The sequence below is a fragment of the Condylostylus longicornis genome, unplaced genomic scaffold (assembly GCF_029603195.1).
Source record: "Condylostylus longicornis isolate FDR11 unplaced genomic scaffold, ASM2960319v2 ptg000040l, whole genome shotgun sequence".
Taxonomy (NCBI): domain Eukaryota; kingdom Metazoa; phylum Arthropoda; class Insecta; order Diptera; family Dolichopodidae; genus Condylostylus; species Condylostylus longicornis.
In genome coordinates this window covers 9,288,283-9,360,371 of record NW_026578009.1, presented here as the reverse complement: position 1 = coordinate 9,360,371, position 72,089 = coordinate 9,288,283, and the positions used below count along the sequence as shown (strand labels likewise).

The following is a 72,089-nucleotide window of genomic DNA, read 5'->3' as shown; positions in this document are numbered from 1 at the left end:
TTCTATAGAAACTTCACGGATATGTCTGCCCTATAATTGGACATACGATTGCCAGGCTTCATGAATCTGACTTTATTATTTTTTCAAATATTTAAAATTAGCTTTTGGTTATATATAGTAGGTACCCAAACCAGTCAAGCAATTCAACCAAAACTTCAAGAATACATCTGATCTATAATTGGACATACGACTGCCAAGTTTCATTAATCTCACTTTATAATTTTTCTAATTATTTAAAATTAACTTTTGAGTTTGAATGGCAGGTACCCGAACTCGTCAAGCAATTCCACCAAAACTACAAGAATATATCTGACCCATAATTGGGCACACGTCTGCCAATTTTCATGAATCTGAATTGATTATTTTTCCAAATACAAAAATTTGCTTTTGGAGTTGTATGGCAGCCATCTGAATCGGTGCCGCCATAACATTAAAATATTTAAACCATATGTAGAATGTAATTGACCACACGTATATAAAATTTCATATTTATAACTTTATTAGTTTTTAAAATATTTAAAATAAACTCTTTGAGTTGTATGGCAGCTACCCGAACTCGTTGTCCGAGTTAGTTCAATTACAATGAAGGGTTTGTCCTTGTCACAAAAGAAAAAACTTATGAAAATTTGGTGTCAGTTGCATTATTCGTTTTGAGTTATCGTGCGATCAGACGAACAGACGGACATGTCTAAATCAACACAGAATTTTACGCTGAGCAAGAATATTATATATATGTCCATACCGCAGATGACTCCTTCAAGTAGTTACAAACTCCATACCAAAGTTAATATACCCTTCACGAAGGTAACTTAATATATTAACAATTTCTTATAGCCCTTTCAGGTAAGTGATATGGCAAATTTTTGGCGCTTCAAAATTGCGAAAATTTCACTTAGTTTCAGCACAATAAGCTGAACATAATATATTTTTGAAACTTTGTTGGATTACAACTTAAGGGAAAGGAGAGAAATGTAAAAATTTGGTCCACTAGAAATATTTTTTTTAATAAGATTTATTAGTTTGTGAATTGCCCGTTGTTATTTTAATTTTTGTTACCATATAGACAAATTAAAGGAAACTAATAAGCTAATTTTCAAAATGAACGTCTTGCAGAAGAAATACTAGAAGACTAGAAGAATTACTTAAATATTTTTTTTTTAAATTGTGCTTTAAAACTTACAATAGTTTTATAACCTTCTGATTTTAAACTGCTGATTCGGAATTATTACTTGTGTATTGAATAAAGAAAGCTAAAAAATTCATAATTTTCTAAGGACAAAAACACGGCAAAAATATCAAAAACCAATATCAAAATTTATAGTTTCCGTACAAATTGTCAATTACTCCTAACTATATAAAAATACATACAAACATAAAATATAAATATTTACTCATTCCATTTATGTCTCGGTGCTTAAACTTAAACCTTATACAAGTAAAATATAGATAAGTGTTATAACAAAAAAATGTTATTTAGACGCATATACAGAAATAAGAAATGGGTTCTATGAACGATACTGTAATAACAATGCTTTTATTATTTTTTTCTTAAATCTACAATAGACGTGTGATATTTTTAAATGAAGAGTCTTGATTCTCTCTCTCTTTTTCATCTTCATCAATTGTTCATTATGTTATAGTTAAGCTATAAGTTTAAGTTTTTTTGTTTTTTTTTCAGTATTTTATCCTTTCAAATATTTTTTCACAAAAAATTTACTAGATGTGAATATTTACATATTATTGTTATATATACATATATGTATATACGTACGTATAAAAACAAAAATTTAATTTCGTCTTCCAGTGAAAATCCTCCGGTTTAAAGATATCAAAATAATAATAGAATTTGAAGAAGAGCACCTATAATTTTTTCTTACATTCATTCTCAAACTATCATTAAATTACATATGTAAATACATATGTACATAGATGTAGACCTACATATATGTACATATGTATTTGCTATAACAAAAACCATTTTAAAAACTAGTAGGTATAATCCTAAAAAATTTTTAAAAATTTAAAAAAATTAGATTTGCTATTAAAATTTACCGATTTCAAGATAATATTAATTATTACTTTCTCCTTACGGATTTTATTTAACAATGACACAACATACAAACATGTTTGAATACATGTACGCTATACCGTTTTTTTCAATATCACTTTCTTTACTCAAATCTTTTATTTTGAGAAATAGAAAATTACATCGCACCAATGACAATAAAAAAATTTAAATTTTATGTTGAATCAAGTAAAAAATTTTAATTATCTCATACTTCATTAAAAACACAAATTTTGTAAACTTCCTTAATTCTATTCCCAGAAAAACAAACAATATTATAAGTTTGACAGCTTTCAATGACCAAATGAAATCAGAATAAGAATAAAATACCTCTAAGAACCAAAGATTATAAAACGGAATAATTTTTTTTAATTCAAAGTATAAAAGGTAAGTTGTCGCAAAAACCGCAACAAATAATATTAAAATCAAAATACGGCTGCTTACTTTATACTGTCCACACCTCTGTTATCATTTCATACAAAATACCAATTCATAAATCCAAAAATTTTGTTCCAAATAAGATAATATGTATATAATTCCTATAAGTCCATATACATAATCAATTCAAAAATTATAGAATTATGCACAACCATATTTAATTTAAAAAACGTGTCATACAAGACTGAAGACTAAAATCATACACCTACTTCAAATAAGCATACATGTATTTTATTATAAACTAAAGGAAAACAAAATGACAAAAACTAAAACAAAATAACCATGAGACAAGTAAAATGGTCATAACGATGATGACGATGGATCAAAATAGAAGAAATAATAAATGATCGAAATGAAGACAACTTAAAAAGAAAAGGAGTTAAGAAATAAAGAACCTATACTTATATACGAAGAGAAAAATATTTTATGTTCCCAAAAAAAAAACCTGAAATTTTTGGGATTACTACAATTTCTAACCTAACAATGTACGGATTTATTATGTGACAAAAATTTTCTCTAAATATTTTCTTTCTTAAACTCATTCCGAATATTCTACTCTCGCACTTCATATACATACATATTACTTCAACTGCAAATATTTTATCACTTCAAATATATTGGTATATTTGGAAGATTAAAGCATAAATGTATGCATATATTTTAAAAAACGATATATTAAAGATGAATATTATTTATATAACATGTAGATTGATTATGTAGATGAATACGTGCACTACAGTGCATTTCTATATTATAAGCCATACTATATCCATTGTATATACATACATATATGTTGGATGTAGAGACATTGGACTGATGTTTTGAATGAGCTCGTTAAATAAGAATTTATTTTGCATTGATTTTTTTTTTTTTGGGATATTTTTAGAACATATAGGAACATCCATTCATGCTATAATTTTGTATTTTACTTATATAAATACAGAGTGGCAAGGAAATAAATTGACAACTTTAATAATATTGTGGATCAAATTATTAAAATTAATACTATTAGTTTTCTAAAACAGTGAAAATAATTGTAATTATAAGACTTGTACGTGTTGTATAATGAAATATATCACAATATAATTCTTTATGGAATTATTTTTTATAATAATTCCAAATACTTTAATTTATATAGAATATATTGCTCTTCATTTCGGTGTATGCTATTATACTCAAATACTCAACTTATCAGTGCTATTATACTCAAATATGACTCTATATAACAAATATTTTCAAAATACTCTCTTTGAAACTGGCTCCTTCATTTATAACAATATTGATTGATTAATAATAAGAATTAATTGATTATTATAATTATAGATTATTAAAATGAAAATCCTAAAAACCTAGCCAAATAACTTTTGAAGTTGTAGGGCAGCATCTACCAGAAGGAGTCAAACAATTTTAACGACTTTTATTCTATTTCTAAGATATAGTCAAATAAATTTTGAAGTATGGCAGCTACCCGAACCAGTAAGTACCCCGATCATATCACATTTAAATAGGCTTCTGGAATTTACTATAATAAATTATTTTTGAATTAATAATAATTGTGAACTTAGCTCATATATTTTTTGATTTATCTTTGGGACGGACGGACGGACGGATAGACAATGCTAAATCGACTAAGAATTCGACGCTGATCAAACAAAACATACACTTGAGTCTACATCTCAGACCACTATTTCTTAGCGTTACAAACGGTAAGGCAAATTTAGTATACCCTTCGAACATATGTTCGTACAGGTATAAAAACTATCAAACTTATCACTTGACTTTCTCTATTTTTCAATTTACTGGCTTCTACGGGCAATATATTGGGTAGGCACGTATCACATACTACCTAATATTTAAATATTTACTGAATAATTTTAGAATAAAATTTTACACTAAGAGTTTTTATAAATCAACGTAATTATGTGCAATATAAGTTGGACATTTTGTAAACTAAACTAACACTCTCCCCTTCATTTTATATAACTTATTTTTCCTGGTTTTAAACCCATTTCCACCAATAGACACAATAATAATAATAATTAGAAAAATACCTCTTTCATAGGTAAAAGGCGTATTATTCACATTTATACAGAATTCGTTCACAAATTACGAGACATCATATAATTAGTTTAAGACAAAAATATAATTAGTTTAATTAAAATTATTTGATTTATATTTAAATTAGTCAACTGATAATTAAACAACTAATTTTGTAAACTCCTTAAATTTTATGTTATCAAAGTAAAACAAAATTAAATTTTAATTAATATTATTGAATGAAAATTCATGTTATAAATTCATACTTGTATATTTATTAATATATATAATAAATACACATTTACATAAATATGTATGTAAATAACATATACAAAGTGTAAAACTTACTTTAGTCTACGTATATAATAAATAATTAAAGAAATTAATTACATATTTAATTATTTTAATGAAATTTTGAGTTAGTATAATAAAATTTTTCATATTGTTATTAACAAAAGCTTAAATTTTTAAAATTTTCTCTATATATATAAGAATTAAGAATATTCTATAGAAAAATGCATAGAATAGGCCTGTTAAAATGCACAAAAAGCTGTTTACCATGTCTGCATATGCATATGAAGTCCTCTACATATAACAATTTATGAATATTGCGATGGGTTCCATGGACGCGTCAAAAAACTATCGAGATGATTATTATTTTAAATAATAATACACATATACAAATATAATATTGTTATTTTAAAATTAAATGAATAATATTCATAAGTATATTTTGCAAATTTAAAACCAATTTTCTTTAAACATACAAATACACCTTGCAAAGTACTCAGGCTCATTTTAATCCAGTGTAATCTTGTAAAAGTTGCATAAATTCATTGCGAAACCAATTTTTTTCTTTGCCTTTTAACTCTTAGGTATTTTTAATATTTTTATAGTTTTAGTAAAGTATATCCATTTGTTTATTTATTATTGATTCATGATATTGGGAAGGTTGAAATAATTTTGCATATTTTTAGGGACTGCAAATTTATTTTACAACGTTATTCTTAATAATAATTCTTTGCTTATTAAAATAAATGTTCTATGTTTGTTAGAATAACGCATAATTTACCAACTATTTTAAGAGATTTTATTAAATATATCATTAGAATTGTGAGAGTTTTTTTTAAAACAAATACTGTTATTTGTTTAATACTTTTTTTATGAACTTACTCGATTCCAAATATTATGTGTGTAAATGAGAAAATTTCCAGTATTATGCTACTGCCATTCAGGAACAAAGACAATTTAAGGGTAATAATGTACTGAATTAGGTTTTCAAAATATAAAAAAATAAAATATTTAACTATTTTCTAAAAGTCTAGAAATCGTATAGCATCATAATAATTGAACTTACTATCCGAAGTGAGATAAAATATGATAAATTTAATCTAAAATTGAATTTCTAAGAAAGATGTAATACAAAATTTTGAATACGAATGTACGCGCGCAGATAATAAATGTTAGCACATTTTTTTAAGCACTAAAGTCAAACCAATTGGCAACAATTAACTGATTATTAATTGTATTTTATTAAACTTCAAATATATAAGTCTTCAGGCCTTTTTCAATTACCAATTTTATTGAAACGTTGAAAGAGCTATCTGTATATAGTCACTTTATTGAAAAATTAATTGTAAAACGTAAAAAGTTCCTCCACTTTTAAAAATAAAAACTTTCTGTTTGGTTTGCTTTAAAATATTTTATAGTAACGTAAAATGACCTATAACCTGCCTATGATCTTAATTGGAAAAATTTAATTTCCAAATGCAAAATATTGTTTTTCAACAAATCATTCCGTTAAAAGATGGTAAGTCTCTAACAAATTTTGTGTCAAAGTTTTTTTTTTTATTATTTTCTTATAGAAATTGTTAAATTTTATGTCATCTTTGAAACTGCTATTTGCTCTTCTTATTAAGAAAAACGATAGTTTGTGATCAAAAATGCATATTAATGAAAATGTTATGTAAAGGCAAAAATAAACCTTTTTAAAATCTTTTTAGTGAATGAAGATGCTTTTATACTTTTACTAATATCTTTTAAAAATCCAGATTTATCCATATTGAGTGCTGCTTAACATATGAAAAAATATGTTCTTTGTAATACCTTAGTTCATAGTACTACAAGAAAAATTTTTACCCAAAAATATTTTTAAAATTTTAAAGTTAATTTTCTTAAAACTTCAAAACAAGTAGATGAAACACACTCGTATCTGTACCGGGTATAAAAGGGTTCGAATGCACATTATAATATTCGAAGGATATTATAAATTTGCCTTATCGTTTGTAAACACAGGTGTATGTTTTTAATCGGTGTCTGAATTCACAAATGATTATTAAAGTTGTAACACAGAATTTGACGCAAACAAGTATTTTATTGGGGCTGTTATTTGTCATAAAAATAGTTGAAATTTTCTTGATTTCCTGTAGTAGACGCAATACAACTTTAACAGTGTTTTAATTATATCTTAGAAACAATTGAAATTACAGTACTGAATTTTTGCACAAATATACGTGCGAACATAAATTTGAAGGGTACTATAAATTCGCTTAATAGTAAAACAAGTTCGTATGGATATCACGGAGTTGACATAATTAATTCTATTTTTTCTAATTTTTTTATTGTTAAATGTTTTGTTAAAGAAATTATTTCAATAATATGAGAATTTCAAATTTTAATAGCGTGTAGGATACAAAAAAAAATCTATAGGTATAAACAATTATAATATTTAAAACAAAAAACTATAATTTTTCCAATATAGAATTTTATTTGAATTAAATTTTAAATTTTATACACCAGCACACAAAATATATCTACCATATTTATTTTATTGTATATATATGAACTTTACTATATCCTTAATTTCTTTGTTGTCTTCTATTGTAATTTTGTGTTTCTGGTTTCCTTTTCTTTTTTTAATAACCTTTCAATAATAAATTACTTATTGTATATATTAAATATTTTATATATTAAGTCTATATATATTGTATATATGTATATTTATAATATATATAATGAAATTATTGAAAAATTAATCATATTACTTGATGATTTTTACTTTATTGATTAATTTCTTTTATATGTACATAAATATATATGTGTATTGTCGCATGAATAATATATTAAAATAAAAATATAAATATGAATAGTTTTCATATATAATATTATATAAACACATATGTACATATATATATATATTATAAGTATATCCCTATAAATATTATTAATTAATCTTTTTCCTATCATATTCATTTGTAATATTATTATTATTCTTTTCACATAATTTTTATTTTTTTATAAAAAACAAAAAAAATGTGCCTGAATATAAAAAAAATTTTTGTATAGAAAATTGGTTTAATTATTAATATTTGTATATTTGTGTGTGTGTATATTTTTATTTTGATTTTTTTATGTGCGTGGAAAATTTAATAATATTGTATTATTATAGATAAATAGTATGTTTAATAAATTCTTCAAATTATTAAAAAAATTTAAATATAAAATTAAATTGAAATTGAATAAAGGTAATTTTTGGTTTTTGAAGAACTGCAGGTTGAATATGGCAGAATAGGTGCTGTAAAATTTAAAATAAATCTCCTTTATACATTTAACGAGAAAAATAGAGCTGACCGTTTCAACTCTGTGATACCCGTACAAATATGTTATTCTATGTGCGAATAAACATGCCATAGCTGACTGACTATGGGACTAACTAAAACTTAAAGTTGCCATATCACGATATTAATTTATGTAAAATTTCAGTACTGTATTTTCAATATTTTCTAAGATACGGCCAAACTACTATTGAAGCCAATACTATTGAAGAAAGAGCCAAGCAACTTCAATGAATTTTATCAAACACATTGGTCCTACTAATTCACTTGCTTGTGTGAAATTTCAATACCACAGCTTCTGTAGTTTCTGAGATGTAGCCAAATAACTTTTAAAGTCGTATGGCAACTACCAGAAAGAACCAAGCAATTTTAACAACTCTCATTAAACACATTGGCCTTATTAATATATTTATGTGTACGAAATTTCAATACTAAAGCTTTTATAGTTTCTAAGATATAGTCAAAAAAAAATTTGAAGTTGTATGGGAGCTACCCAAACCAGTTTAAATTTAAATAGGGTTCTGACTTTTACTATAATGAATTTAATACAATATTTTGGATAAAATTAAGTGACAAAAATACCGATGGTTAAGTTAGATTTGACAAAAATACCGATGGTTAAGTGAAGACTTTCTTAGAAATTTAGCAAACATTGAAAAAAAAAAAATAATTATTTTACTTTTAAAAAACGTTAATCTTTTATAATTAAAATAACATTGCAGCTTTCTTTAATCAGAGTGCATCTAGCATAGTTGAGGCGCTCAGCGCATTAGTGCCCTATACAACATTTTTGCAAAAGTGAGTTATTACATTCAATAGAGCTGTAATGACCTAAAGAATTATTTTATATTTTTAAAATACTTAGTTTACTCAATTTTGACATAAGTTTGTTTTTGCCTTTTATTAAAATGTTCTTAAAAATTAAATTTAACATTTCAATCGCAATTTACCCCAAATTTCATTTTTGCAAGTAGGCCCCTAATGCGCTGAGCGCTTGAATTTATATTATGAATTATGTAAATTAGCTTGAATTTGGTATATCATCATCCTCTATGCCATATTTCGGTTAGATTTAAGATTGATCCATTGGTTCGTCGGTTTTTTTTTTTGACAAAAATACTATGTAATTTCTATTAGCAAATTAAAATAGCTACAGTTAAACTTTTTGAGATGCAAGTAAAAGCTGCACTAAAAATAAAGAAAATTGCCAATTTTCATACAAAATAATGAAACACAGTAGCTCGCCGCCAAACCGACGAATCAGTTAATCGAGTTTTATTGACTAAAATTTTTGGTTTTCATATAACAATAAATTAAAAATTTTTCAAACTCCCTGTGTATTACAAAATGTTATTCAATTAAAATAAAGTTTTGTGATTTGGATTAAAAGTAAAATATGATACAATAATATGAAATTTCAATATGCTTCTCATTCACTAAACTTCATTAGGTTCACATATGCATAATAGATATGTCTGTACTAGGTAGGTATGTATATTTTATGATATTAATGTAATTTTACGAAGAATTATTTTAATTCCATAATTAAAATACGCCAGCTGACGTAATGTACGAATAATAATGTATGTATATTAGTAAATTGTATAAATTTTTTTCGACCATTTCGAATGTGTATAACTTTATAGCTATTAATGATTTCAATATTTAAAATAAATATACTTCTATTTATATTGAATATTAAAAATAATATTAATAATAATTTTGTGATTAGCTATTCTCGGGCTCTTTCCCTTTATTTATTTAAAGTGTAGGAACATTTATAAAAATTTTAATAATTCTAAAATTGGATGAAGTTATGCTTTATTTTTTAGTTATGCTTGAAGTTATGCTTTAGCAATATTTTGGTTAAAATTTCGACCATATTCAGTTATATGCAACTAAATATGCTCAAAGCAGTGAAAAAACTCGTTTTTTTTTTGAGGTTTTCTGTATATTTGTTCGAAATAATATTAGTATTGTAATATTGAGAAATATGTGTGTTTCTTTGATTTTTAACATATTTTTTCTTTGACATTCACTACACAAATCCTTCAAAATCTTCGGCTTAGAAAGTGACGGGTGATCTATGTTAATATTATTTCAGTTAATATTTGAGAATTCAATAACTTTAAAGATGAAATTGTGATTTTTTATGACACCATGTACTAAAGGATTACAACAGAGGAAGGCATAAAAGAAAAAAATGTCAAATACAAGACGTTTTCTTTCCTTTTTTCTTCTTTATACATGGATGTAGACAAAGCATTAAAAAACCATTCAGGACGGCAGATCATCATACCGAATTTTGAATGAAACACCTCACATCCCTGTATCAATTTCGTTTTATATTCATGTAAATACATTTAAAATGTATATCATGTCTTATATAAAAAAAACAAAACAAAAAATAAAAAGCAGAAATAAAAAATTTAAAAACAAGATAGAAAAAAAGTATTCCATTTTGAGAAGTTAGAAAATTTCCACTTTACACGACGTTCCTTATAGTAGCATTCTGACTTGTAATAGCCTAGTGTAGATCATCGTTAGTGGAGAAAACAAGTATTATTCCACAATAATCAAGTGAACCGAAAAATGTACCGAACTAATGGGCTTCTTGAATGCTTATTATGAACAAGAGATGATGCTGCTATGTGATGGAAGGGGGAAAAACACACCTACTCTTCCAATTAGCTCCACCTTAAAGAAGCAGGAAGGCTTAAGCTTTATTTAGATTCTTTATAGCAGATGAATTGGTAGAAAAAAAAACAAGAATAAATCCTAAATAATCCTAAATATTTAAAAAAAAATTAAAAATTCTTGTTGTTAAATCTAAAGTTTTATTTTTGACTCAATTATTTTACAAGGATTGACGCCATAAAGTGTCATTTGTAAAATTAAAAAGTGAAAATCAAGTTTTTCGAATTTGGAAAATGTTTGAATTAGGAGTGCTAAGAAAACGAAATATTTTTAACAACAACAATTGCTATGAAATTAATTATTGTATTCTTGTTGAATATCCCATTGTACCAGCACTTCAATGAATGTCTAAAAAAACCAATATATACCTAGTACAGCCAAAATTGGAACTTATTTTCAATAAATTTAGCAAAAAATAAAATTTGTCTTTTAATGCTTTTATCTCTCAAACCAGTTGCGATAGCGCCCTTTTTTATGTTAAACCCTGTTTACTGTTGTAATGTAATTAATTTCTTTGGACAGCGTGTATGTTCACAATTCGCTACAATTATTATACATAATAGTTCAAATGAAATTTAATAGCATATTTTTCTTTACTTATTAAATTTTCAATTTTTGAAAAATTTGCCTATCATCCATTCCAATTCTAATTAATTTAGTAAATACTTTTTAAATTTAGCAATTGATAAAATTTAACCGTGTGGTGTGTTGAAATCAATATAAAAATCATTGTTTGATTTTACTAATTGTTAACCTTCAGGGTATTCTGAAATTAACACCAAAATTGTTTTGACCTAAAAGTACTTGAAACGTTCATAGTTTATTTCGCGCAAATGTGTGAATTTCTTCATAATAAAATTATATATGGAACTAAGGCACTTTTTTGACATTAATAAGTTTAAACGAATCATGCGTGTAACGCTGACAATAAAGAGATGAAAAATAAAACAGTGAAAAAGGCATATATGTTTAAAAAATAGTGGCTCGCTTATTTTACCGTGCAGCTTAATTTCATAAGCAAATGTCGCTTAAAAAATGTGTGAAATTATTTAAGAAAAATGTGCTACTTTTCAAACTTTACATTGAATGAAATTACATTAATTTTACGGTATTAAGCAAAATTTTATTAACGAAAATTTTTAATATAACAATTAACGAGAATCTTTTGTCAAAGAAAAAAATATTTTTGTATTGCATGCATCTCTTCCAGGAAAAAAGCAAAAAAACAAAAGTGCATGTATGGTTAAATCAATTTTTTTCTTATTTTCTCAAAAAATAATTTATTCTTGTATGTCCTCTAGGTATGTAAATGGTTCACACAAAAGAATAAAAGAGATGTACAAGTATGTATGTGTAACCAATTTATGAGCAAAAATAACACTATGTGCTCGTACGACAAAATTCCCTCAGTTTTTCTTTTCTCCTTATTCAAATGGAAGTAAAACTTTATTTCATGTGTTTTTTAAGTTTTCAAAAATTTTACAGAGACAAAAAAAGGATAAAAATATTCACCATTTTTTTCTTTCGCATTCAGAACAGATTTTTTTTTGAAAAGTTTTTTTTTTCTCATATTTTCCCACAGGAATATTATAACAAATCTTGTATACTTACCGGAGACATGTAATTATGTACAACTTTTCCAATATAAACTGGTGTTTGTAAGCATTTTATTGCAAATTTTAATGATGCATTAAAATATTTCTTTAAACGTGATTATTTAAAGAGAGATATAGAAAATATGATAAGAATAGTATACAGATCAGAGTTTTCAAAGGGGTTTCAACGGTTTGGTCAGGATTTAATTAAAAGACGACCGATTGCTACAAAGTTGACGATTAGTTAAAATAATGTAAAGAATTTATATAAAAAATTTTTCATGTAAGTATATAAGAACCGGGTATAAGATTATAAAAGACTCGGTTAACCGAGGTTATTCTGCGTATTTTCACACTAAATTCTAAAAGGAAAAAAACGGGCAAAAAAATTTCCATAAATGAATTTGGATTCACAATAATAATTTTAATTTTTTTAATACAAATGTCAGTATCACTTAATTAAAATCTCCTTATATATGAAAATTCTCAATTTATGATTTAGAAAAAAAATTTTGGTTTTACTAAGTTTTTGTAAATATTATTTTGGACAAGATCAATAATTCTACTTGTACATGAATCTGTTCTTTATGTTTGAATATTTTGTTTCTCTTCTTTCGTATTACAATTCGCAATTTCTTAATAGGTTCACGCAGTAAAATAAACGCTATATAGTTAAATAACTTATTTTATTCATTAAGTTTGGACGTTTGCAAAAAATTTACCTTAATTTTCAAATAATTTCCCTGCATCATGCAAATTTATGAAAATCATTTTTTTAAATGATTAAGTGTTATGCCGCTATATCTTAAATTGTAGAGTGTAAATTGACTCATATTTGTATTACATTTTTTTTTTTTCCTTCTTCACTCCTAGAAGGAGCATAGGGCTAGTGCATGTTTATTTTTCTTAGTTTTTAGTATCGGATATTATGAATATTTGAAAATTACTTGTATAATATTTATTAGTATTGTATATTAAGTTATATAATATTGAATATAATTTTTATAGTGACCTGACCGGGGTTTGAACCCGAGACCCTTCGGTTAAAGGGCCGGTGCCATAACCACTGCACCAATGGTCAGATTATTTGTATTACATAATTTTTCATATTTCTTTTAGAATATAGCCTTTTACTATAAACCAAGTTTAAAGTTTTAAAGTTTACAAAATAAAGAGCAATATACAACGCGTATGAAAATACTTAGGAACATTGCACATACATACATACATTCACAATATGCATTTATCATCTATATGTTATTGCAATGTTTAATTTAAAATAAGCAAGTAAATATTACGATAGATGTTCATGTGTATGCATACACTGCGTGGAAAGAAAAAACATTTATTTGATCAGAGCCTTGGTTTGTAAAAAGCACATTTTTCTTCAATAATAATCATGCTACACTCTATCTATTATATATATTTCAGTATAGCTTAACAATAATAATATAAAACGGTAAAACATAAATCGAAAATTAATATTATTTTAAAAACAAAAAATTTATAAGTTTGCATTATTCGTTGCATTCCATTTCTTCCACTTCATTTTTATACTAACCGAATAATAGACAATTAGGGAAGCCTTGTAATGGGACCAAAATTTCGCATGTTGAATTTTATTTCAATAGCTTAAAAATATATTTCTCATTTCACAATATATTTGATGTTAGTGAATAAAATATTTTCGGAAAGATTGTAGTTTGTGTTTTGGTCTGCCTGTCTGTGTATCTATCGGCCTGTTTGGCCGTGCATTATTGTATCTAAAGTTCGACTATCGGCACAACCATTTTTAATAAAAATTTTTAATATTTGAGCTTACTTTGACAATATAACGGATCGATCAACTTTTGGAGTATTTCTCAGACTGCAGGTCCTTTACAATAGGCCGATGTTTTCTTCTTAAAACTCTTAAAATTTTATATGAAATCCCCCTAGCTTTTCAAAAAAAAAAAAAACAATCGATTTCCTTACAATTTAATTTTTTAAATATGTTTGATAAAACAATGAGCCCGTAAATTTCTAAAGAATGTCCTTAATCCCAATTTAACTAGAAGCCAATTAAAAATTTCTTTAACGGAATTTCTTTAAATTTAACGGAAAGAGAACAATTTTTAATAGCCCAATTTATATTTTCGAAGATAAATTAATTGGAATATTAATAGCTTACCTTAAATTTAGAACAAGTGTCCGAAAGGCGTTGTCATAATTTAGTGCAATTCTTTCGTCAAACTAACAAGAAAAAATTAACACGAATTGATTCCTACTTCTCTTCCGAAAATTCAAGATATTCCGATCGGTTATGTGCTGTTCACGTCATATTCTCTATTTATTCCTAAATAAATTTAATAAATATTTTATAATAGAAGAAATATTTAGCTTATTTAATTAAAAAAAAAAAACATTCCTGATATTTTTAATTATTTCTCATAACATTTAATCTACTGAAATTCAATATTGAAAAATTTTCCTTCGAAAATATAAAACTTTTTTTTTAAATTCCTTCAGTTTACAACTCTACAAACAAAAAAGCGAAATGCATATAAACAAAAAAAAAAAACGAGGACGAAATACAGAAAAAATACTTTTTACACTAAATAAAATAGAAAGGAAAAAAATACTGTTGTATTCACTTACTCCTGTTGAAAAACAAATATAAAAAAAAATAAAAACCGAGGCAAAAAAAAAGCGAAATTTATATAGCAACTCCCGAAGGAGCCCTAAAGCAAAAGAAATTTTCTATAAGAAATTAAGAACTGGAAAATTCAAACTAAACATTTCATAAATAGTTCATTCCTTTTTCTTCTATCTGTGCAATAATATTTAAATAAACATCCCTTAAATGCGTTCATTTTGGATTTTCTTTTTTTTTCATTTCTGATTTTACTTACTAACAAGTAACAATAGGATACTTCATTTATACTCATATAAGGTGTCTCAGTTAATACAATATTTTTGAATTACATCAATATAAAATGAATTTGTTTTATTTACTTTTCTTAACATATGTATGTAGAACAAGTTATAATCTTCATAATTAATTGCTCATGGGCTGCCATCTTTTAGCAAAATAAATATTGCTTTATTCTACTACTTCAATAGAATACTTCAACTACTTCAATAGAATATGAAATTTTTTCGATATGTGATCAATATATACAAATGGTTTAAATATTCTACTACCAACAGAGCTTAATACTTAATTTTGAACAACATTTGATTGTAGTAACAAAAAATACCAGAATTCGAGATCTCGTATAAAAATACAATATAATTTGAACTTACAACAGATCTTATTTTCACATGATATTTGACTATATAAATCTTGAAAAAAAAAAAAATTTAATAATTTTGATTTTCCAAATCCGAGAATTGTTTTCTAACAATAACTAATTTAAGGTCTTCTGTATAATCAAATATAAACGCAATTAACTTTTACCCATTCGGAATTTTAGTATTTCTCCGTGCTTCTCTGGAAAAATAAATAAAATCTTTAACTTTTCACTCTCAATTCATATTAATTTTTAGGCAGCGTTTTAAAATTTAAGGAATTGGTTAAAGTTAAATTCAAAGCAATAATAATTTTATAGCAAAATTAAGAATTTTCCAAGCAAAGTAGACTTTCAATAATCTATATTATGATTAGAAAATTTATAGTACATACCTATAGTTTAGAACTAATTTCAATTTCTGTAAATATTTTCCAATATATTTTACAAAATTAATATTTTAAAAATTGCGATTTTGTCTGGGTGATGATTTGAAAGAATTTTTTTTTTACATAAAGTCCTAAACACTCATAGCATATTTTGTTTTTATCAATAAGAAAATTTCAACTATATACAAGCCTCACAACAAGGAATTCTATTTCACTACAGACACTCAATTTCTATTTTCGGCCTGAAAATTTAATAATCAAATTTTGATGAATTTCTATATGTCTATAATGTTATCCATATATTCCAATGGAATCTATAACATAAAAAAACACTAATTCAATTAAATTAAATGAGAGCCAAACAAATGTTGCGGATTCTAAATCTGAACCATCTTATATAAAAATATTTTGTTAAATTTTGTTATATAAAAAATTTACAACAAAAAAAAAATTTTCCATCATCACAAATCTTTAAGAAAAATAAAAAAACGAAAACTTTAAAATTGTATTGATGTTATATTTCTGTTAAAAATAAAAAAACATAACAAACAAAAAACAAAAAATGCAAATAAAATTTTTGAAAATAAAATAAATCCTTTAAGGACTTTTCTTTAAATATTATATAGAGTGCAAAATGCAATTTATACTTTCCCCTCATCGATCAAAAATTTATTTTCAACAAAAATTTTTCGAAAAAGTATTAAAAAGTGATTTTCTTGTAATAAAAGAAAATTCTTCTTCTTCCCTTAAACTTGATATTTATTTTTCTTTAAAATATTAATAAAGTTGGGTCAAACCAATGGTTTGTATTGTAGCACTTTTCCCTTCAACAAGTGAAAATTCTGCTTTTCAATACAGTCTATGTATAGCTATCACACTATTAAAATTATTTTCATTCATATACAAAACTATTTCTAGGATTGCATATATTTAGGATGACGCATATATGCAGTCTTTGAAATAAAGCAAAAATTAATATAAAAAGGGGTTAACATAATGCTCGATTTTAAGGGTTAATTGTGTGAGTTAAGAAAAATTATTATATTTTTTAATTTCACGGAATTTACCGTTAGCTTTTTGCGTTTATAAAAATTTGGAAAAGCTTGCGGTTTCGGAAATATAAGGTGTCAAAAATTCAAATTTTACGAATTTCAAGAGGTGATAACTTGAGAGGGGGTGGAGATGCAAAAAAATTTTCTTCTAACAAAATAAACTATTTATTAATATCTAAAAGCTCCTAAAATTTCAAGCTTCTACAGTCTGGGGTCTAGAAGAAAAACGACATCAAAAATTTGGAAAAAAAGGACTTTAAATAACGGTAAATTTGAACGGCCATTTTGTTTTTCTTAAGTTGAACTATAGTATACCGCGCAAGGGGAAGCAAGCAACTGCCTTTCTGCGTTTGCAAAATTTCAAAAATGCTTATGGTTTCATTGCAACTAATATTTAAAAAAGGCCATTTTTAGGGTTTTGGGGGGGTATAACTTCTAGAGGAGGGGAGATAGGTAAAAATTTTGTTCTACGGAAATAAGTTTCTAGTGAAGATCTATGTACGTATGAAATTTCAGCTTTCTATCTTCAAAGGTGTAGAAGTTTTGTAAACAGACACACGGACAGACGGACGGACGGACGGACGGACGGACGGACGGACGGACGGACGGACGGACGGACGGACGGACGGACAGAGTGAAACTAATAAGCACTTTTTTCAAAAAATTTTTTGGAAAAGTGCTAAAAAGGACGCATTTTTTCGCTTTCCATTAAGTAAATTAAATTTTTTTTTTTACTTCATTTTGATAATTTTATTATCTACATATTCATAGTTAAAGATTATTTTATAATAGAAAATTTTGATATTGAAAGTATAAGATGAAGATGATGATTTAAAATTTAACATATTACTTATATAAATATCATTAGAAAATACGATATACATAATATGTATATATATATAGTGTGTTTGTGTATATAATGAACAGTTTAAATAATAATGATATACAAAAGAACATTCACCGTATTTATATAAGAAGTTCAAGATAAATAAAGTAAAATTTTTATTAAATTTATTTTAATATTGAAATATAATTGTAATTTTTGTTATTTTAATTGATATTTAAAATGAATTTATTTTCTCATAAGTTATATTGCGAATTTCTTCACGAGGCACTACCCGGTGAAATATCTTTTGCATAAGCTGGGAAATCGGACTCTCTCTTGTGTAGATTTAGGGGGGGCGGCATTACGATTGCCCGGTTTTGACTGTACGGCATCGCAATTGCTATGGACAGGGTTTTCTAAGCGTTCGAGAACTGCTATTGAACTTCCGGAGCGATATCTCCAGCTTTATACTTGTAACGGGGATATTATAGGTGGGAGCGTAAGCAGGCTACAATAAATCGCGAATGACTGCGATCTTGGGCTGATCCTCCTGCACTACTCGGCTCCCATAAAAAACCTACAATCTATTCGTACTTATAAGTAATTTATAACGAACTTGTTGCGAGACAAAAAACGCAACGGCAACCAAAAAAGTGGTTTCGTTACTCTTGCGCTAGACCTATCCACTTAATAGTTTCGATCTCTCTCATATCACGCGTTCTCGCAAGACCTAACCACTTGATAATTTCTAAGAATAAATTTCTTATAGTTTTTTAACTCCGAGGACGTGGCCACCAAAATATTCCTGCAAATCAACACACCACACTCATCAAAACAAAGGCATTGAATTCTCTTTCATTTTCTTACAGAACTAAAAACCATTCTCACTATATATTGTTTTTTAGACCGAAATACTGATGGAAACAGTAAATAAGAAAAAAAAAATTATTAATTTTTCAAAAATTAAAAATTAATATGAACGTATAATAATAATATTATAGTTTTGAATTAATGGAAAATAACTGGAAACATTTCTATTAGCTAACTGTATAATTAAATTGAATAATATTGTTCAAAAATTTCTTGAGAATTTTTCGTCAGAAACAATATAAATAATAAAATATTCCGTCATTAATAAATTAAATATTATTCTATAATTAATTTTATCCTATAACCTTTTTATAGGAATAAGAAGAAATTTTAACAAACTTTTTAGGAAAATTTTTTACGCCTTCAAAAAATATTTTTTTTTATAAAATTGTAAAAATATACTAGGAAAAAATTATATTTTTACTTTTACAACAATATTTGAAAAAGCTTATCAACCTATACGAATTTATTATCTTAGCAAAAACCTGTTAATTTGGTCACTTTAATGAAAATGTGACTAATAGCCAAATAGACCTGTACATACCAGATTGATCATAGCAAAAATTCAAGATATTAAGATATTCATATTTGCCATATATCAAGATAGATATATCAACATGATCAAATCTTTTTAGTCCAACAAAATTTGGTTTAATTGACCATAATTATAAGAAAAAAAAAAAAGGGGGGGGGGGGATGCTTTGTGGCTCCTTGGGGAATCTCGCAACTTGATGTGGGTGCTATACTGCGGTTTCTAATCTGCGGTATATGTCTAATGCAGATGGGAATGGGAATTACAAAAGATCCTATAGGTCGACGTTAGAAGGACTTAAGGCTGTCGGTCCCTGAAATGGAAAAAAAAAACTTCTGAAGTTATTTAAATAGTGTTCGAACATTTACTATTATAAAACATTTGTTAACAATTGGTGAGTTTATCTCCATTACTTTTTGAGTTATCGTTGAGACGGATGGACAAATGTAATTAAATCGACTCACAATTCAACGCTGATCAAAAACATACACTTGAATCCATATCTCAGACGATTTTGTTTTCGTGTTACAAACGGTAAGACAAATTTATAAAACCTTTCGAAACATTCGTTCGTATACGAGTGTAAAAAGCACAGGGTTACAATAAAGTGTTTTCCTACGCTATTTTAGTCAATTTCTCTAAAAATCATTTCTAAAAATAAGTTGCATTTGTTAATTTATAGTCCTACTGCTTAATAAACGTACATATTTTATATGTATGTCGCAAATGAAAAATATGTTCTATTTCTAAAATATTTAATTATTTTTTCAATTCTATATAAAACTTCATTATTCACTTATAATGAATAATTTTTTCGAATTAATTTAAAACTAACTAGCACCTACACAATAAAGATTGTGTGTCCGATTGAAATCACTTACAGCGTATGTTCAGCGAAAAAAGAACATACTTATGTAGTGAGAATGTGAAATCAATATTATTGGTTTATATTTCGTTCTTTGATTATAATTAAATTCAATAATAAATTTTAAATCTAAAATTTTATATTATGTTAAAGTTCATTTTATTCACACTTATCCCACAAATAATAAATGAAATATAAAATTTAAAGGTTATCAGTTTTCAAAGATATATGAAATAAGTATTTATATATAATTCTGACCAATATTATTTTGTGCAATTTATATAATCAATTTATCTTTTATACAGGAAAAAATCATATTAATTCTTCTTAATATACGAGTATAAACTTAATTATTATACATAAGTGATAAATAATTTTCATCAATATCAAAATGGCACAATTATTATAATTTATATTACAAGCATATTAATATTATACTAATTATAATAAAATTTAATGTTACAATAAATATTCAGATTTAATGTATAGGGAGTTTAAGACTCATTTTTATTTTTTAACTCGGTAAATATGACGCAAGCCCAATTTAAATTTAATTCATATTAAAGTTGATAAAATTTCCACTCTATAAATGTGTATAGCTGGTTTCAAAGACAATTTCAGAAATATTTAAGTTCATAATCAAAATTTACAAAAAAAAATTAGCTATTTTCTCATAATTTTAAATCGCTGAACTCATAGTTTCTTTCATGTAAAGAGGCTTTCTGCATGAACACCATGTTATGCGTTCTGCTTAAAAATTTAGTTGAAAATTTAAAATCAAATTTTTGAAAAATTAACCCACAGCTAGAACGGAAATCTTATGAGCTTTGAAATTAGTATACTTACCTGTCTTTGCCCGCCGTATTTTCTGAATTATTAGTAAAAATTTAAGAATTCGACGGTTTTCAGAAACTCCAAACGTATGGCTTTATAAGTTGAGAAGAAGAGGCGAAAAAGCAAAAGGTCACTAAGCGCCTTTTTTTTCAAGTGGATGCATTCTATCGCCCTACATCGATAGTATACCATTCTGTCTGAGATACTTTGTGTACCTAATATGTACAATAAAGATATTAGCACAGTAATTTATAGAAAAATAATTAATTTAAATATTATATTATATAATTATTAATATATTATCTATTTTGTATTTTAATTTCCGCCCCTTAACCCAACAATAATTGAATATGTTTGATAAAAAGATAGAAAGATAGAATCTTCAAGAATTAGGGAATAAGTTTTTAATTAAAATCTTTAAATAAAGGTTTTAAAGGAGCGTATATAACATGGTATATGGTTAATTTACATAAAATTATAAAATTAATATAATGTATTAAATATCGAAGACTGTATTTAAAATTTCTAGAGGTTTATAATGTAGTTTTGTATAATCGTTTTAGATTTTTCAAACAAAATAAATATACTGATACAATTTTTCTTTAATAGTAGTTGATATTGGTTAAATTCTTGAAAAAATTATTATTTATATCTACTTTTGGCCCGACCCCAAAATAACAAATATACGAAACTGTAAAATTAGTTAAATCAATATAATATGCTCAGTAATAATTTGTATACTTAAATTCTTTATTCTGACAAAAGTTTATGCATGAATTTATCTAAAACTAAACCGAAATTATGGCATTCTAGAATTCCACGAATAGTAGAAAACCTTCAATTTTGCCATTTTGGAGTTATATACTACGTTATTTATTCTTGTACTGACTAGCTATTGATCACAAAAATAGTTACCATTTTTATTTCTATTGTAGATATTTTTAAGAAAATAAGGTTTAGAAACCATTACCAGAATTACTGTTGATAACTATTTATACATCAAACTGAAATTATCTGATAGAGTTCAAATTTTGCTGATAATAAAAATCAGCTGACCATCGTATCAAACTCTTAATTAAGAAAAGATCAAAGAAAAAAATTCATTTTAGCCATTTTACTTTTAAAAAATCTGACCGAGTATAATTTACTTTTAAAATTACCAAGTAATGAGTATGGAGTAATTCTATTAAATATGGTTCCTAATTGAGTTTCTTCTCCTGCTTCTTCTTAGAGGAAATTGGCTTCGTAAAAAAACGCGGCTCTAACAAACGGACTATAACGGAACGCTCTACATATAGGCAAAACAAGTAAATTCGACTTGTAGAATGAAATTCCCAATTTCTGGCACTTAAGTTCCTTGAAAAGCTAGGCTGCTCGCGATATTACAAGATAAAGTAATATTAAGAAATATTATAAAATTTTCTTAAAAATTATCAAAAATGAGACATGATTATACCCTGAAAAGTTAGCACTCCGTTACATCAAACGATACATCGAATCTATTAGAAAGGAGATAAACAATTGTACAGATAGACCGACAGACTCTGAAATGAATAGATCAATATGTCGCTAAAATTAGTTCAAAATATATCACGGAGAAAGGCAGTGCCGCTGAAAACTCTATATAATTTTTATTAATACATGTATACACGCTACACCTGTATTTGTGTAGATTTTATATTCTAATATAATAAAACTTAAAATTATAAAGAATCAAAACCACATAATTTTTCTTAAATACAGAAAAAAATAGGAAAATTAAGATTTTGAATCTGAACTAAAAAAAAAATAAAAAAATTTACTTGCATAGTGTCATTTTGAAGTGAAAAGAAACACAAAAACAAAATTAATATTTTACCAAGAAAATTCTTATAACTTTTTATTATTACAGTTAATTTATAATACAAAGTTTTCTCATTTTATAGTCCAGTCAACAACATAAAAAAAAAACGAAAAATTTCTTCAAAATTCTCTGAATGAAAATAATGTGACTAGCTATTTATGCTTATTTCTTATCCCTCAAAATTAAATATCTTATGATATAGGTACTTACGTATAACATATATACAAGCACATACATACATATACAAAGAAGTTAGTCTCTTAGAATGTTGATGTATAACTAAAATTACAGGAAATCCTTAATTTAAAAATTTTCATTTAACATTTAAGTGGGAAGTAGCTAACAAAAAAAAATTTTTTTTAGAAACTTTTTCTTCTAATTTTTGTTTTTGTTACTAAAATGTACTAATTTTAATATTATCGTAAATTATATTGATCAACTGTATAAAATCAGCTTTATGGACTGTCATCTCTCATACTTAATTCATTTGCGAAAAAATACAGCCAAGTTTAATTTGAAAAAAAAAACAATACATAAATGAAAATTTAATTTTACATATAAGAAGGGGCAAAGAATTATTTACGATCATTTGCAATAATTTTACATAAAATTAGGGGCAATACTAAAATAGTAATTTTTGAAAAATTTTTACAAATACAAACTTGAACCGAGTACAATTTTAGGTGATAGGACGATTACTGTTACATTTTACTTTCATAGAAGTTCTAATATTTTGCAAATCTTGATAACTAATATTTTCGGAGGCGGAGCACTTGTGATATAATCTTATTTTTAATAAAATAAAATATTTATTGATTTGAGGTGCAATTTAATGATATAAGCAAAATAAAATTCAACATGAATACAAATTATGCCTTGTAAGACAAAAATTACTCCGAAAATATCAAAAATATCATTTGTCGGCAGTTTGGTTTTTGTTAATTATTTGTTTTTTTTTTTTTTTTTTTGTAATAAATAAAGTAATTCTAAATTTTTTCTTTATTTACATAACTTTTAGAATTCATTTTGTTTTGAATACATTAATTGTTTGTCAAAAATTTGTACTTTCACAACTTTGAAAACGCTACAAATTGTAAATAACTGGGAATACCAAAAAAATTTTATTATAGAGAAATAATGTATTCCCTAAAGATTTTTTCCATACAATTTTCATTTTCTTCTTCAAATCATTCAAGATGTAAAACGAATTTTATACTCATTAGGTTTTCGCATATAACACACACTTGTATATTTATTTTATATTTAATTAATACAATAATTATCTGAATATATTATTATATATAGTTAATTAAAGAAATCAAAATATTTCTGGAATATTCAAGATATACACAGGCATTAAATTAAAATTGATAATTATATTGAATTTATCCGAAAAATTGTTTAAAACAAACACCTTCTGTCAATAAAACAAATCAATTTAAAAGATCAATAATTAAGTACCAATTCTACGAATAATACAATTGATAAAAATAAATTCATTAATTTTACATTCTATATTGAAGGTCTTAAATGCCTCCATTTCATATTTCTATATATTGGAAATATTATAGGGAATTGAAGTGAGAACCAATTATTCATATATGTGAGTACAAATTGAATGATTTGAACGAATAATATTAGATTATATTTTTTTTTTACATATATTTCGAAAATTTGTGGTAACAAATCATTTATAAAATATATTTTAAAAGAAATTCTATACAATTAAATATTATACATATACACTTGTTAAGGTAGATATAGGTAACGTACCTATTCTAAAATATTATGTATGAATAAAAAATATTTTATAAGAAATAATTTTTATAGAGAAAAATTTCTTTATGTTTTTTTATTTTGATATTTTTCCTTCCTGAGTAAAATCACCTGTCAACCCTGCTCAAAAAATTTAACATCTTAATAAATGTGATATTTATATATTAAAAAAATAAAAGAGAGAAAAAAATTATTATAGAGAATATAGAGTATAAGTCTCTTAAGTTTGAAAATTGGCTTTAAAAAATTGTGTGGTTATTTTATTTTTTTTTTTTGTTTTTTAATTCTATCTTATATACCTTAAAGCATTTTATACTTTAGTTACACTTATACATGGAAAAATTTAAAAGAAAATCATTATCTCACCTGCTACTATTCTAAAATTTTTAATAGAAAAGAACTTTTAAATTATTTAGTAATATAATATATATATATACAAATATACATACACATCCATACATTTATCACAGTATAAGAATATTATAGGTTCTTATGATGGGGTGATTTTTTAATCGTTTATATACAAATATTGCTTCAATTTAAAGAAAAAAAAAGAAACATAGAAAAATTACAAAATTTTGTCTACTTTTAATTTAATTTATATATATTCAAGGCATTTTAATGACCCAAAATCACTAATGTAAAAATTTTCTAAAAAAATATAGTAATTCTTAATAAAATTAATGCAGTATATACGCTATAGAATATTAAATTTTACTTGATTTGAGAATAATTTTGCAGTTTACTCAATAAGCGATTAAAATTTACGACAAAATCGAGAAAAATTAATGTTGTATACAGTGTTGTTAATTTTACTAAAATTGTAGTATTTTACTAAATTTTGGCATTCTATACTACTATACTATTGCAAACCCATTTTTACTACTTTCTTGCCTTTATACTAAAATGTCATTATTTTCATTGGTTTATAAAAATACCATTAGTGTATTGCTAAAAAAACCACCTGCACAAAAATACAGAGACCTAAAAATATTTTTTGTTAAAAAAAAAATTATTTTCCAAAAAAATATTTATATTGTTGATATTTAAGTTCACGCTTTACACAATATGTGAATTGATAGTAACCAGATCATATTGACAAAAACAAAAAAAAAAGAAAAAAATGTACCTAACGTTGCCAAAGTAGAAAATATAAATACCTTGCGTAGACGCGTAGCTCATTTGGGTGACTTGATTTTATATGTACGAATACAAAAACATTTTTACGCAAGCACTTCTTGCTACGCATCTATTTAACCAGATGCCTTATTATTTGTTTGGTATTAAGGGTAACCCCAAATTATTACGCTAAAGCTCTCCATACTACTTTTTTTAAGACAAAATGCTACTGAAAAACAAGTTGAAATTATCAACACTGGTTGTATAATGATTTTACTCTAAAAGTGAGTAATAATCATGTATCAAGTTGAAAGTTAAAGCGAGCAGAGTAAGTTTTGAATTTATGTATTTTATTCATATAATGTCCGAAAATATTAAAATTTTTTAATTTTTTTAAATAAATTGCAATTAACATATTTAAAAAGTACAAAAAAAAATAATGTTTTAAATATTTTAACACAAGTTAGTATATTGAATCTCTAAGATTTCTTGCTGTCATTTAAAATTAACCTTTTATTTTACTGTTATTTTTTATGCAAATTAATCATTTTATCAGGTGCCGAAAATTTTTAAATAAATATTAAAATACATAATATTTGTAAGAATTTCAGTAAGGCAATTTAAAATTCCGTGATAAATATGGAAAAATAAAAATGATTCAATATTACTCTAGTAAAGTAAATTACTTCTTTAGCAGAAGGAATATAGCTCACTACACTTGAGTACCGAATATTAAAATTACTAGTTCAGATTACTATTACTCATCGAAGAGTAACTTTTATATTATTTTTTCAAGTAAATTTCCTCTATAATCAAGTAAAAAATTTACTTTACAAAAAAATGAAATTCATGAATTACTCGACTGTGTAATATTTCACTAACGTCAAGTATTTGACTGCAATTATACTTGGAACTCCTAGTATTATTGTAGTAATTTTACACAATTTATTTTCACAATGTAGAATTAATCCCAATTACCCACACAAGCAGTCAAATTTTGAATGATTTTTTTTTGCACATTTTTACCTGAATATCACTAATCACACATTCAACAAATGCCGTATCACCGATATAAATAAGACAGGCGACCACAAAGCAAATAATTTAGAGGCATAAAATAGCATGATTACGGTAACTTATTGACACAGAACTAAATTTAATCCATTTTTAAATAATGTTTGTCAAAAATTAATTACTTGGAAATGTTACTCCGATGCAAACTTCTCTATAACAGAAAAAATTATACGCCATTTATATGTCAAAAATTTACAACAAGAAAAATAAAATATCGAGAAAAAATCACCCGTTACATATTTTTCAATTTTAATACTCAGAAACTTATGCTTGACAATTTTATATTAAGTATACACTATACTGTATATATGTATATGTATATATATAAATCTAAGTGTATGTATGCATATAGTATAAATAAATATTTTAAGACATTTTAAAACCACTTTTCTGAATTTAAATTTTTTATTATCTTAATGATGATGTCCTTTTTTTTTCAATTCAATAAAATTAAAGAATTTGTGGTAAAACATATACATATATATATATTTTTTTAAGGTATATACAAATATGTATATGTATGTTCATTTATATCTCTAATATTTATTATGTTTGTGCATTTATGTATATGCATTTGCTATAGAAAATAATGTCATTTAAATGGAAAAGCTGAGATTTTATAAAATGAGTAAATTATTTTTCAACTCGTGTTTATGTAATGAAAAATAAATCTCACTTAAGTGATTAAAATATTTTCAAGTCAATTTTTGGAAAAAATTATATATTTTTTTTTTAATTATATTCTGGTACATAAATAGGTAGCTACTCATGTCAATAATAATATAAGAAATTGTTGATGTGGATAACAATTTTTTTTCGGGAATCTTAAAGTTAAGTGGTTAAAATATATAGGTAACAGTTAAAATGTGTGATTGTTGTTGTAATTGTTTTATTTATAAATAAAATTTTGTTTATAATTATTCCAATGCAATTCTAATATCGATTAACTTTCTAACTCCAATTTCATATAAAATCCACACAGTGCTTATAACTTCCTTTGTTTTTTTTTTTTAAGAAATCTTTACAGCGTAAAATTGTAGCATTAGTGATCCAGAATGCAGTACAAAATAAAAATATAATAAATAAAGTTGGGTCAAACCAATGGTTTGTATTGTAACACTTTTCCCTTCAACAAGTGAAAATTCTGCTTTTAAATACAATCTATGTATACCTATCATACTTTTAAAATTATTTTCATTCATACACAAATCTATTTCTAGGATTGCATATATTTAGGATGAACGATTTATGCAGTCTTTGAAATAAAGCAAAAATTACTATAATGCTCGATTTTAAAGGCTAATTGTATGAGTTAAGAAAAATAATTATATTTTTTAATGTCGTGGAATTTACCGTTAGCTTTTTGCGTTTATAGAAATTTTGAAAAAGCTTGCGGTTTCGGAAATATAAGGTGTCAAAAATTCAAATTTTACAAATTTCAAGAGGCGATAACTTGAGAGGGGGTGGAGATAGAAAAATTATGTTAGTTTTTACTAACATAATGTTTTTAACTGCTGTATATTATGGCATTTGTTTATTTGTTTAACAATATCACATATATAATATCACTCATATATAATTCATACAATATGATATGGGAAAATGTTATATAGGTTAACTTTCAGCTCTTATAGTAGCGCATCGAAAAAAAATAACAAAAATTTTCAAGAAATTTCGAGTTTTGTGAAAAAAAATTTCAAAAAAAAAAATGGATTCTGACTTTGTCGAACTATATTTCAAAAACTATGGCTCAAATCAAATTAATTGTAGGAACAAAAATAAAGAACAATCAATCGCTTGTGAAACAAGCTCTCAATGATTGCTGTATGGTGTATGGTTATGAGGTCATAAGCAATTATTTATATGCAAGAAAAGTCCAGCACCTTTTTTTTTTAACAGGCTGTAGCTCAAAAACGAGTATATCTGCACACTCCCTCCCCCCCATCCACACATATAATTTTTTTCTGAAAATTAATCATTCAATCAATAATTGAAATTATTTGCAACCTTATGGGAAGCACCCTGTATATAAATATATTTATTTATTTTGCTCAGTATTTTCATTCCCGTAAAGATATATAAGTAAAATGCATACATCAAAAAAGAAAACTACTACTAAGATTTTTCTCAATAATTTTAAATAATCGGGCAATTTTAAATTACAAAACGCATACAATAACTTTTTTAGCTCTATTTTAAACGAGAAAAAATAGAGTTGACCTTGTCAACTCTGTGATACCCGTACGAATTGGTTATCCTATGTGCGAGTAAATAAGCCATAACTGACTATGGAACAGACAATGACTTTAAGTTGCCGTATTACCATATTAATTTATGCAAAATTTCAGTACTGTGTTCTTCAAAATACTGTGTGTGCCAAACTAGTATTGAAGTTGTACGACAGCTATCAGAAAGAGCCAAGATATTTTAACGAATTTTTTCAAGCACATAGACCCTACTAATATATTCGCTTGCGCAAAATATCAATATAACAACTTTTATAGTTTCTGAGATATAGCCAAATAAATTTTGAAGTTGTATGGCAGCTACCCGAACCGGTACCCCGATCATGTTCAATTTAAATAGGGTTCTGGCACTTACTACAATAAACCATTTGTGAAAATTCGATGAACTTAGCTCAATTAGTTTTGGCAGGCAAAGCTAAATCAATTCAGAATTCGACGCTGATCAGACATGCACTTGAGTTTATATCTGAGACCGTTATTTCTTAGCGTTACAAACGGTAAGGCAAATTTAGTATACCCTTCGAACATAAGTTTGTACGGGTATAAAAAGTTAATTTGGGAGAATTGAAAAATCTTTAAAACTACAATATACCGCAGTTACTCAAAATAAATCTGTTGTATTAGTATACTAACACATTTACATATATAATAAAATTATTAAAATTTTTCAACTTTAAATTTTTTTTCCCTTTTTAATTCAAAAATGTTTTCTTAATTGCTTAAATCTTTCAAACACACAATTTATTATTTAAATTTACAAACTATATACATAGGTAAATTTATTTGTATTGACTACATACATATAACATTCACTAATATTTTATATACGTATTATGTACATACATACATACATATCGAGTAGGAAAAATTTCAATATAAATTATTTTAAAAAAACATAATTTACATACCTACCTACATACATACACACACATATATTTCCCATTTAATGACACAAGTAAATTTTATCGCATGAAAAAAAAAAACAGAAAATTTCATTAAAAGTTTCGCTGAAGAATTTAGAATTTAATTAAAGTTATTGAAGAAAAATCATGAGAGAAAAAAATCTTTATTACATCGACATTGACATTCAAAAAAAAAAAAAAAAATAAAGAAGATTCCAGACTTGATTCTGGTTGTATCCTGTTTCCTTTTTGCAAAATTTAAATCAAACAATAAATAAAATTTAACTAATTAAATATAAAAAAAAAAATTAAGAAAATATTCAAAAATTTTTACATAACAAAAACTTTAACTCTTTTTACTGCACTTTTCCATATAGTAAATTTTCTAGAGATTAAGTATTATACCCACATGCATACATACTAATTTAACTAATATTTAAATTTAGTTTGAAAAGAATGAATTTTTAAAAATTTTATTAAAATTTAAATGAACTTTAAAATTTACATCTTTTCTTAAATTAAAGATTCCATTTCATTATGGAGTGCAGCTAAATATTCTGTACATATATGCTTACATACTAATATTATGCTTACATACGTAATCTCCAATATCCTATCATAACCAACGAAATGCAATACATTTTGGTTGGAGATAAGGAGTTTTCAAAAATTTTCTCTATCTGAAGAAGAAAATTACTTCGAAAACAATATTTTGTAACACTAATAAATTTTTTAAAAACAATGGCCTCAATTAAATGCAAATCGATATAGAATCGATTTTATCGATCAAATAGATTTTTAAATCTATAATGGTTGTTATCTGATTTCTACCATATAGTGTTTTCTTTTCTCTACATAGCTGACTTTGAAAGTCAACTATACATTGTCGCGGTATAAGATTTAGAATTTATTAGAGGAAATCTATTAAGTGAAATCGTCTTCGGTAATAGCATGACTTTTGTGAATTAACATATTAAAAATAAATTTGATTTAATTGCAGTCGACCAGCATAATTAACGCCAATTGTACATTTCTTTGTAGACAAATGTGAGGGATGTATAAATTTTTGTATTATTCTTAAAGTTTCGTAATATCACCATAAAAACCATATAAATGATCATAAGTTTCCTTTTGAATTTGTATTAATAATTAGTAACCTATGAATGATTTTGAAAGTTATACAACAAAATATACCGTTGGTAGAAGATCGAAAATGAGTAAAAGATTTGTTCCAGACTGGGTGCCAAATCTCAAGGGTTTCCGAGTTCCAAGGATTTTAACGAATTTTCACGAAATTTTTACTAATTCAAGGTTTTTGGATTATAACTTCCATTCTTAAAAAGTTAGGACCTTCAAACAAACAGTTTCGGAAAGGCCTAGTAAAAGGCTTAAAATAGATATACTGCTTGATTCTGTATTTTATGTACCTTCGGAATACTAAGCATTCGAACTTTAGACAAAATCAAATTTTTTCTTTGTTTTATTTTTTCAGTTTTTTCTAACTAGAATAATTTTGTAAGCAATTCAAGGGTTTAAATTTTTTTTTATAGAACTTTGCCCAGCTGCTTAAATTTTAATTTAAGTGCTCAAGCCATAAACCATTTCTAAGTGGTGATTTTAAAGGCCTTATTTTTCACTATTTTTATTTTTAATTGATTTTAAGCGTTCTAATTATCAACTATCATTAATTTTTGATGACAAGAACCACTCAAAAAATAGGTGACATTTTTAAAAACCATTATTTTAATAAAAAATCTGAATTTTAATGTTTTTATGAAAATGTAACAAGAAATAACAAAATTGAAACGAAAATTTTATACAAACTTTTAATTTGACGAACAAAAATTTAATTTAAAAAATTTTAAATTTTTGAAAAGAAAAATTAGAATTTTTTATTACGAAAAACAAACAAAAATCTAGTAATCAAAAATTTTTTTTCGAAAGTTTTCTTGGTAAAAAAAATTGATAGGTTTTTTATTTTTCCCAATTTTTATAAGAAATGGTACCTATATGGTTTGAAATTTTTAAATGTATTTTACTCAGAATGGGTGCAATTTAAAAATTTGAAAAAATAATTTTCGGAATCTAGACACTATTTTGCATCTGAAGTTATTAAAATTATCCAGCTGGAGCGAATTTTTAAAGGCATGCCATATAAATTTTTGACATTTATATTAATAGAAAAAAAAAATTTTTTAATAGGAAAATTTAATTTTTCACAAAATGGAGTTTGCAAATGATACGGTATTAACACTATGGAGCTTATAAATAATTAATGAATAATTTAATTGGATTAATCAATTTGAAACATATTTCAACAAAAACTAAATTGGCATACGGTTGATGCAACTAAAAAAGTGAAATAGATTTGAATAGAAGAAAAACATAAATTTTTGTCATATTAGGCAAATTTCGTTAAATTTCGTTATTAGGTAAATTTCGAAAAATTTGGTGTTTGTTTTGAGAAATTTGTAAAATTTTAACATAAAGGAATATTAAATTGAATTTAATTTTAGTTTTATCAATAAGTGATTTGATTTTAACTAAATTTTTGGCTCACAATATTTGTGATTTTTGTGCATATCTTCTCTACCATAAAAAATTTTTCGTTCGAATGCTTTGTATTGCAAAGATACATAAAATACAGAATCAAGCAACATGCTTATTTTAATCTCTAAGAATTTCAGAAACTGTTTGTTTAAGGTCCCCATCTTTTTCAGAACGGAAGTTATAATCAAAAAAACTTGGATAAGTAAAAATTTCGTGAAAATTCCTTAAAATCCCTGGAAATCGGAAACCCTTGAAATTTGGCACCCAGTCCGGAACAAATGTTTTACCCATTTTCGATCCACTAAGCAATGGTATATGTTGTTGTATATGCCTGAATCTCCCTGTATACTCCCTATTATGGAGTTAACGGTTATAGAGAAATACCGGTTACAGGGATGAATTATGAACAAAAAATTGTTCATAAAAAATTTAATTTTAATGGAAAATTTATTTTAGCGACATCTTTCTTTACATATATGGAAATAAAATTTTTTATAGTGAATACTTCTGCTTGAGCGACATCTGGTTTTTAAACGTAAAATATTTGTTGTTTAAGAAAACTTTTTTTTTTGTCAGGTCATTTTCATTTTAATTTCGTTTTCATTTTGATCATAATTTGAACTGAAACGTAATTAAAACAATAATAAAAATTAAAAAGCATAATATAGTATAATTATACATATATTTTTTGATTCCTTGAATGTACGCTATAACCGCTACATTTATAGTTTTGAAAACTTGAAAAATCAGTAAAAAATTGTATGTTCTTTACTATTGCCGTAGTGGCCAAAATATTAGTTAATAAATTACTGCAGATCACAATCAAAAATTTACATTTAAATTTTATCAGCGAAATGTGTTTGTTGTCTTTACTAAAAAATTTTTCGTACTAAAAAATTGTATTTCACTATGGTGAAAAATATAGAAAATTTATTTTATCTGGATTAGAGAATCCTTAAATTTAAGTAAAATAGAATAAAAAACCGTATTAAGAAACATCGAATTTCAATATCCTAAATTTCAATATCAAGTCCTAAAAATGTATGTCAATATTAAGATAAAGTAAAACTACTACCATTTTTAATTCTGTTTGAATATTATGTGATTACTCCATTATATGGTTATTTTAAAGTTTTATTAATTTATATTGAGATTTGAATCAAAAATTCAACTATATCTATATGGTTCTAAAATAAGGAGAACAATAATTAATTTTGTGTCGTAATTTTAGGGTCATAATTTATTTAAAACTTAAAGTGATTTAGTTTTTTATTCCAGTAATCAAATTTCACAATGAATATTTATTTAGCTACATAAATTTTTGTGTTTAATATTGTTGCCGTAATATACAAAAGGAAATATTTCGATTGAGTATACATATGTATATTTATTTTCATAATTGACCATACCATACACTTCCTATGCTATCCGGCAATACTGATGCATGTCAAATATTCAAACTACATTATCAATTTCCTGTTTGACATTTTCTCAAATGACATATTTATGACGTTCTATGATAAATTTGATTTGGTAGTATTCCATTAGCGCTCGTGCCCATATATTTCTTTAGATTCACAGCAGGTACGTAATTAAATTTATATAAATATGACATAGTTAATAATGATAATATTATATATGACAAGAATAATAATTTATATGAAAAGAAAAATATGCACTATATATGCATTTCTATAAATAATTTACCCTTTTGTCCTAGTTTTTGTGCGTTGTTTTACATGAATGCAGATTTAATTTTAATTTTGTAGCCGTAGAAAGAGGTTATATAGTTGAATATTTTTTTATTTTCATAGTCGAAATTACATAATAATTTTAATATAAAATTTAAGGTTTTTTCTTCCCATATATAATATTTAACAAAAATTTTAAAAATGTTTATATTCACTATTTGTATTTTTATACAAATTTTAATGCATATCCACATTTGCTGATATTTTGCAAAACAATATTAATACACAAATGGACCTTTGGCTTGGACATTGATATTGAAATGGAATTGCTTACTGAAAATAATAATCATAATCAACGAATCCGTCCCTATCAGCAACGTGATATATAATCAGCATGCATATCACACAAATTTTACGTGGAGCTCACTTTGGCAATTTAGCTAAAGTTCATGGTATCGTAACATACAAAATTTCACCATTCGAACAAAAAGCTTTTGCTGGTGCCATTAGCCATGGTGTCCCTAACACAATTAGAAGGATTAGAACTAGCGTTTTTCGTGTTGTACCGCGTAAGTAAAATTTAAGTTTAAAAACTAAATCAGAACTTTGAAATATTTTTCAAATACATTGGTCTATTTTTTCTTAATTGTCAACATATTAGATTTTCAATACATACCTACATATGTATATATATACATGTATTTATTTAATTCACAAAATTTTATTTATAATTTTAGCCTTCATCATTGGATATTTGATCTATGACCTTGTTGAAAAGGAGCACGATCGCTTGTTGCGCAAGGACCCAGCAGAATTTGCAAACGATTCTTAAATTTAGTTAAATTATATTAAAAATTGATTTTAAAGAATATATTGGTATTCACAAATCATTCACAAAATGTAACGCTTTGAAAGTTTACATCATAAAATTGTGTGTTAAAAATAAATTGCTAGTGAAGAAATGTTAAAGATTTTTTTAATTGCACTTAAAAGTTTATCGATTTTATGACGAATCAATCATAACAAGGTTATCCATTGTTTACTAATTACGTTTGTATAAGGATGCAGAGTTTTTCAAGGAAAGTGCATAAAGGAAATTTTTATGCAACAAAGAATTACGCAATCGTAATTTGAAATTATCCCTCCCCACTTTTAGGTATTTATGTTAATTCCAAAATTTGAGGCAATTATAAAAATTTAATGTAGAAGCACTAAAGATTATCAAAACATTTTTTTTTGTATTTAATAGTAAAAATTCATATTTTTTTTTATTTTCTCTTCTATACAGTCGTTTTAATCTATTTTGTAGCTTTATACATAAATTATAGATTTAATTTAATAACTAATTATTTAGTAACATCAGGTAAAATAATATAATAAAGCTATTAGAACTAAGAAGACTATTGACAGTATGAAAAAAAGTGTGGAAAGGAAAAAAAATAAAATTCTTATTTAAAATTCTCAAATACATAAATACAAGTAGGTACTTAAAAATATAAGAATTTATTTTCAGACTATTTTATACAAATTATCACACATAATCTAGTTGTATATAAATTTGTTTAACTCCAATTGATTCAAAAATCATTCTTGCATGTGTCACAACGTATCTCGGATCAACATTTCGTGAAACTTCTAATTTTATAGCACCAACATAAACTTCTGAGCATAATGTCCAAAAATGTGGTTCCTGTACGGCATATACGCCAGCTAATCCTGTAACTTTTTGATAACATTGAGGTAGGGCACGATCTAATCCCACAGGTTGTCTTTGCATTAATACCATAACTGATTCTTTTATCAAACTAAGTACGCTCAGCGCAATTAATACACCAATAAATATTGAACATATTGGGTCAGCAATCATCCAACCAAACATTTGCATTAATACCGCTGATACAATTACACCAACGGAACCTAATGTATCAGCTAATATATGAAGAAAAACACCACGCATAATTTGTGAATTGCCACCACCTAAATCAATTGGTGCACCGTGACTATGTCCGTGATGATTCATACTGTTATGATTTTGATTATGACTATGTCCGTGTCCATGGCCATCTTCATGATTATGACCATGTTCACCATGGTTTATTTCAATAAGAGGATTGTGTTCTTCATGTGAGGAATGTGAATGGGAATGTCCATGACCACCACCACCACCATGTGAATGTCCATGTTGAAATGCATAAATTCCAACTAAATTGACAAGAAAGCCAAGTACAGATACAACAAACAATCTTTCATGTTTTACTTCTGGCGGCTCAATAAGCCGCTCAACAGCCTCCGACAATATAAAGAATGATATAAATAGTAAAAATAAACTGTTAACAAAGCCAGCTATAACTTCAGCTCTTACATAACCGTAAGAGTATCGTTCGTTTGCTTTCCATTTTGTGATGACAGATGCTGCTAAACCAGCCAAAAGACCAGTACAGTCAAAGAACATGTGAAATGAGTCTGATATCAGACCTAAAAGAAAAATTATCATAAATTACTTTCATTGGACATGCAAAAGATCAAAGAATTACTATGGCTTAACCAAATAGGATTCAAAAAAATTAAGCAAATATCTACTTCTTAAAATTTTATTATCAAGTAGATGACAATCACAATAACGAATGAACTCTTTATATTAATATTTTTATGGTAGGCTCGTCACCTACCAAATAATGAACTCAATGACGTTAGAAACTGGTTCATGGTTATCCACAATATCATGCACCAGCCCTATGCTCCTCTCAAGAAAGAAATAGGATAAAAAAAATTAGTCAAATAATATGCTACTTTTACAACAAATTATCCAAATTAGTAAAATTAAGTTATGATGAGGACTGATATCTTTTTATTTTTCAAAAATCATCAGAAATATATAGGTAAGTAGGTGGATCGGCGTATGTTGAAGTAAATATGTTTAGGTAGATTATTCATCGCAATCAATTGGCACATAATTGTAACTCAAAATTGTCACATTATTTATATTAAGTATATACATTATGTTGTACATATTTATGTAGGTACCCACCTAGTTTAAAGTAAACATAGCAAATTAAAAATATTTTATGACGAAATCTTATCTTATCTCGTCACATTAAATCGTTGCTTCTAAGCTAAATATGCATAGTAAGTGTTCAAATATACAAGAGAAAAATGGTCTGCCTACTGAAGTTACAATGCCTTAATTAAAATAAAAATTTATATTAAAATATTTTGTTTAGCTATACGAATATCATTATAATATTCATTAAATAGGCCAAAAATAATAATTGCATATTAACTGGATATCCTCAATCAACTGTACTCAAGGACGGAAATTACTTATTGTGAGTCAATAACCTTGTCATAATTTTATTTTCTATATATTTGTATAGCACATACAATTTAAACTTTATATTTATATATCAACATTTAATTAATAATTCTTACCCAAACTGTTCGTCCATACTCCATATAATAATTCAACAAATGCAAAACTTAAATTAAGTAAAAGAAATAATAATAAATTTCTTGAATTTCTATCTGAAAATATTAAACGTTTCCAACCATTTAATTTTTCTTTAATTCTGTAAACAAAATTTCGATTATCTCTATGTGAAAGTGGTAGTGGAAGCATGTTTTAAACTTTTTTTTACTATTTTTAATTAAAACTAAAAACTTATTTTAAAATTGTAAACAAAAACAATAATGATGTGGAATTCCCGTCTTAAATTAGAATGCTTTATTTAGTTACAATATAAATTTATTGCATACGTGGTGTATTTTCTTTATTATTCTAAATTTTTTTTACTAATCTATGAAATTTTAGATGAGTAAATATTTTGATTGACTATATTAAATGTGTTTTAAACACTTTATTTTAAAAAAATATTATAATACAATAATTAAATTATGTGCAAATTAATTGTGATTTTTAAAAACATTTTTAAGAAATTCGTTTGAGATTTAGATACATTCTTTTAAAAAACTATTTTTGTCGAAAATATTACCGCATCTGTCAACAATAGAGAAATGAATTAATGGTATCGATTGACATTTTTGACAAAACATTTTGATTTGTCAAATTAATGTTTACTTGGTAATGCCAAATGTTAACACAAATCTTAATCTTTTACATTTTTAAGATATGAAAAATTTAACAGCCCCGTCACACATGCAATCTTTACTTTTGCAATTGTTTAATTGTTTATTTTTGTTATGTTAATTTATATTAACGTGCGCACAGATACAATTGTAGGATTTTATCAAATTATGGAATCAAACAGTTACCATTTTAGTAATATTTTAAGAACTGTTTTCAAATTTTAGAGCTCTACCGCTTAATTATGAAATCGTTGCACGCACATAAATAACTAAACTGTAACGTCAATTCAAATCGATTGCGTCAACTAAAATTTGCTATTAGTTTATAAAAAATTACAAACTGTATGATTGTTTAATTGTATGTGTGTTAACAATATTATTAAATTATCAAAACAAAATTTTTTAGTTCAGGTTGAAGAGGCTTACGTTACAAAAAAGCTAAAACTTCAAAATATAAAATAGTATGAATTTTTGAAACAAGATAATGATTTCAAAATTATTCACCCCTGGTCTATTAAAAAAAAAAATTGTTTAAAGGGATTGCCGGAAACATTTTTGGATGTGACATTATGTTTGACATTAAAACTGATTTTGACTTTTCGGCAAAGTTGGTAAAATTGACTATTTCCTTTCTCCATCTTTTTGCATTGAAATATCACAATGGTAAGTTGTTATTAATTAATTTTTTTAATTTGGGAAAATTGTGAGCTTTAATTTTTTATATAATAGTGAAATTATGATTTTTAATATATTATTCTTTTAATAAAACATAAATTAAAGCTTCTGAAATTCATAAATTATGTGTAGTTTCAAAAATAAAAGTGTTCACAGTTTCCGCCGCATGGTGTGTTATTTTATTAAATTTAATTTTAATTATTTATATTATTTTAGCCGCCAAAGAAGGACTCTAAATCTGCTGCCAAGCAGCCACAAAAAACCCAGAAAAAGAAGGAAGGAGGAGGAGGCGGTAAAGCCAAGAAGAAGAAGTGGTCAAAAGGAAAAGTTCGTGATAAGTTAAACAATCAAGTTCTTTTTGATAAAGCCACATATGACAAATTATATAAAGAAGTACCACAGTATAAATTGATAACCCCCTCAGTTGTGTCTGAACGTTTAAGAATTAGAGGTTCTTTAGCTAAACGTGCACTTGTAGAACTTAGAGAAAAAGGTAGTTTTTTGTAAGATATTTTATTATAAAATTATACATGTATATTATTATTTTAGGTTTGATTAAACAAGTTGTTCAGCATCATTCTCAAGTAATATATACAAGAGCGACAAAAGGGGATGACGCGTAAATATTTATAAAAACATAAATCAAGAAAAATAAAAAATTTTTTGAGATAAGTAAAAAATGTGTTAAATTTATAGGATTACATTTAAATATTGTTGATACATAAACAATTAGTCGAAATTTGTGGAAGAATACTTAGTTATTGTGCATTCATTACATGAATTCTTACGAGATTTATTAATCTTTCATTTTTTCTTTTTCGCGTAGTACTTAACATGAGTATGTAATTCCTTAAAATTATTTTTTGTTTCGAGGTACAATCTTGTAAACATCTAATACAGTAAATAATAATGTCTAGGATTAAACCGAAATCAATGTTAATTCAATGGTTATGCAATGAAAAAAAGGCATCTTCTATGTTTCAGGTGTTCAATTATTACCTTATTTGTTATGTATTCCGATTGCGGGATAGTACATCATGTAATGCCAAAAGGATTTTTAAGTAATAAAGCAAAAAATTACAATTTATAAATAGGTAACTATCTACGCAGTACCTAAATACCTATGTAGATAAGAATCCACCTGCATCTTAAAAATAAAACCATAATATTTGAAATGTGTATTCCACTTGAGTGGTTTAACAGTAGAGACTTTAAATTTTAAATATTAGAACCAGAAATTTCTAAATATTAAAAATTTAATTGCTTTCCATAGTTTTGGATTTAACATGGAATTTAAAACTGCCTTTTTCCCCATTTATTTTAAAAATTACTGTTGTACAAATATATGTATTTATGTACATACATACATACATAATATAACAATTTTTTCTAAAGATGTGTTTATTTCTCTAGACTAAATCTAGATTCCAGACCATTAAATATGTACATGTTAGTTTACATATTTATAATTGCCACCAGTTCGTTAAGAAGGAGGTTTGCAGAGAAATTCCTTGAAGTTTTTGAATTTTATTTTGTGATAAAGAGAGAATTATTTTCTGTATTGAATGTATCCATAAAAAAAATTCATGATTTGGTATATTTTCAAAATGTAAATTTAAATTGGTTTAGCTGCAATGTGGAATTTATTCAAACTAGGTAAGTAGGTTGTAAGTACATACATAACTATTTCACTGCTATATCACAAAATTCGGCAATAACTACAAAAAGCTCATAATGGTTAAATTAAACTGGCATAGTTCAGCTTACCCCTATAACAAAAAATGCAAAAACGTTCAAATGAATTAGTTTAAAATTTGTTAATTTGAAAATATTTTTACTTACATTAGTCATTGGCTGAGCCTTTTCTTTTGTTATTAGACAATTGATTATATAAACTGGCATTGCAGAAAAAGCTAAAAAATTATCTTTTAGTTTTAGACCACAAAATGCAAATAAAATTTGGTGAAAAAAAAGGACTGGTGAAAAATTAAAGATGAATGGTACATTATAATTACGGTATAAGAAGAAAGCCGCTATCTCCCTGAGTTTGCGAAACTTAAAAATTCTTGCTTTGTTCTTAATTTATTTCATTAACAAGACACATTTCCGCACAAAATTTCAAATATCTGTCATAAATTGATTTCTGAGTAAACCCTGCAACAGACGGAAACCAGTATTTTTGAATTCACTTGGAAGTGTTCTAATAATGTTTTGACTGTTATCTTCCCTTACTTTCAAGACCTACAAAATGAAATGAAAATTATAAAATTATAAAATTAAATTATTATTTAAAATTTATGTAACCTGACCATTGGTGCAGTTGTTATGGCACCGGTCCTTTATGCCACCGGTCCTTTAACTCTCGGGTTTAAACCCCGGTCAGGCGGTCAGGTCACTATAAAAATTATATTCAATATTATATAACTTAATATACAATAGTCATAAATACTATACAAGTAATTTTCAATAATATTCAATATTAAGAACTAAGAAAAATAAACAGTAAATATTAATAAACATAAATAGGTATTTAATATAAATAAAAACTACGGCAGGCTAGTCACCGACCTAATTAACTCTATGACGCTATGAAAATTAGGGCATGATATCATTAGCCCTAGCCCTATGCTCCTCCTAGGAGTGAAGAAGGAAAAAAAAAATTTTAATTTATGTTAAACTGTATGTACATATTTCTAGATTTTCACGAAATAATATTCCCAACGTCATTTTATAAAATACATACACATACAAATATTACATACATACCTATGTACTCGTACATACATACATCTAATCGGAAACAAGGTGTGGATCATGGAATTTTAGTTGAATACAAAATGTTCAAGTTAATTTTATGTTCAATTCTTCTATAAGTACTTAAATTAATTGAATTTGAAGATCACTATCGTATTGGCGTTTATTTTAAATTATAGGTTACCTATAAATACAAATTAAAAAATTAATATTTTTGAATGGAACATTTTTGTTATTTTACATTGATATATATACATATGTACATATGTATGTATTCAGTTAAAGATGGATAAGTTGCGATTTTGCAAAATGAAGGTCAAGGGAAACGAAAGTGTCGCATATTTAACAAAATAAATTAAAACTTTCAAACACGAAAACTTTGAGATTATCAAATTGATAAAATTAAATTATTAAAATTTCATAATCTCAGAAACTTACATACATACATCCTTATTAATTTAATTGTAGTTATCTACATTTTATCTAAATTATCATTTGTGAAAATTGATTTAACAAAATGTAAATACAATAAATTTCTAAAAGAACATAATGAAATTTGAATGATTAAGCACGGCATTATTTAATCATTTTTAATTATAAACTTCCGCGTGCATTGGCATGCAAAAATCAATATAAAAATGTTGTTACTGAAAAAATATGGATTAAGTCAAGTTTCAAATATTTACTTGAAAAGATGCAACAATTCGTGTTACAAGTTACATTAGCAGTTTTATTTGTTTTATCGGTATGTTTAAATTGTATACAATCTTCCTAAAAGTAATTTTTCTAAAAAATACTTTTCTATGTAATTTAGGGCCATGTAACAAGCCAAGGGCCTGGAGGTGGAGCTGGTGGAGATATGGGCGGCAGAGCTGGGGCTGGCGTTAGCATGGGAGCCAATGTTGGAATGGGAGCCGGAGCCGGTGCTGGAGCTGGCGGCGGAATGGGAGGAAATAGTGGAATGGGAGGTGGAGCAGGGGGTCCACCGGGTGGTATGAGAGGGCCTAACAAAAAATTTTATGAAGAAAATGAAAATGTTGGAATAGAAAATCCGAAAGAAACGAGAATAAAAAGGAGTGTTCAAACCTTGCCAGATAATTATATAAACAATGAACAATTTTCCGGTTTAACTAAACAGGAACAAAATATAAGATTAAAACGCGAAATACTAAAAAATGAATTTAATCAATTTGAACAATTTCGTAAAGAAAAATTATTTTTCCAAATGAGACCAAAACGAACTCCCAAAGATTATAACGAAGATCGTTTATCAAGTAGTGAAGAATCTGGTAGTGACGATGAAAGTTATGAGAATAGTGAAAGTTCCGAACAAGATAATGGTAAAAGAAATCGTCGTGCTGTGTTTGATGGTAAAACTCGCCATATTAAAGGTAATCAAAACGGAAATTACATGGAAAATATTAAACCATCCTTGATTATATCAGAACGAGGAACTGTTCAAAGTTTTAGTCGTGTTTTTGTTTAATTCTAATTTGCAAAAAATATCAGAAATTAAGAATTGATGTATTGAAAAATTTGCTTTAAAAATTTATTTATAAATAATTAATGAAACAACACTATATCCTCCGGCATTTCTATTTTTTTTTTTTTTTGAATAAAATTTTAAATGAAATTATTAAAATAATAACTAAGACTTTTAATAATAATGTTGATCAACATGATTTGCTTCTGACGTTGCTTCAAATGCTATACGTTCAGCTTCTCTCTCGGCTGCAATGTGAGCATGTTCTTGAACAATTTTATCATATAAATTTAAATGTTTATTTGTTGCACTTATAACTGCTTGACTGTTATATGGATGAGGAGCATTTGCAACTGCTCGAGCCTGCAAATAAAAGTATGTAAATAAATACAAATTAATTTATAATTAGAATATAAATAACAAATCGCGTATATTTACATGATCTTGTAATGTATTTCCTGAATTTGCATGAGCTTGTGCTATTTCATTATAAAGTTTTAAATGATTTGCAGCAGCTCTACGATTTGCTTCTGTATCTTCTAGTGCATGACTTAATTTTGGATGAAAACCATTTTCATCAGCAATATATTGAACAGTTCTTACTTGATTTTTTGGATCAACATAAGAAAATGATCCTCTAATTGTACCTGAACCATCTGAAACTTCTGTATGTGTACGATCTACAGAACCTGAAGTAATGTAAAATTCTTATTATAATTTGTATCGTAATAAAACATAACATTAATTAAATAGATTAACATTATTATGTATTGACTAAATTACAAAATATTCCAATGAATTTCATTAGTTGATAATTTTATAAATCGCTAAGGAGACCTAGAGGGTAAACAATTAGAGTTCTTCTGGAAAATTTCGTTGCATAATTGTTTTTCAAATATGTACATATATGCACATATGAAATTTAGTAGCTATAACTTCTACATTCCAAGAACATCTAGCTCGATATATACGATTTTCTAGTCATAATACAATCAATACAAACTTCGGTACCTACCACATAATATGTTAGTAAATCTTAAATTATTATTATTTACATGATAGCCTTGCATTTAGATTTCAAATTAATTATTTAATTAAATAATTTCTAGGAAGTAACTATTAGATAAACAACATGCTAAGAGCATTTAATTGCATATAAACAAAAATATTTTATATGTATGTACTTGAATATACTAAAAATGCTTCCTAACGGCTTAATATACAAAATATTTCTGCAAAATACTATACATTACATATGTAAAAATTGTTACGTTTATAATGCCCAATAAAAAAATACAGTAATATAATTTGTATATGTACTTCTGAGGGCTTCTTGTTTAATGAAATTTTAATATTTTATTTAAATAATTATCAATAATAGCTACTCTATAGACAAGTAATTATAGCCAAATAAATCCCAGATATCTTAAAAACCTTAATCATGAAGGCTTAGGTTTCTATAGTAATAAAATATTTTTCATTGTGATTCGTGTTAAGAATTATGAAAGCTAGAGCCAACTACTGAAAAAATTCACTACATTGAATGTGCATTTAAAATTTTTCTATAAAATTTAATTCAAAATATTTGCACGATTTTCAATTTATTTAATCAACAATTCCAGACATCATGTAATTAAAATTAAAAAAATTCAATTAAAATTTTTTAAAATTAGAAATTACTTAAATTATTTATGAAAAATTTCACATATAAACAACAAAATAATTTGATTTTATATTAAAAATTTGAATAAATTGCAAAAAGAATGTTGATAAAATTATTCAAGCAAAAAATATTTCATAATAATTATTTAATAAAATTCAAAAATATAAAATATATGTACATACCTGGTTCTCTACCAGCAGAATAACTGAATACATATGGTCTTGGAGGTGGCGGAGGTGTTGAAGGTTCTTCATGTTGTTGTTGCTGTTGATGTAAAATATGTGAAACATCAGCTACTACCAATGTTAAACCGAATAATAATGTAACCTTTATGAATAGACAAAATAATTTTAGATTTTTTAATTAATTATCACAAATCTTGAAATTTTCCTTTAAATTAATAAAAATTTTAAATATTTTATTTTAATTTAGAGGTATGAAATTTTCCAAAATTGTCATTTTTTCAATTATTTTATAATAAAATTTTTATTTAAAAATATTTGCATATTTTTAAAAACATAAAATTCAACAAACATATTCATATGTGGGAATGGGTAAAGCTAATTAAAATAGCTCTTTTCTTTTGTTTTTGTTTTTCATAAATCTACTTCAAATATGAATAATTATTGCATCATAACTTGTTTATTCAAAAGCACAAGTATTCAGTCTCTTTCGTCTATAATATAAAGTTCAATTTAATTGGTGTATTAACATTAAAATGTAATTGAAGAAGTATTGAAAAATCATATTGATTTATATGGGGCCCCATAACGTAAAAAAACACACATACGCACACATCAGATATATGTATGCTATTTGTATAACAAAACAACAAAATCAATCATAATCATTTAAGGCGATTACGGGCATTATACCTTATTGATATAAAATGTATATTACAGGGTTATTGGTTCAAAATTCCAAAATTGTTTCATATAAGCCAAAAAAAAAAAACAAGAAGTGAAAGACACAATTTTACACTTAAATTTTATTTCAACTTCCCGTCAGATTTCAAAAATGGTCAAAAAATTTCAAATAACTTTTTTAAATTTAAAAAAAAAAAAATTACTTCATGTATTTTTAATTTTATTTTTACTTACAAATTGTATAAATAACTTCATTATTTTAAATAAAATTTTTTATTTTATCCGTTTTTAATTTTTAATATTTGATATTGTTCGTGTTTCAACGATAACTAAAATTTTTATATCTTAATCAAAAGATTTTAATGCTGAAGAAGAGTTTAAAAGAAAAATGAAAAGAAAACTTTGACTTAAAAATTTTTAATGTGTATAGAAAGAGAAAAATCGAGACTTATTTGAATCAAAATTATTTGGTGGGGAATCTTCAACTTTTATCATTTTTTGTTATACCAATAATGTATATTGCCATTACACCGGTTTAATAATAATTCAATATTGATATTTGGCAAATATATTGAACATATTATGCGAATTAAAGTGAATGTCTTAGAATATATTTCGATTAATTTATTATTTAAAATTATAATTTCCATATTGATATTATACTTATATACCAAACCAAACCACTGTTCTGGTTATAACACCACCACGGGTCAAATTTTTATCAAAATATCATTTTATCAAAATAAAATTCCAAAATTTAATTATATTATTTTAAATTTATTTATCTTTATAGAAATTTTAAGATGCAAATGACTTAAAACGTAAAAGGACAATGAAATATTTGTTGCGTCTCATATAAACTCTATAAATTTTTTTGAAAATCATAAAAGGAAAATGAAAGTTGGTTTCTCCATGTGGCAGCCTTGTACTAATCAGAGCAGTAACAGTGACTAATCTATCTATATATTCGGCATTAATTTTCATATTCGATAAAATGCTAAACATAAAATATTTTCTAAATTTCAATCCAATTAAATTTGGATTTTAATTTTAACTGATAAATTTTCATTTCATAATAATTTTGCTGTAATTGTGAAAATTTAGCAACGTTTATGAACACACTGCAACAGTTTAGGAGCATTTGTTTAAGAACATAATTGCAAGGCAGTTTTCACTTGTTGCTTTATAATGATTATATCGCGTTTATGAAAAGACCTATAAGTTTGATTGATCGTAATTTGTTAATTTTATATGATGAAATCATAAAATTTTTAAAAATTTCAATTGATTGAATTAAAAAAAATTTATTAAACAAAAATCATTGTTAATTTTCATTGAAAAAATAAGTAAAATCGAATGAGTATTAAGAAAAGAAAAAGAAATATGAGCAACTTTCTTTATGTAAAGAATTAATTGTCTTAATTGGTACAGGGGCCCTACTATATGTAATTCGATTTTCATGTTTGCAGAAATTGGAAACAGCATACCATAAGAAAATCGTTTTACGAAAATCGAATTACATATTAAGACCCTTATATACATCTAATCTTATACACTTGCATAAGATTTTATTTGCAGTATATTTAAATGAATGGTATAAGGGAGGAGTATAAATTATATATAAGACAAAGTTACTCATAAGTCCATTCGGTAAAACTGATCAAAATTCATATTGTTCATTTCTTTGAAATTTGTATTTATAAACTCATCTGACATGTTTTGATAAATTTTGATATTAAATCAATTAAATCGAATGAATTTTTTTTCTTTTTTTTTTTAAACGAAAATAAAAGTAATAGCAATTTGCAAAAAAATTTTGAATTCAAAACATTGGGTACGTCTACATTCATATGTTATAAAAATAACTTGTTTAGGTATGATATTAATTAATTTGTTTATATAAGTACGTCAAAACAAATTCACTGGAATTAGAATCTCTGCGAAAATGAATCATGATTTAAGAATTTATTAAAATGGTAATAGTGGATGATCGTAAATTGTTTTTAAATATTTTAATTAAATATCTTAATTCCGTAAAAAATTTTTTTTTACGGAAAAGAATTAGTGCCTTCTTGTACCCAAATGGAATAAAAATAAATATTTTTCATAAACTTGACAATACAAATATTGTATTTAATCCTTCCTAAAAATAAAATAAAAATTTTAACTATTTGATTACATTCTCATTAATTTTTATTTCCTTTGAATTCCTTAATTGCAAAATTATCCCTGATATAGATAAAATGGGAATATTTTAGTTTAGTAAGTAATAACAGAGTTATGAATCGAGTATTTCAGAATTAAATGTAGAAATCACCATTCTTAACAGTTTTCTTCAAAAAACATGTTTTACGATAAGATTGTTCTTAAAGTTCCTGATGCATGGTTTCTTTATATGTATATGTATATATTTGATGCAGAATTAATATTAGTTGGATACCAAATTATAGTTTGAAGTGGATATAGCAATATTTTCTTTTGCTTCGTCTAGTATACTTCTTTTTTGTAATTTTAAATTTATTTAATTTACAATTACAAAAAACATCAATTTTTAACGTGAAATACTTGTTTTCCATTTAAATCTATTTAATTCAGTTGAATTATTATTTGCTGTATATTTGTGTTTTACAAGATTAAAATTTTGTTAGTTATCGATGAAACAGGATTAACGAAATATGTGTTTAAAACTTAAGAAATTGAATTTATGATGTTGATTAGGAACAAGTTAATAAATACTCAATTAAAAATGATGAATAAAAGAAAATATTACCAAAAGGTGTATGGAAGTCGACAAACAGATTTTTTTTTCAAGGCGTAAAACTTTACAAGTATTAAACTCGTAAAACTATTTAACCTTTTTTAAATATTTAAAAATAAGTAAATAAACAAAAAATAATTAACATTTGAAATCTAATGTAAAAATCCAAAGTTGATATATACATTTTTTTAGTTTAATAAAATTTATTTAAAAAATTTCATTAAAATTTACTTTATAAAAACCTTTTTGAGTTCACAAACTTTTCTTAATTTAAATATTTGATCTTGACAAAATCTTAAATTAGATTACACACATGCTAGACGGAGGTATTCTTTTTGTTTTTCAAAAGTTTACATCTTGTAAAAGAAAAACTTTTAAAAGAATACTTTTTTATATTATGTATGTAATACGAATGTTTATAATATAAATTTTTAAATGCAATAGAGTTTACAATAAATTATATATGTATACTTAACCTGAATAAATTGTAAAGTTTCCAAAATTTCAATTACAATTTTATATATTTATATAGAGACTTGTATATTGTATAATTATTTTTTATATATTTGGATGGTATTAATTTATTCAATTAAAAAAATTAAAAATATTTTTAAAATACTATAAATTTTTTTTTAAATTCTCTAAAAGAGAGGCACCTCAATTTTTGATTTTAGCACTTATATTATCACTACTTATTACTAAAGCAACCTTTTTAATTAATACAATCAGTTTTAAAATAAAATTCACAATTAATTTCATATTGTATGCTTACATTATGTATGCATTTCATATTAAGATAAAACAAAAAAAAATTATTATTTAATTTAAAACGCTCTTAACACACGCTGGGCTACAAAATGGCATATCTTGTTTTACACAAAATCTACCACCAATAAGAGATTTACCACAATTTATTCCAGCGCACATAAAGCATGTTCCATGCCAATGTATTTCACCCCATTTGACACCTTGCTCGGTCGGTCCTATTTGATTTTGACAACGTTTACATCTCTCAGCATAATATTGATCATAGCAATTCAAGCATAATGGCATATTAGTTTTTTCATCAGGAATGTATTGTTTACCAGCTAATGGAATGTCACATTGATAACAACAGAAATGTTTTATATGAAAAGTTGCATTTTCGGCAGCTGTATATTCTTTTGTAAAAATTAATTCATCACAAGCATTGCATCGCGGTATTTTTAATATTAATGCTAAATCTCGACCACAATAAACATTGCCAGAATGAAAGAAATAAACTAAATCAGCAAGAAGTTCCTTACACGAATGACATTTGAAACATTCTGGATGCCAAGCAATCTCTTTACCAGCCCTTTCTGCTTTAACAGCTACTTCGCCAGACATAATAAATTTCTGACAGTCTTTGCATTTTAATACTGGAACAGCTTTTATATCCTCGACGTTTTCTTTTGGTGGTGGATCCACAACACCTAATTGCGAAAAATCTTCTCCAAGATCATGAATTGATTTATTACCTGAAAAATGAACTGTTGGATACATATTTAAATCTTCTATGCCCGGAATTGAAGTAAATTTCCCTAAAGAAGCGTCCGCAAATTGATTAAAATCTGAATTAGTTATTTGATTTGGAGTTGGGGGTTTCGATTCAAAACCAGAATCAGAACTTTTTGATCCTGATAAAAGCGGATTTTGAGGATAATTTTCAGCTGGAATGGTATTCGAATAAGGTACGCCATTTGAAATAGCCAAAAACTTATTATTTGGTTGGTTTTCAACGAAGTTTGCAATTTCTTTTTCAAATACATTATCATTTAGCAACTCCTGCCGATACATTTTAAGTGGGTGGAGAATTCTACAACCGGAAACATTAATTCCTTTGTTTTGTAAATTTCCAAAAATTTGATCATAATGTGGACCATTAATAAAACCGCTTAATAAACAATCTTTATTCAAGCCAAATTCATTGATTTTGTTTTGATTTTTAGGACTAAAATATTGAAGGTCGTCTGAATCCAAATTCGGAAACATCGTTTGATCAGAAATTGCAAATGGCTTACATTCAAATTTGTTGTGCGGTGGTTTTAAAATATTGGCTAATTTTTCAGAGTTGACAATATTTAAAAGAATTTTATCTCTTTCAAATTTAGCATCTGCAGGTAAACCTAAATCATGTATAATGTCAACACCTCCAAATTTTACTTTTCTCATCGGAGTATCCTGTTTAATTAAAGTTCCAAATTTTGTTTGTGCAGGATAACGTAATGGAACTGGTGAATTAAAAGCATCGGAGGCAGCTGGTTTTATGCCTTTTATGGGAGTTGAATACTGTTTATTAGATTTAATAGCTTGGTCAATATCATTTCTAAATGTTGGACTTGAATTATATTCACGTATAAAATCTTTTATAGGCTGAAGTATTGGATCTTTCGAAATATCTAAGTTGTTCTTATCTAAAATATCCAAAATTTTTTCATAAAATGGACCATTTATTGTAATACTCTCCGCACTTGCAATGTTCACTGGAATATTTTTGAGTTTATCTTTTGTTGAATTTGTAAGTTTTGCTTCAAGATGGGGTGGAAGAACAGACGGATTCATTACATCAGAGTGGACAATTAAATGAGTTCTGATTGGTAATGGCTGATTCAATAAAATTGCATTAGTTAATTGCTCAGAATTTAGTAAACTCATAGCAGTTTTATCTTTAACAATATCACCCGGGGTTTCATTAATTTTTCGCAAAATTTCTAACTTTTTATTGAAATTCTTCTCTGGCTGCCTATTCAAATGATTAACTTGTGCGTGTTTCACTTCACCTATTCGAACGACATTTCCCTGCCCCACACAATTTTCTCGAATTTTCTTCACATATTGTTCAAGTTGAGCTGTTTCTGAATCAGTTAAATTATCACAAAGCGTTGCATCCATATCATGAGCGGGCACTTGAAATTGTAACTGCTGCTTACGTTTAGCAGCTGCATCGCTGCCAGCAATAGGGATTTTATTCGAGCCCAATTTATTCATATAATCGGATATTATATCTGGATCAGAATTTGGTGGAATCCAATCCAATTTCACTGGTTGATCTGCTAATGCCTTTATTTTAATGTCTGAAATAAAATTTTGATTATTTTCTTTATTATTTATTTTAAAAATAGATCTTTACATGCTGGTTTAGATCGAATCTGACCAAGTATTTCAAATTGGGCCCAACCAGTAATATCATCATCTTGGCACATATGTTGATCTTTCCGACATTTACAATTTCTACAAACCTTTCTCCAAAAATGCAAGTCCAAACCAGGACATTTATCTCCTATTAACACAATATTATATTACAAGTTACTTGAGAAATTATAAGTAATATTAAGTCAAATACCGCATTCATTGCAAGGCGCACCGGCACCAGATTCATGCCCCAATTTTGATTTCAACTTTCTTTCACGACGTTCTTCTAACTTTACCAACCATTCTGGAGCAGCTGGTGTTTCTACTTCTGAATGACTCATGATGTCGAATAAATTATTCTTAAAATAAGTGCCCACTGAATAGATTGATATCTTGTATCCTTTTTTTTTTATATCAAAATTTGCAAATTAATGACTCATCATTTGTAGTTTATTTTTTCAGAATTGAAAAAATGATTTAGGGTTATTTCAAACAAAATTTTAATAATCAATTACTAGCAAAAACATTCAATGAAAATACAAATTAATTTTTTTAAATTAATAAAGAAAATTGTACCTAGAAACTTAAATTTGTGCAAAAATTAATAAACAAAATTTATGATAATTAAATGTTTTTCAAAAAGAGTTGAGTATCTAATGAAACGTAATCGATTGAGAAATATTAATTATCGATATTTTTTCAAAACATCAATTGAGGTATTTGAACCGAACTAATCTTTCTCTTGATGGTTCATTAATTCGCCGTTTTCAAACTGAGTTTTTTTTTATTGTATTACACATGACCCTTTTTTGACAAGAATAAATGTTCATTTTTGGCAAGAAGGTAATTTTGTTTTAATTTTAAACAAATTCAAATAAGGGAGCGAATAGATTCAAAAAAAAATTTGATAATAAAATTTTAGACTAAAATACAGATCTGACGCTAAATAGTGTACATTGCAGAATGCAGTCCAGTTCAAATTTAAAAAAAGTATATTATTATTGACATGCAAAAATAAAAATAACTAAATTGGGATACAAAATAAATCAAAATATTTCAGTTGTAGGAAAAATTCACAATTAAAACAATTTAAATTTAAGTTTGGTTACCTGGGATAATTTGTCAATTTGAAAAATAAATGAATGTTTAAAAAATTCAATTTATTTCCATACGTTTAACTTTTACTACCTTTTACATTTTTTAAGTTTGGAAGTTGCAAACCATACTTTGGTTTTTTCATAATAAAGGGAGTTGTTCTGAGTAGGGTTGAAAATTCTTCGTTATTCTTTTTTTTTTGGATATAATGTTAAACCATACAATATGGCAATACCTTTTTAATAAATTTCATTATTTTGTTTACAAAATTTTGACATTTAAATGAACAATCTTTGTTTATAAACAGAAATTAATCGAAAAAATTGTAGTTTTTACATACTACATTAAATTAAAATAATCTACTTTATTAAAAAGAAACAAAATATAAATAAACTAAAAAATGTCATCAGATGAGGAAGATTATATGTCTGCAGAATTTCTTGAGAAATGGTAAGTTTTGTTAACGAGCTTAAGTTTTGTTAATCGAAGAAAATATTTATTTTGATAAAAGTATTAAAGATGTTCGTCCAGGTTTGGTGCAAGATAGAAGACGACGCAGAGAGTATAATTTAGAAGCGAAAAAAGTTAAAATTTCAGAAGACCAGCAAAATAAAGCGAAAGCTTCATCTGCTACACATCGTCTTCAAGAAGGTTTAAATAATCCATTAACACCTGATAACAAAGGTTTTGCATTGCTGGCTAAAATGGGATATAAACAGGGAGAAGCCTTGGGGAAATCTCAAACTGGAATAGTTGAACCTGTAGGAATTGTAATAAAATCTGACCGTGCTGGTTTAGGTCGAGAGAATGCATTGAAAAATCTCGAACAAAAACGCCAAGAAATTCGTAAGAGAAAACTGGAAAACATGGACTCAGAAAATGAAAAAAAATTGGAAGATTATCGGAAAAGATTGAAAGTACGAAATGAAGAAAAATCTATTTTACGAGCCTTTTAGTAAGCGGTTTAACTCAAATTAGTTTCAAATTCCAATTATAAACCTATTAATTTTTTTTACAATTTTTTAGCTCATGTCAGAGAGTTTGTGAAAAGTTAGATCAAGAACAAAAATATGAATATCCAGTATTAAAGTGGTTTTGGCCTGATAATAAAGAGCAGAATGAAGAAGATCAAGAGAGTGATAATGAGGATGAAGACGACGAAGAAGAAGAATTCGAATATTTAGATAAATTGGAAGTAATAAACGATTATTTGCGAACAACATACAGATATTGTCACTGGTGCGGCGTTAGATACAACGATGAAATAGATTTGGAAAGTAATTGTCCCGGACCTGAAAAAGATGATCATTGATAAAAATTGTTGTCAATCTATTAAAAGAAAATTAATATTGAAAATAAAATTTTATTTAAAACAAAATTAATATTAAATATTATAAAATTTTTAATAAAGATAATATTTACAAAGTAGATTATGTATCTAATAAAACGAAAAGTAAAATTTTATTTAACTTAATGTCTGAGCAATGTTTTCATTTATTAACGAACTTGTTTTGTTTAAATTGAATATATAACTTGATATATTCCGATTGTGATTTAGACAACCTTTTTAATGTTTTGTATTTCTTGGAATAATTATCATTATTATGTTCTATATTAAGGTTTTGAGATTCATTTAACTTAAAATTAATTATGCCTATTTCATTTTTTGTTATAAATTTTAATTTTATTTTATTTCTTTTATATTTATATTCATTTCTTATAAAATTTATGAATTTATGAAAATTTGATTTATAATGGGTTGAAGCGCCTCTTTCCACAGAGAAGTAAAAACATAAAACTATAATAAACATGTTAATAAGGTAAATCAATACAACAATAGTTAAAACAATGTATAAGAGTACTCCAATTAAGTGTCCTCCATGAGATAAATCTTTTAAATTTGCAAGTTCGGCGAATCCTGCACAAATAGCGATCAATGATGACAAAGAAAAATCTATAGATGAAAAATTTTTTGTGTATTGACCATTAATCATAGTACAACATAGACAAAAACTAATTAAAAATATTAATATGATAATTGAAGCTGATAATAAACTAGAAAAAGCATTGAATAATGTTTTCGTAAATATTCTAAACAAAATTGCAAATTGCAAAACTTTCCAGATACGTATTGTAGCCAAACAAACGAGAAATGCAGAGAATCCTGTTAAATAGATTTGAAAATAAGCTGCTTTAAAAAATCCTATAAATTTATTACTTTTCGAGTCATTAATTTTGTCAATTAATTCAATTACATATTGATTTTGAATAAAGAACAATATAAAATTTACAATTGTTAACAGTACTATAGAAATATCAATTATATTCCATAATTGTTTAAAAAATTTCTTAAATTTTGAATATTTGATTCTATTATATAATCGATATATAAATAATGATGTCATTAAAATATATAAAAATGATATAATAACTGTTATTGTATCCAAGTTTTCTAAAATTAATAATAATTTCAAAGAATTAATTTCTTGGCTTATAATATAATTACCATAAGGAGTTTTTTCCGCAATTATTGTTACAATTATAAATATATTTGAATTAACATCATATAAATTAAATTCAATAAAAATAACTGCAGTTCGATGATCAATCCAATTATTGTTTTTTAAAAATTTTAATATATGGTAACTATTCTTTAAATTTCTTCCAAGTTCTGCTATATAACCGCAGCTGCTATAACGTACCAAATCACCATAAATAGGAAATTCCATTCCGCTACAATCAAATTTCCATGGATTCAATAATTTTTCAAATTCCTCTTGATATTTAAAATTTTCATATTTTAATTTTTTCCATTTAGGTCCATAATATTTTGTATCTTTATTCACATTTGTATAATAACCTACACAATTTCTTATATCGAAAAAATTTTTATTACACGAATTCGGTACAATTCTATGTTGATTTAATCTAACTACACCAAGTATTTTAGCTGTACCTTCAGTAATCCATCCGGTATCTTTAATTCGCTCACCATTATGATAACGACCATCATTGAAATGTTTAATGAAAGTCTCATTTATCCAATAATAAAAATCATCTTGCCATAATATTTGATTTAATTTAATATTTACTTTATTCCATTTAGGTTTCGTTATAAAACTTTCTACTACTTTGGTACTATAATATGTACGTTGGTCCCTCCTCCACAAAATAATTAAAAGTAATGATGTTATATAAAATGTAAACATTATTAAATCATTTAATATATCCTTGTAATATATATTCAATTCTTCATCATAGTTATTGTTGTTTTTAAAATAATGGGCTTCATAATATTCAGTTAAATATTTAATTCGATTTTTCCAATAAATTAATTCATCCTCTTTTGATTCCATTAAATTTTGTGATATTTTCCTAATAGGAATTTCTTTTTTTCTGAATACTTTAATTAGAGCACATATCATTGAGGAGATTATATCAATTATAAAGATTCTGTGCAAGATTACTAATAAAAATGTAATTAAATAGATTTGACTCTTGTATATTCCATAGTGTAGGGTATAAATATTTATTATAATAACAGTTAGTATCGCTATTAGAGGAAATATTATCCAAACTGAATATTTTTTTAAATTTTTCATTTTAAATATTTTAATGTTTCTATTTTGATTTTACATATGAATTGTCAAATAAAAATTAAGTCTATAAATTTACATTTTCATTCTTGACAACAATTATTGACAATAATATACAGAAACTTTTTAATTCTATAAGTAGGTAAGTAGGTATGATTATATTCTAATAATTATTTTAGCATGACTCTGACATAATGCAATATATTATAATAACATTACCATTAATAGCGTTCCGTTAATTATTATGTGCGTAAATTATTTTGTTAAATAATATGCGTAACATAAATATGTAATTATATTAAATCGTTTGTAGTAAATATTAATAGTAGACTAATTCTAATAAATATTAAATTCGATCGGTACAATATTTTTTTCTAAATTAACAATTTGTCTAGAAATTTTTCATTGTTCAATTGAAAGCGGATGACCTTAATCAGAATAACTCAAAAAATAATTATTATTGATATGGTAAATATGACAATTAAGTACTACATGGACTGCCAAAAAATAATTTTTGAAAATACTGTAATGTTTTAACAGTATTTTTTTAAACTACAACTGCAAAATAAAATTTTGTAAATTTTTATCACAAAAGATGTACAAGAATTAGAAGAGTAAGTTTTGTATTTTCGTTTTAAAATGTTTATTTATTTAATATTTTATTTTAAGAGCTATAGAACATGAAAAATTGAATTATTTTTTTGATTGAATACACGACTGTGACATTCCTTTAAACAACTGCAAAACCTTTTTTTACTACAAGTAGCAACATTGAAGTTTTGGCAGTCGTTATTTTCTGCAGCTAAAGTTAGAAGTGCAAATGCAAACTGCATTGTCAAAAATGCCCTATGTAACAATTCTAAGTCATTAAACATTGTAGTAAATTTTATTTGTAAAAAATTATTTTTAAAAAATTAACAATTTGTCCAGCAACTTTTCTTAGTTCAAAAGTTTATCTTAACTTTAAAATTTTAAATTTTTAAGACCTTTTCTGGAGTTTTCAAACTTTTTGTTTTGAAGTGATTTTCTGAATTACTTTGAAGCAGGTGTCTTTAATTGGAAAACTTCAAAAAATTTATTTATCTATCTTACTCTAAGTTTTTTTTAAAGTAATGATCTGACGCTTCCATATTTTTATAGCCACGATGGTGCGTATAAATATTGAGATCAACCAGGTACACTAAATAAATATTTGAATGTGGACACATCAATTTATTTGATTTTCGGATTCTATCTTGTTAATATTATTTTATATCAAGCCATTAAGGTAATCAGAAGTTTTAAAGCGAAATTTTTAAAATACATCACCTGATAATTACAGAAGCTTTTCATAAACATAATAAATCATGTTAATAATTTAAAAAGGTACTCTATGAACTCATTATAAATTATTATTATTAAAGGGATAATCTATTTTAAATTGCATTAATCAAACAGTCGCCTCGCACTATCGAGTGACGAAGTCAAACGTTTTCTAAATTTATAAATGAACACCAAAATTTAAAAATATTTGAACCTGTTATAATTAATTATATTATTAGATTTATTTAATAACATTTAATTTAATAATAGTTATAATTACAAGACTGAGACTCAATTAATTAACCAAATTATGTATGCAATTAAAAAGTATGGTGCTCATATAATACGATAAATTTACAGTTTTAAATAACTAAAACGAGTTGGCTTCGTTGCAATCGTGGGGATCTTAGGCTCAGCCTGTCCTTTTCTGCATTTTCCAGTTAAATAGGCAAATCTCACTCTCTTTTGTGGATATTCTGCCGGGAGATGACTATACATTCTATGACTGTAATATTCTGGCCGTCAGTAGGCGCATACAGTTTAGACGGGGCTTTTTCAGAGACGGGGAGCTCGCATATGCAATTACAAATTATTTCACAATTACAATTATTAACAATCTATAATTTACGATAATATAGTATCGGAATTTTCATGAACATTAACATTATATTTGAAAATATACAGTGTACATGAAAAGTATATTGAGACCATCAGATCATTATTTACTTAACATAAACAACATATATGTATAAGCACATATAACGAAATTAATCAATTAGTTTTATATTTATTTATAACTTTCTATATACAGTCTCATATTTCTCACACCTTTTTTCATTAAATTTTTTTAAACAGACAGTAAATAAAAAACAAATTATAACATTAATTAAACAACTTATTAAAATAAAAAAATATTGTTTTAAATTTAATTTTAAATGTTTAAATTCTTCATCACGTTCATCTTCATAATTATAAATTGTTGTTCGACCCAAAAAAATAGCATTTATTATAGTTGAACTTAATAAACCAATTGTAAATATTAAGAATCTTTCCATATTATTTAAGTTTCCTTTAAAAGTTCCGAATAGAAATGACCAAAATCCATTTTCAGCCAATTTATAACGAAAATTTTCTTTAAATATAAATTTAAAATTATTAATTTCTTGTTGTGTTGCAACTAAAATTCTATATTTAATTGAATTATGATAATAATATGATAACCATTTATTAATTATGAAAATATATTCTTTTTTATATGTTAAATCTTTAATTATTATTAAACGACAAAACCATGATGGAAAATTTCCTTTATTATCATGACTAATAAAAATTTCTTGAATATCACCCAAATATTTCAATTTGATTTTAAATATATCAATTGAATTTTTTTGAAAACACTTCTTTTCCAAATCATTATATAAAATAATTTTATTACTTTCATTATATTCTCCATACAATTTTATAATAATATTAGCTGAAGTTCCAGCTCGTGGACGGCCACCAGTAAAAATTGTTAATATATAAGGATAGCATTGTTGATCTGTACCGCAACTATTGGTACGGTTTGCTAAAGTAATTTCGTTCTTGCCACTTATATTATCCGATTTTATAATATAAATAAGAAAACCGATTAAAAATATACTTAAGATTATAAAAAATATTAAAATATTATAATTAATACTGAGTATTTCCAATATTTCTCTTGAAATTTTAATTTCATTTGGAATATATGCTATTTGTGCTGCTACTATACTCATATGATTACATGAACACAATATATCACCATTCAAACTAATATTTATCGGTTTACAATGTGAAGAAATCCAATTTTGTTCATTTGTATCCCAAGTTACACACATAAATGTTGTTACACGAAATTTAAAATTAATTTTTTTAAGTTTAGTTCCTTGATTTGGTAATACTGCAATATACGATTTATTAGATAAACCTATAAATTATAAAATTTTATTTATACAGATTCGTTTAAATAGAAAATATTACAAGAAAAACTATTTTCAAATAATATTATTTACCAATTTTATTTGACGCATAAAAGTAATTCTTGCTTCCATTTCCTACATTTTCATAATTTCTCATGAACATATATTGTCTTGGTTTCATACCAATTCTTATCAAAATCCTTAAATCAGCCTCAATTTCCAAAAATTCATATAATATTAATGCATTCTCAGGATAAAACATTTCATAAATTGGCATATCATTTATTGAATTAACATAACCAGCTATTATATCGGAATTACTTGTGGTAAAATTTTGAATATTAAATAAAATTTTATAATTTGGTGTGGGTTGTTTAAGATTGTTTTTCGATATTCTTATATAATTATTATGATTCTTTGGAACAAAAATATTAAAAATTAAAATTTGACTTTGAAATGTTTTCGTTTTTGTTGGATACCACCAAAATAAATTTTTCTTTAAAAATCCAATTTGTATTATTAAGTGATCTACATTTTTTCCATGAAATATATTTGTTGCATTGAAAATTAATTTTATTTTATTAAAATTGTTTACGATATTAGAATTGTTTAATTTATCTAAACAAAAATTCATAATTTTTATATTATTAGTTTCAAAAATTATTGGTTTTTCAGATGGATTTGTAAAATGTTCTGCAACTCTTCCTAAATTTTCAATAATGCTTTCTATCGATTTGGTTATTAATTGTGCGTCATAAATTTCATCTGTTAAAAGAAATTTTTGTAATGTTTTATTATTTTTATTTATAGGTAATCAAAAATTTATAAAAGCACTGCAATTTTTCTTGCTAAATACTTGGTTATATTTAAATCTTAAGCGCACTGTAAATATTTGTTTAGATTACTATAAAATCATAAGCATTAAATATTTAAATTTAAAGAAAAACACAAAAACATTGCAAAATTGTACCATCATATTATCATTAGCATATCATGTCATGTTAATGTTGGTTACGACCATATACATTTTAGGTCGAATTAATTATGTAGTTTAAGACAAATTAAGGCATACGTAATTTAAGTTACTGGAATGCAATCAAATATACGTATAATATTTTTTCCAAAACCTGAAAAAATAAGAGATTTCGCAAACCCCTCAAAGAAATCAATGTATAGGAGAGTCCAATTGTAAGACCTTTGTAGTCCTTGACATGTTGAAAATGTTAAGAATTATTAATAATTTGGTAGCACATTTCTAGCTTCAGCCCCTAAACTATTTAATGATAAACTAAACTGAGCGAAATTGAATTATTAGAAAAATTAAAAATATAATTTAAAAAATTCAACAAAAATATTGTAAAATATTTTAAACAAACCAATAATATCGTAATTTAATTCTCCATAATCTGGATAATTTTCTGTATAAGGTTCATTAGGCTGCTGTATATCCATTAATTGTGATTTTATTTGGTAGGAACGAAATGAAATTTCGTCTATTGTTTTAAATACGCACCCTAGGGATTTATAAAGTTTCATTTGTATTGTATCATCAATAATGAATTCATTATTTGATTGCATTATTTTTAAATAATTCATTTCATCGTTCATTTTCTCAATTAACATCATACCCAAATGAGTGTTATTATTCGATATTATAAATGAAATTTCATTTAGAATTCCAATAATTTGCTGTAGATTCTCAAAAGAATGTGCATTAAAACTATTTAACGTTTCTAACATCAATTCAGTTAGCATTAAATTTTCATCTTCATTTTTATATAATTTTAAATTTTTAATAATTGTTTGAGATAAACTTATTACAGAGCCCATATTACCACTTTTTAAAAACCAATTAATACTTTTATTATTTCTTCCATTTATTAATTCCATAATCTCTTGTATATCACTTTTAAATTCATAATTTTTTATATCTATTTGAATTTTATAATTTGTACAAGCATCGAAAATATCACATATGTAAATATTCAATTCATTGCTATTTAAATTATTATTTGCAAGGCTTGTTTGTATTACTGAGTCGCTTGAAGATTTTAAAAATATTTCGTTATAAAAAAAATTGTAAATCATTGGATGATTTTCAGGGTCTATGAATCCTGTGCAATTAATATTAAATAAAGTTTCAAATTCTATTCCGCTAAGTGGTATTGGTGAACAGATTCCACTTTTAGGCGAATTATTTTCTCTTAATTCTATTAAACTGTAACCAGTATTTGTTATATCTCTAACTGAAATTTTAATTCTTAGTTTATTTGCAGTCGGTAGAGATTTTCCATCTAAAATTAAATATGGCTGCTTTGATACAATTAAATTATTTATAGACCATTCGTAAGTGTTTCCAATATTTTGATAACAATTTTCGCAAGACACTTTTAAATGAAGAATTTTTTCTCGAACAAAATAATGGGAACGACAATTTCTTAAACAAATAATGGTGATTTCTAATTGCTTAGAATTTTTGGGAATAATCTTTTGAGTAAATTTTGAACGTTCAAAAGGGTACAATGTGGATGATACTGTTAGTCTATAAATATATGAAATATTTTCTTTAAATTCATTTGGCGATATTATTAGAGTTCTTTCTATTTAAAAAAAATATTTATTAATTTAATGTGCCAATTAATTATCTATGTATGCAGTTTAATTTACCGTTTCCCATATTTTTGAGACAATATTGATTGCTTCGATCTTGTTTTGATGAACATCTCCAACTAAATCGTAGTTTTTGATCACTCTTTGGATTTCTAGATATATCTTGACTTTTTGAACCATCGATTACTGTAATTTCATTTAGATTAATTGAACGTTCGGATCCTCCTAAGATTATTGCTTCTGGTGGTGTCATAACTACTTTGAAATAACACTACAATTATTAAAATTTCACTTAAAATATTAGGTCGTTTATAGTTGCGGTAAATTAATTTTGCTTTTTTAATAAAAAAAATTGATTAGAAACTAAGAAGACTTACCCTATGTACTATTTTTCCTGTTAAATTTTTGTTAGCAGTTTGTTCTGTGATCTCAGTTTCAATTACATAAGAATTTAAATAATCTGTTGAGAGATTTTCAAAAATTAAGAAATAGGCTGGTATTTTCAACCATAAATTATTAGTTTGAAATTCAAATAACGTTACTGAAATGATTTACATTTTCATCTTTAAAAACATTGGCAATGAAAAAAAAATTTACCTTTTCTTAAATAATCTTTTAAAGTCCATTGAACTTTTAAAGTTGAATTACTTCCACAACTTCTTTCAATTACAGGTTCTATGTAATTAATTTTATTAACGATTAAATTTCGTTTACCAACATCAGTGTGACCACAATTTTGTTGAATTATTTTAGGAATACAATTTTCTTTTATTTTATAAACAAAAAATCCAAATCCATCTCCATATAAAATTTGACCATTTTCAGTGTTCGCAAGAACAACATGAATTTCTTGATGTCCATTTAACCAAAATACATCATTGATAATAAAATAGAATCCTTCATTAAATGGTAATAAATGAGAATTTTTAATATTTAGATCTGTTGCCAATTTTTTCAAATTATTTCCTCTTTTAAGAATCCCCAAATTTGTTTTATTAAATTTGAAACCTTCTAAACATAAATCATTTGAATAGATTTCGATATTAAAATTTAATGGGCCAAAATCTTCTAATAGAAATAATATATTTTCGTTAACGCCTTGTCTCGTTACATGATTATAATGTATAAATATTGTTTTAAAATTTAATATTTTGGTACCACAATCTTGTCCGTAATAACCATCTGAACATTTACATGTGAATTTACCTAAAGATTTTTGACATTCACCATTATTTTTGCATGGATTTGTTTTACAATAATCAATTTGATTGTTACAAGTTGGACCTTCAAAAATTCCTTTCACACAATTACAAATTTTTTGATGTTTTTCATTTTCAATACATTCTCCTTCATAATTGCAATATTTTGGATCGCATTCCTCACTTAAAGATTTTATAGGAATATAGAGAAAAATAAGTATATGGAAAATGAATGATATTCGAATCATAGAACGCGATTTAATGCAACTGACAAAAATTCGGCAAGTAGAATTAAAAATAGAAACTGAATAAATTAATTTTTTAATATATGAAATAAAAATCAAAGGTGACTGTAGGGAAAATTAATTAATATTAAATTAATAATTATTTTGTTTTAAAATAAATTTACATAGAATGTTATTTTATCAGTTTGCTTTATTTAATTATATTAGTACTAATAATATAAATGACTAAGCATTTATATAAGCATATGTACATAATATATGTATGATGTCTTCAAGGGCTAACTAATGGTTAACTAAGCTAATAATGCAAAATATTATAAAATTCTAAATCTACAATTTTTAAATTTTGATTATTAAGTAAAAATTTTATTAAAATAATTTTCCTATAAAATATTATGGATAATACATCTTGTATATTATATTTGCATGTATATACATAATATAATTATTAATATATAATGTACAAAATATGCTTATATTCTTAATATAAAATAACTTCACAGCTAACAAAAACTTTTAATACAAAGGAATAATAATATTGTTTAAAAAATTACATAAATTTTGTTATATTGTACAAAATAGTAACTAAATTCGTAAAATACATTATATGTATATACATAAGTATATATTATATAATTTCAATCAGAATAAGTACATTTATAAGGAAACGCATAATTTTGTATTAAAAAATAAAATTTTAACGTGTTTCAACATTTCTATAATTTCTTAACTTTAGTCAAGAACTGCTTCAGGATTAAAAGTTACTTATTGGCACTTTATAAAATCTTCAATTATTTATGGTAAAACAAAATCTTTAGCACATAAAGATTTGTTTCTGTAAAAATATCTGGCAACATCTTTTTTCTCTATTTAAATTTTTTCTATTCAGGCAAAGTTTATCTAAATTATCACACATTTGCTTTTCTGAATTTTAGACTTCATTCACACTGAACTGAATTGATTTGACATCGAACTAAAATTATAAAAAAAGAGTATTACTTTTTAAATTTATCTTCAAATTCAACAAAACTCTTATTTAATTAAAATTAATAACGAAATTTACATTTTTATAACCATTTCCAAAATTATTTTGAAACATTACAAATTGTTGTAAAACACTATGAAATAATATTGGTCCTGATACCAAATCATTTTCATAAAGTTTCTCATCAACCCAAAATTTAATTCTTTTTTTTAATATTGGATCATCATATTCCTCTTCCATTAATTCTGGTGTTATTTGATATTTAATTGTATGCCAATCACCATCATATATCTAGATAATTAAATTAAAATCAATAATTAATTTTGATTTCAAATAATCGAAAAAAAATAATTTTAAATATTTTACATTTATTCCTTCAAGTTTCGCTCTACATTGATTTGATTTTTTAAAATATTGAAAATTTTCATTCCAACATAAAAGACGACCAGAATCAATTGCAAAAACTTGTGAATTATTTTCAAAATTATCTTTTAATATTAATAGTATCATTTGACCATCAATTGGACCACGGTGACGAAATTTACATTCAAATATTATATTTGTTATTTGATTTGGTTTTGTTAAAATTTCTGGTATTTTTATTTCACCAAAAATTGCTTCATTTATTTGATAAAATATTTCATTATCATTTTCAATATTTTGTAAATTTTTATTTAATTTCTTCTTAAAATCAATATGTGATGATACATCGGAATTTAAATCAGCTAGTATTTCACAATTAACTTCTTTTAAAAGATTTGTAATTGCAATTTGTTTAATATCTAACTGAAAAATAAATTGAAATTTTATTAAAATTATAACAATTATTTATAAAAATAGAGAAATATACTCCTAATAGCTGTTTATCACATCTTCCAATTGTATACTCTTGTTCATCATTTATTGAAAAAAATTGTAAATTATTACGATGATCTCTTGGTGGATTTGTTTTATCCAAAATTAAATCTTCATCAAGCCATACTTTATAATTATTTGATGTTATACAAAATGTTAATTTATGCCATTTTCCATCAGAAATGAACTAAAAAAGAGTTATAACAATAATATTAGCTACATCGGTATAATTAAAAGTAAATGAGTAATAATAACTAATTATAGTTATAATAAAAAATTCGAAATAATTGAAGCTTTATTATATTATTAATTGTTGTAGATTCGAACAGTCAATATATTCTAACATTTAATAATAATTATTTTACAGGAAGAAATTATGACTCACAAGTATATACGTATACATAAAATGAAATACACACAATATATGAACACATAAATATTGTTCAACTAACTTTTATAAAACAAAATCGATATTTACGCAAATATCGCACCGATATTTACTTTGCCAGTTACATACTTTTATACTTAATTCTGATGCTATATAAAAATATTATTAAAATTGGATTACATACAAGTATGTTTATTGATTTTACAAGGTATATGAGTGTATGTACAGAGTAAATGAAAATACAAATTAATTTTCTAAAACTTAATTACTTAAATAAATTTTGTATAACTTTTTAATATCGACAAATTCTCAAATAAAAATTTTGATAATAACTGCTATAAAGATAAACCTGTTCATGTTACTTTGAAATTTCTATCTAGGAACACCAATTATATTAATTCTTAATATTTTCTCGTTAAATTATTCTGAAATAAAAACAATATACATACATGTATAGTATATTCTGAATGTGATCTAAGTCTATTTTAAATATAAATAAAATATTGCTCTTTTTTGGATTAAAGTAACTAAAAATTCGATTAACTATGGTTATTAGCTTTATAGAATATTTACTTTCGTATTCCAAAGCATAAGTTGCAATTCCAGTAATTAATACTATCATTGCTTCTTGACTTTAGAGTTTTGAAATTGCAAATGGACTTAGATCACTTTCAATATAAACAATTCACATGATGTACATACAAGCAAATTAAAACTAATTTGATAAACTTACCGATTTACATAAACGATCACTTTCATAAATTTCATTTTCATCTTCAGGAATTTTTTCAATATGTTTATGTATAATTTTAAGAAAATAATAATCATCATCAAATATTAAAATTTCAATAATAAAATTTCCATCAGAATTTTTAATATCAAATAATGTTAGATTTGTATGATTTCTATAAATATTTAATCTAAATAAAAATTCAAGTGTTATACCACCAGAATGTTGTAAAAAATCATTATAATCAATTGAAGCATTCTTTTGAAATTCATTTGTTAAACGTAAATATTTTCCATCAAAATCATTTATGCATTCCTCAGCATTTGAATTATTCAAATTAAGTTCATTTATCAAATTCAATGTTTTCGCTGAAATATTTAAATATTATTATTAAATCAATAATATTAATTAATATATACTTACACATTGTAAAAAATTTTAATATTTTACAATTTATTTTCTTTATTAAAAAAATTATATTTTATTTAATTAAACGGAACTAATTGCTGCTACAAAATTAATACAGTCTTATACTCTTTAGAGTTAATGACGAACTAAATTTCTCATATTAGTTAACAATGATATCATCGATTTATGATCAAATTATCTACCTCTATTAATAAATTGTAAAAACAAAAAATAACTGGGCGCATAAACAGCTGAAAAAAAGCTTTACTTGTGTAATCAAATATTTTTATACCTTAATACCTAAATTATACTTTACTATATATATAAATATATACAAATTCATACATATATATATATATATATGAGAAGATTTATAATCGGAATGTGGACTTCATATTCAGCTTAATATTCAGTGATTTAAATTTAAAAGAAATACAAATAACAGGTGAATTAATATACATAATCAACTGTTAATAAAACATTTAAATGTGTTTGTGTGTTGTTTACAGATTATTGTGTTATTAAATAACACGTTCTCTCTTCATGTGTTATTTATCTTGAAAAATGCAACTGGGAATTTGAATATCGTTTAAATTTACATACTTAGTTACAAAATACAAATTATGAAAATTTTGTTAATTAATAACTGATAAGAATTATGAATAGTGATAATTTATTAACTGTTTTTGTGTGTATGTTTTAAAATTTTAATTAAAAAATTTATAAAAATAATTTGAAAATTTTTTGACGTTTTTTTTTTGTTATTTTTGTTTTATATATGTAGCTCTTATCTCTTACAATACCAGAATTTCTACTGCAACATTAAATTGAGAATTATTTACAAAATTTTATGGTTTTTAAGTAAATATTTGTTATTAAAAGTATGTAGACTTATAAACCCAAGCATTTTCCAAAAAAAAAATTAAATATGTATTTGAAGAGATAAATTCCCATATTTTGTATATTTAGCAAATACTCGTAAATTGAATTCCAGAGAGAATAATAAGTTTAAATGATTTTTCGTATATATGTACTTACATATTATAATATATGGTTCGCTTCGGAAAGTTATATATGTACATACTGTCACATTATGCATATAGTTGTTCTTCATATAAATAACCCATCTATACAGAACATTTTCTAACCGCATTTCCAACAAAATTGTAAAAAAAATGTGCTTGTCAATTTCATTATGTCCGTTCATGTGTTGCCGTAACTTTTTCACTTGTTGCGAAAGAAACTTGAATTTCTATACATAAAAGGATCTGGCTGTGAAACTTATTTTTTTAGAACAAAATTTTTGTGTGTCTCTCCTTCCCATCTCTAAAAGGATAGTTCCGCAAAATTATGAAAGTGGTACTTTTTTGTAAATTTCGAAAACGCAGATAAATGAGAATTTGTTTTTTTATTTTGCGAAATAGTATAAAAAAAGGCTTCACCATAATAAATTTGTAGTGGAAGTTAAGCGTTATTTCCAAAACGCTTTTTTTCAATTTCTTAATGTTGTTATTTCTATTATAGACAGTATGCTATATCAATCTAAAATTTAGTAATTCCCAGGTATTAATAGTTAATTTATTTTTATTTAATAATTAATATTAATTTTTGGCTACTTATTTCTCAAAAGTTATATGAGCTTTTTAAACAAAAAGGCTAAAATTCATGCCATAAAAAAATATTCACAATATAATATCTTGATTAACTTGATCAGTCGTCGAATCTAACCATTTTGTTATAATGCGTTTTTTAACTTTGTGCTATGCCTAAACGTATGCAATAATTTTGATATCATTTCGGAAATGAGCTTCATTAAAAAACGATAATTTGATATGAATTAATCAAGGTATTTTCGACATTTTCGAATATTAAATTTCAAAAATGCGAAAGCAAAGTTTTTTGTTTTCATTATAGCCTCTTACATCATAAAATACGAATCGATTTGTAAAGAGAAATGTAAAAAAAAAAGTGGAGTACATAACAAACACGCAGGACTTTTCTTCATAGTCTGATATCAGAAGTTTTTTTTTTCAATTATGATAATGATATTGATATTAATGTAGAATTTTTATATTTTGTTCGTTTTCTTTTCTATAACTTTCAGTTATTAATAGTTTTATCAGCTGTGAATTCTGTTCGAACTATGTTTATAAGTTCTTTATATTTATATGATATTAAAATAGTTGGTTTCCGATATTATTTTAAGTACTGTGATGGTTTTTCACATAATGTGTTTCATTTGTAATAGCCAAAAAGACTTCATTAAAATTGAAAATTAATTTCATTTTCCTGATATTTTGTACGATAATTAGTTCTTAAGAAATCAATTGAGAAGCTCTACAATTTTAGCACCTTATTAATTTTTCTGTAATTTTCATTGATGTCAACAAATACCTTGTTCTTTTGTTTGAATGTTATTTTATAAATTCATCATAAATTATTAAATTACTCTAGTTTCACAGATTATTTTCACTTTTTTTTGGCATTTTAATAATAAATTTTTATGGTACTAATATCTATGAGATAAAACCTTTTATACCTTTTATAAAAGATTTATGATTTTAAATAATTATTTGAAAATCTTTTGAATTTTTGTTCTTATGTCTTGCTATTATAGAGCGTTTTTTGTTGATGCATTCGAACAATTTACTATTAAAATTTGATTTGAAGAAGATTGAATAGTGTGTTTTTTTTTTCTCTATTTTCCGATAAAAAAATTTTTTTTTTCTTGAAAAGATTTTAATCTTGAAAAATTATTTTCGTCATTATTATAGAAAAGACAAATAAGCATAAAATGAAAAAAAGTAAAATTATTTGCGAATAACTTTAAATAAAAATGCATAAAATTTAAGCAACTCTTCTTGGTTTACATTAACAATAGGTGAAAAATGAGAAAATAGCGTAAAAAATGGTTTCGTATACTTTAAAAAATTTATAAGAAAATATCAATTCAATTATCACGATGTTCGATTTAAAAGAATGATGCTATTTTAAATGCATGTACTCGTATCAGTGTTTTAAAACTTTTACAACATTGTGTTACACAAGCAGTTCGGGGTCATTCTTACGTTCTATGAATTAATAAAGTGGAATTATTTACCACACAATTGTGGGATAACGTGCAATATTCCCATTTACCTGTTTAAAAGACTCACTATACTACTTTGAATCAAATTCTGAGTCGTTTTTTCGCATAACTTTAGATCACAAAAACCTTATCAAACACTCATAATCAAACATATTTATATCAAACACGTTATCAAACATTTAATAATTTATTAATAGAACTGAAATCTAGAAGAGTTGATAGTTTTTTGTAAACAAAATCAAATTGAGAATAAAATTATTCCAACTAAGTTAAATAAAAGGAAAATAACGCCACGAAAACGGCATCCATATTTCTGATTCATGACAGTTCCTTTGTTCAACACTCCTTTCATTTTTAATATTGTGAAAGTATTAAGTAGAACATCGCAGTCTACCTACTCATGAGCCAAATATGTAGAGGTCGAGTAGCATTCAGACCACTGGTCGCCTCTGTGATGATTACCCTAACATTTCTTCCATAATTGCATTGTGTACATCCATCCCTCTACCGTTGCTTCTTTTTGTGTTCGCGTTCTTTCTAGCTTTATTTCAAGTAATGGATATAATGATCACTATTATTAAGATCGCCGACTTGCGTTCTACTTCTCCTCTTTGTATAAAGGTAAGTGCTTTCTACAGTATTCGTTACATAGGGGTTACATACAACCCCTCGGGCATACAAAATTCATATTTTGAAAATAAATAAAGTGTAAATTTATATTTAATACCAATTTTCGAAATTTTTATAAAATTTTTCCTCTTCTGAATGTTTTGCAAAAAATTACTATTAATAAATAAATTAATTGTTTGTGAAACGAGTTGAATAATGGTTGGGAAACTCTGAAATTTAATGCTTTAATATCTTTACAGATTAATGCATATATTGCCAAATTAAAGAACGATACTATAAAGTTTTTTAAAAGCAGAAATCTATGCTCTATTAAAACATTGAGTATTTTTTTTTTGTACCTATATATACTTGCGAACAAATATGTAGGTTAGTGTAGCAAAAGCAGGTCTTTGTTCCATATTGTTCTTATTATTATTTTACTCTATTCGTAAATTAATTGCATATTATCTGATGTTTTTTTTTACTTTAAGCTTGGCTTTTGTAAGCTATAATAAAATTTAGGATAAATATTTTATATATAGTTTTGTAATAAACATTTTGATTGGCAACTATTAATGAGTTTAAATTGATGAGTTTCGTGGATTTAAGGATGACATAAAAGTACAAATTGTTTCATTGTAAGTTTTAGCGTGTTATAGTAAGATATTTAAAAAAAGAACTGTGTAATAAACCTGTTAAAATGAAAGTGAAAGGAATTTAAATTGAAAATTAAGTTATTATGTATGCAAATTTTGCAAAATATAAGATCAGTGATTTGATTTATGATACTAATCGATCATATTATAATCAATTCCTGATCAATAAATCTATTATATTTGCTTTATGAGAATATAACAAAAGATTAAAATTGTAACACAGATTATTTATTATATTGTATAGGCGGTTGAAAGTTGGTTTGAGTTTGATGGCATTCATATATCTTGTTTACCTATATTTTGTTTTATGTATTTCTAATTTAAGTTTTTATATAAAGTGATAATTTGTATATTATGTAAAGTGAAAATGTGATAATCTTTATTTTGGAATACAATAAATTTTATATTCTCAACTGTCTTGTATATCTAAAAGTTTTTAAAGGAAAATATTGTAGTAAAATATTATGAGTATGCATACTTACTAGATAGTATATAGATATATAATTTAGTGGGGGTTACTTTGTTCACTAGATCACTGCGTTCTAACGAAGATAACAAAGAAATGTCCCATAGTATTGGGGGATAGACCAACGAAGTCCGATTTCGGCCCACGTTTAACATTACGATGTTCTGCTATACCATATCGACTATACTTTTTCAATCC

At 25.1% G+C, this 72,089-nt stretch overlaps 9 protein-coding genes across 12 annotated transcripts; 4 read left to right on the top strand and 5 right to left on the bottom strand.

Annotated features, from left to right (window-relative positions):
- Positions 1-34,080: 34,080 nt before the first annotated feature.
- Positions 34,081-35,253, top strand: LOC129609739 (cytochrome b-c1 complex subunit 8). Of its 2 annotated transcripts, none has more exons than XM_055521853.1 (3): positions 34,081-34,177; positions 34,659-34,853; positions 35,022-35,253. In XM_055521853.1, exons 2-3 carry the CDS (start codon positions 34,679-34,681, stop codon positions 35,114-35,116), a joined length of 270 nt encoding a protein of 89 aa, XP_055377828.1. In that variant the 5' UTR covers positions 34,081-34,177; positions 34,659-34,678; the 3' UTR covers positions 35,117-35,253. The 2 variants fall into 2 exon arrangements, with proteins under 2 accessions (XP_055377828.1, XP_055377827.1); XM_055521852.1 differs by lacking the exon at positions 34,081-34,177 and adding an exon at positions 34,222-34,374.
- Positions 35,254-35,768: 515 nt separating this feature from the next.
- Positions 35,769-38,262, bottom strand: LOC129609709 (zinc transporter 7). Its single transcript, XM_055521817.1, has 2 exons — positions 37,714-38,262; positions 35,769-36,759 (listed from the first exon to the last, which is right to left on the bottom strand). Exons 1-2 carry the CDS (start codon positions 37,898-37,900, stop codon positions 35,816-35,818), a joined length of 1,131 nt encoding a protein of 376 aa, XP_055377792.1. The 5' UTR covers positions 37,901-38,262; the 3' UTR covers positions 35,769-35,815.
- Positions 38,263-38,895: 633 nt separating this feature from the next.
- On the top strand, positions 38,896-39,722 carry LOC129609700 (40S ribosomal protein S25). The gene is made up of 3 exons (XM_055521806.1): positions 38,896-39,030; positions 39,259-39,535; positions 39,592-39,722. The coding sequence occupies exons 1-3, from the start codon at positions 39,028-39,030 to the stop codon at positions 39,663-39,665; spliced, it is 354 nt and encodes a 117-aa protein (XP_055377781.1). The 5' UTR covers positions 38,896-39,027; the 3' UTR covers positions 39,666-39,722.
- A 2,729-nt stretch (positions 39,723-42,451) lies between these two features.
- Positions 42,452-43,400, top strand: LOC129609712 (merozoite surface protein 2-like). Its single transcript, XM_055521822.1, has 2 exons — positions 42,452-42,541; positions 42,611-43,400. The coding sequence occupies exons 1-2, from the start codon at positions 42,491-42,493 to the stop codon at positions 43,280-43,282; spliced, it is 723 nt and encodes a 240-aa protein (XP_055377797.1). The 5' UTR covers positions 42,452-42,490; the 3' UTR covers positions 43,283-43,400.
- Positions 43,324-46,169, bottom strand: LOC129609713 (uncharacterized). Its single transcript, XM_055521823.1, has 4 exons — positions 46,043-46,169; positions 45,125-45,269; positions 43,718-43,968; positions 43,324-43,642 (listed from the first exon to the last, which is right to left on the bottom strand). The coding sequence occupies exons 1-4, from the start codon at positions 46,061-46,063 to the stop codon at positions 43,454-43,456; spliced, it is 606 nt and encodes a 201-aa protein (XP_055377798.1). The 5' UTR covers positions 46,064-46,169; the 3' UTR covers positions 43,324-43,453.
- A 2,681-nt stretch (positions 46,170-48,850) lies between these two features.
- Positions 48,851-52,300, bottom strand: LOC129609596 (uncharacterized). The gene is made up of 3 exons (XM_055521613.1): positions 51,931-52,300; positions 51,718-51,867; positions 48,851-51,661 (listed from the first exon to the last, which is right to left on the bottom strand). The coding sequence occupies exons 1-3, from the start codon at positions 52,058-52,060 to the stop codon at positions 49,386-49,388; spliced, it is 2,556 nt and encodes an 851-aa protein (XP_055377588.1). The 5' UTR covers positions 52,061-52,300; the 3' UTR covers positions 48,851-49,385.
- Positions 52,301-53,111: 811 nt separating this feature from the next.
- On the top strand, positions 53,112-54,288 carry LOC129609757 (G patch domain-containing protein 11). Of its 3 annotated transcripts, none has more exons than XM_055521875.1 (3): positions 53,112-53,264; positions 53,346-53,769; positions 53,841-54,288. In XM_055521875.1, exons 1-3 carry the CDS (start codon positions 53,225-53,227, stop codon positions 54,124-54,126), a joined length of 750 nt encoding a protein of 249 aa, XP_055377850.1. In that variant the 5' UTR covers positions 53,112-53,224; the 3' UTR covers positions 54,127-54,288. The 3 variants fall into 3 exon arrangements, with proteins under 3 accessions (XP_055377850.1, XP_055377849.1, XP_055377848.1); XM_055521874.1 differs by having other exon boundaries at positions 53,334-53,769; XM_055521873.1 differs by having other exon boundaries at positions 53,326-53,769.
- A 16-nt stretch (positions 54,289-54,304) lies between these two features.
- LOC129609810 (polycystin-2-like) lies at positions 54,305-57,285 on the bottom strand. The gene is made up of 5 exons (XM_055521932.1): positions 57,158-57,285; positions 55,679-56,267; positions 55,243-55,588; positions 54,583-55,017; positions 54,305-54,423 (listed from the first exon to the last, which is right to left on the bottom strand). The coding sequence occupies exons 1-5, from the start codon at positions 57,283-57,285 to the stop codon at positions 54,305-54,307; spliced, it is 1,617 nt and encodes a 538-aa protein (XP_055377907.1).
- Positions 57,286-64,352: 7,067 nt separating this feature from the next.
- On the bottom strand, positions 64,353-67,170 carry LOC129609831 (uncharacterized). Its single transcript, XM_055521955.1, has 6 exons — positions 67,088-67,170; positions 66,668-67,032; positions 65,542-65,733; positions 65,058-65,477; positions 64,770-64,982; positions 64,353-64,679 (listed from the first exon to the last, which is right to left on the bottom strand). Exons 1-6 carry the CDS (start codon positions 67,089-67,091, stop codon positions 64,638-64,640), a joined length of 1,236 nt encoding a protein of 411 aa, XP_055377930.1. The 5' UTR covers positions 67,092-67,170; the 3' UTR covers positions 64,353-64,637.
- Between the last annotated feature and the right edge of the window lie 4,919 nt (positions 67,171-72,089).

What these genes read in the sequence shown, in the direction of transcription:
- LOC129609739 (XM_055521853.1), top strand. Translation starts at nt 34,679, where the DNA reads ATGCATATCACACAAATTTTACGTGGAGCTCACTTTGGCAATTTAGCT. An exon ending in CGTTTTTCGTGTTGTACCGC is followed by an intron (nt 34,854 to 35,021) that starts GTAAGTAAAATT and finishes TTATAATTTTAG; the next exon opens with CCTTCATCATTGGATATTTG.
- LOC129609712 (XM_055521822.1), top strand. Translation starts at nt 42,491, where the DNA reads ATGCAACAATTCGTGTTACAAGTTACATTAGCAGTTTTATTTGTTTTA. An exon ending in CAGTTTTATTTGTTTTATCG is followed by an intron (nt 42,542 to 42,610) that starts GTATGTTTAAAT and finishes TATGTAATTTAG; the next exon opens with GGCCATGTAACAAGCCAAGG.
- LOC129609831 (XM_055521955.1), bottom strand. An exon ending in GTGATCGTTTATGTAAATCG is followed by an intron (nt 65,734 to 66,667) that starts GTAAGTTTATCA and finishes ACTCTTTTTTAG; the next exon opens with TTCATTTCTGATGGAAAATG. An exon ending in CGAAACTTGAAGGAATAAAT is followed by an intron (nt 64,983 to 65,057) that starts GTAAAATATTTA and finishes TTAATTATCTAG; the next exon opens with ATATATGATGGTGATTGGCA.
- LOC129609810 (XM_055521932.1), bottom strand. Translation starts at nt 57,285, where the DNA reads ATGTTTAATGACTTAGAATTGTTACATAGGGCATTTTTGACAATGCAG. An exon ending in GCTACTTGTAGTAAAAAAAG is followed by an intron (nt 56,268 to 57,157) that starts GTTTTGCAGTTG and finishes AATCTTGCACAG; the next exon opens with AATCTTTATAATTGATATAA. An exon ending in TTACTTCTCTGTGGAAAGAG is followed by an intron (nt 54,424 to 54,582) that starts GCGCTTCAACCC and finishes ACCTTAATATAG; the next exon opens with AACATAATAATGATAATTAT.
- LOC129609596 (XM_055521613.1), bottom strand. Translation starts at nt 52,060, where the DNA reads ATGAGTCATTCAGAAGTAGAAACACCAGCTGCTCCAGAATGGTTGGTA. An exon ending in TGCGCCTTGCAATGAATGCG is followed by an intron (nt 51,868 to 51,930) that starts GTATTTGACTTA and finishes TTGTGTTAATAG; the next exon opens with GAGATAAATGTCCTGGTTTG. An exon ending in GATTCGATCTAAACCAGCAT is followed by an intron (nt 51,662 to 51,717) that starts GTAAAGATCTAT and finishes ATTTTATTTCAG; the next exon opens with ACATTAAAATAAAGGCATTA.
- LOC129609700 (XM_055521806.1), top strand. An exon ending in TGTAGAACTTAGAGAAAAAG is followed by an intron (nt 39,536 to 39,591) that starts GTAGTTTTTTGT and finishes TTATTATTTTAG; the next exon opens with GTTTGATTAAACAAGTTGTT.
- LOC129609709 (XM_055521817.1), bottom strand. Translation starts at nt 37,900, where the DNA reads ATGCTTCCACTACCACTTTCACATAGAGATAATCGAAATTTTGTTTAC. An exon ending in AGTATGGACGAACAGTTTGG is followed by an intron (nt 36,760 to 37,713) that starts GTAAGAATTATT and finishes TTTTTCTTTTAG; the next exon opens with GTCTGATATCAGACTCATTT.
- LOC129609757 (XM_055521873.1), top strand. Translation starts at nt 53,215, where the DNA reads ATGTCATCAGATGAGGAAGATTATATGTCTGCAGAATTTCTTGAGAAA. An exon ending in GCAGAATTTCTTGAGAAATG is followed by an intron (nt 53,265 to 53,325) that starts GTAAGTTTTGTT and finishes TTTTGATAAAAG; the next exon opens with TATTAAAGATGTTCGTCCAG. An exon ending in TCTATTTTACGAGCCTTTTA is followed by an intron (nt 53,770 to 53,840) that starts GTAAGCGGTTTA and finishes ACAATTTTTTAG; the next exon opens with CTCATGTCAGAGAGTTTGTG.
- LOC129609713 (XM_055521823.1), bottom strand. Translation starts at nt 46,063, where the DNA reads ATGAAGTTATTTATACAATTT. An exon ending in TGAAGTTATTTATACAATTT is followed by an intron (nt 45,270 to 46,042) that starts GTAAGTAAAAAT and finishes CTATTCATAAAG; the next exon opens with GTTACATTATTATTCGGTTT. An exon ending in GAAATACATTACAAGATCAT is followed by an intron (nt 43,643 to 43,717) that starts GTAAATATACGC and finishes TTTTATTTGCAG; the next exon opens with GCTCGAGCAGTTGCAAATGC.